Below are 72,089 nucleotides of genomic sequence, written 5' to 3' on the forward strand. Positions count from 1 at the left end.
TGTCTTTCTATTCCTGACTTCACTTAACATGATGGTTTCCAGTTCCATCCATGTTGCACAAATGATAGGATATCATTTCTTTTTATAGCTGGATAGTACTCCATTGTGAATATATACCACATTTAGTTTTTTAATCCATTCATCCATTGATGGGAATTTGGGTTGATTCCAGCTCTTGGCTACTGTGAGTAGAGTTGCAATGAACATAGGAATGCAGGTGTCTTTTTGATATATTGGTTTCATTTCCTTTGGGTATATACCCAGTAGTGGGATAGTCAGCTTGTAAGGTAGATCTATTTTTAGTTCTCTGAGGAACCTCTATACTGTTTTCCACAAGGGCTGTACTAATTTACACTCCCACCAACAATGTAAGAGAGCTCCCTTTTCTCCACATCTATGCCAACATTTGTTATTCTCTGCTTTTTAAAATAATATTTAGTGTAATTGGAGTGTAATAATATCTTGTTGTGGCTTTAATTTGCATTTCTCTGACAATTAGTGATTTTGAGCATTTTTTCATGTACCTGTTGGCCGTTTGTATGTCCTCCTTTGAGAAATGTTTATTCAGCTCCTTTGCCCATTTTAAAATTGACTATTATTATTATTATTATTATTTTTACTGTAAAGCTGTTTGAGCTCTTTGTATATTTTGGATATTAATCTCTTGTCAGATGCATCCTTCTGTTAATTGTTTCCTTTGCTGTGCAGAAGCTTTTAGTTTGATATAATCCCATTTGTTTTTCTTTTGTTGTCTGTGCTTTTGGTGTGTTATTCATAAAGTCTTTGCCCAGTCTTACATTCTGGAGTGTTTCCTCTATGTTTTCTTCTAGTAGTTTTAAAGTTTTAAGTCTTTAATCTACTTTGAATTGATTTTGGTATATGGCAAGAGGTATGGATCAAGTTTCATTCTTCTCAAATGAATATCTCAGCACCATTTATTTTAGAAGCTCTCCTTTCCCCATTGTATGTTCTTTATACCCTTGTCAGTTGACTGTAAATATGTGGGTTGATTTCTAGGTTCTCTACTCTGTTCCATTGGTCTGAATGTCTTATTTTTATGCCAGTACCATGCTGTTTTGGTTACTATAGATTTGTAATATAGTTTGAAGTTAGGAAGTGTAATGCCTCTGGCTTTACTATTTTTTGCTCAGGGTTGCTTTGGCTATTTGGGTCTTTTGTTGTTCCTTGTGAATGTTAGGATTTTTTTTTCTATTTCTTTGAGGAATGTCATTGGTATTTTGATGGGGATTACATTGAATCTGTAGATGGCTTTAGGTAATATGGACATTTCCATTATGTTGATTCTTCCAATTCATGAACAAGAAATGTCTTTCCATCTTTTGGTGTCCTCTTTAATTTCTTAAAGCAGTTACTTGTACCTCCTTTGTTGGACTTGTTCCTAGGTATTTTATTTTTTGGTAACTATTGTACATGGGCTTGCTTTCTTAATTTCTTTTTCTTCTACTTTGTTTTTGGAGCATAAAAATGCTACTGATTTTTATATATTGATTTTGTATCCTGCAACCTTACTGAAGTCATTTCTCAGCTCTAAGAGTTTTTTGGTAGGGTTTCTTGGGTTTTCTACATATAGAATCATGTCATCTGCAAACAGGGATGATTTGACTTCATCTTTTCCTATTTGGATGCCCTTTATTTCTTTCTCTTGTCTAATTGCTTTGGCAAGTACTTCCAATACTATGTTAAATAGGAGTGGTGAGAGCGGGCATCCTTGTCTTGTTCCTGTTCATAAAGGAAAAGCTTTCAGCTTTTTCCCATTCAGGATGGTATTGGTAGTGTGTTTGTTGTATATGGCTTTTGTTGTGTTGAGATAGCTTCCTTCTATACCTAATTTGTGGAGAGTCTTTATCATGAAGGAATGTTGAATTTTGTCAAGCACTTTTTCTGCATCTATTGTGATAATCATATGGTTTTTGACCTTTCTTTTGTTGATGTGTTGTATCGCATTTATTGATTTGCATATGTTGAAACATTCTTGTATCCTGGGGATGAATCCCACTTGATCATGGTGAATAATCATTTTGATATGTATGTTTTGTTTGCCTCCCATAATATTGGCTCACACTGTATTTAAAATTTTTGAATAAGTTGCAAAATTTAAAAATTGGGATATTTTTCACAAAGACTAGACTTTCATATGTATCTGGAAAAAATCAGAAGACATGGCTATGTTGGACTTATATTCCCTTGTGGCAATGCCCAGCTAGAGATGACTGGTTGTATCTCGTGTGTGCTGTCCAATTTGCCCCATTTCTGCCACTCTCTATTGTCTTGTATCTGGTCAACTTCACTTATTTGTTCTATCTATCTGGCTCTGTTGGCATATGGGTTTGTGGGTCTTTTGACTTGCAGTCTTTGGGGAATAATTATGTACTTATTTAAACTATGCTGTTATTATTCAAAATACTTCTGCAATAGCTTTCAGAATCAGGTTAAGAGTCACACAAGCAAAGTGATGTTGATACTTTAGCTCATTTAATTTTTTAATTAACAAGGGGCATCGTCTGCTTGATCACTCAGGAGGGGTACATAGAATGAGGAAAACAGAGAACTGAAGCTTGAGTTTTGGGGAACATCAACATCAACATTTAAGAGGAGAGAGGAATTAGAAGAACTGACAAAGCAGAGAGATGAACAAAAAGAGGTGAGCAGTGATTTGCCCACAGCTGGGGACCATACGGGGGCTTCAATGAAGTGGTTGGTTGAAATTAGGAGGATAAAGCTTTCTTTCTGAGAGTTAGACTTTAAATTCAGTTCAGAATAGATCAGAGTAGAGGCATGAAAAGTTACCTACTAATAGCAGAATAGCTCTTAGTTCTGATAACTCAATAAGGAATGGGTGGTACTGTTTCAAGGTAAAGTAAGTATAACATCAAGCATAAAGTATAGCATCAAACGATTTAAAGAGGTCAAGGCTAATAAAGATAGAGAGTGTGCATTGGAGTTGGAAGTGTGGCGCTTGTGGTGAGCTTAGAAAAAGCAGTTTCAATGCAGTGATAGAGACAGACCAATCTACAGTGAGTTGAGGAACAGCTAGGAAAAAATGAAGAATAGAGACTGAGCATGGACTTCTCTTTAGTAAGAAGGAAGAAAGAGAGGTAGATGGCAGGGTTTGCAGAGTCTGAGGAAGTGTGTGTGTGTGTGTGTGTGTGTGTGTGTGTGTGTGTAATGATTGAAGAGATTCTAGCATGTTTATAAACCAAAGAAAAAGGGCTGGAGGATGGTGATCCAGGTGCAAAAGACAAGGCTGAGGGAGTCAGAACCTTGCAGAGGCTGGAAGGAATGGTATCCAGGGAGGTACCTTATTGATGTTGTGAGCAATGGTACCATCACTGAAATGAAGGCCAAAGTGACTAAGTTGAGGTATATTTTTAAAAAATATCAGTCATGTCACTAGACAGTCACATCTTCTACTGTGATATTTTTTCACCTTTCATGGAAATGTACAATTGGTTTTCTGAGCTTTATGGGTTTGAGAAAAAACTATTTGGCTGTTAAAATTGAATATTCATTTACTTATTTGATGATTAGAGATGGGCAAATGAGTAGATAAGAGACAGATCCAGGTGATGAGTTATTTTATTTATTGAATTAATTTCAATATAAAATGCAAACACATCTTGATAATTTTCTGCCCTTGCATTATGATAAAAGGGAAAAGTGGTCATTGGTGAACATTCCTGAGGTAATATGGTTCGTTTGAAAGACAAGGATTCTTCGAACTCTCATTCATTCAACAAATAGTAATGGAGCATTCACTACGTCCCAGGCACTGTTAGGCATTGCAGATATGGCTGCGAAGAAGACATCCTCGGTCCTTGTTCTGATGTTGCTTCACAGTTTGGGAGCAGCTGTGAGAAAGCAAACAGGCATTACAGTCATGTGACAAGTTCTAGGATGGGGGACCCCGAGGGGTGTTGGGAGGATGCAGAAAAGCCACCAAATGGACACTAGTTATGGCAGTGGTTGGTAATGGATGAAATGGGGGCAGAGAAGGCTTCTTTGATGGCTTGGTGGGTGTGCAAGCAAAGGCCTGAAGAATGGTAGAATTTCTGTAGAAGAAGGTAGGTGGGGTGGTGAGGAAGGGAAGTAGGGACAGGAACACAGGTCCCGGCAGTAGGAGGAAGAGTTACCTTGGGGAATTTGGAGAGTCCACATTACTCGATGTGAGATGTGACCGGAGCATTCAGTGCAGGAGAAAGAGAGAATAAATGTGTCAAGAGCTGAGGCTGAACTGGGGGAGGAGTTGCCCTTGGTAAGGGTCTTGTAAGGAGTCTGGGCCTCCTCTAAGACCTGCAGGAAGCCAGTGGATGGTCCTCAGCAGGGGAGCACAGATGAACTAGGTTTATATTTTGCAAAGTTTACTTAGGTTGTAGTGTTGAGACAGATTGAAACAGGACAAATTGGGGACAGAAAGACTGGGAGAGAAATGCTAGAGGCCTGATTTAAGGCAGTGACCCTGGCAATAGAGGAAGACAAAATACTTGGAGCAGCTAGGAAATGGAATGATTAGGGCTTATTGGGGAGTTAGTGGAGAAGGGATAGGGCTGGTTAAGTGGCTGGGTGGAGGTGCCACTCGACAGTACAGGCAAGGTAGGAGGAGAGACCTTTGATTAGGAAGCACATTGCGCTTTCGATGCTTGTCCATATTAGAGTGGCAAACCAAGTTTAGGTGAAACATAGATACTTGTGGGGGTGCTTTAACCCCATTGTTTGCACTCGATGTCTCTGGTGTGCAAGCTCCTCTATTCAGGCAAATGTTGCTTTCAATAAATTTCAAGTAAAGCAAAAAAACAAAAAAAGTACTCGCCTGCGGATCTTCAGAAAAGGGAGCATTACAAACTCTGGTGCTTACGAGACGAGAAATAATAAACATTCCACTTTTGATGTAACAAACTTTCCATTTCCCACCCTCACCCCAGGCCTCTGCACACACAAATCAAAACCCTCTTAAGTCATGGAATAAAAAATGAAAAAGAAAAAAAGAAAGCAAACAAAAAGCGCTTCCTGTGGAGAGAATGGAAATTTTTAACTAGTTTATTTTCCAGGTACATGAAAAACAGTTCTGAATATTTAAGACCACAAGTAATAGTATTCTTAACTGAGATTTTTGAGAAGGCAAGGCTTGGGAAGGAGCACATGTAGGGGACTTTGACATAAAACACCGTTTACCCTACAAGGAGAGTCACCAGCAGAGATAAAGAAAGGAGGGGGCTGTCTGTCTCGGCAGAGCCCATTTCATAGTGATGGAAGAGACATCTGCTCTATGATAGTACTGGGGGACCTGATCATGCCTCTCAGCATTGGACAGATCATTTGGGCAGCAAATCAACAGAATAACCATTATTCTTTCAGAGGGAGAGAAGAAGTCTAGGGTGATTAGAGGGGGGAGCGGGGAGAGAAAGGGGGATGAGGAGGGATTGGACAAGGGACATAAAGAATAATTACAATTTGTAACAATATATATGCTAGTAATATTGATTTGATCCACATATGTCAATGTTGAAACCCAAAAATATGTATAATCAATTTTGATTCAATAAAAATTAAAATAAAAAAAAAAGAAAAAAGAAAACTAACCCCCCCCCCCCCACCAACACCATTTACCGAGAAGCAAGCCCTGCTCCACTTTAAGTTAATCAGTTACCACCAAATGTTCTACAAACTGAGAAGTGTAATGGCTGGGAAAAAGCAGATTCCTATCAAATAAAAACACACATATCCAGTTGAACTATAGCTGAATTCAACCATAACGTGTGCAACTTTCCTTCCCTTGAGGAAGAGGCATTGCACCTAAGTTTTAGCTAGGAAATTTTTTTTCATTAGAACATTTTGTAACTTCCTATAAGGGTCTAAGTACCCTTCCTCCATCAGAATATGAGCCCAAAAGAGTAACATTACCAGTAAGTTCTGGCCAGAGAAATGAGTAGAGGGCAGTAATTAAGAATATGCAATCCAGGGCTGGCAGGTTAGCTCAGCTGGTTTGAGTGCAGTGTTGTAACACCAAGGTCAAGGGTTCGGATCCCACATCTGGCCGGTTGCCAAAAAATTGGAAAAAAAAAAAGAGTATTTAATCTAGAGTTTTGTTTGTCTGGGTTTGATCTGGCTCCATCACTTAGCTATGTGACCCTGGGCTAATTACTTAATCTGTCTGGCTCTCAGTTTCCTTATCTGTGAGACGGGAATAACAATGGGATGCCTCCCAGAGTTGTGAGAATTGAAGGCGGTAATGTGTGTGATGCAGCGTCTGGCACATACTATGTGCTCAATAAATGTTCATTATTAGGTTCCTGCTTGTAGCTTCCTCTGTGTAGCAGCTGAGCTCCAGAATTTGTAGCAGCTTCCACTAAATGAAGTAAAACTTCCCCTACTTAGTTCCAGAGCTAGGCACAAGCTAGGTTAGAAAAAGTCAATTATTCTCCACTCACTGTCTGTCTGCTGGAAAAGGGCTCCAGTTCAATGCCATGGGGACTGGAAGCATCTCCTCTTGATGTTGTCAGGGGTACCATGGAAGGGAAAGGGAAGAAATTGGCGTAGCATGTGCCCAGGGGTCCTAGTGGCCCAGTCTCCACTGCTCAGGATAGCTCAGCCCCTCAAATAGCTTCTTTTTCACCCAACGCAGAGACTCAAGGAGCTCTAAAAAAAGGTACCTAAAGGAAGCCTCAGCAGCTTGGAAAATCACTGAAGGATCAGCTTCCTCCTCATCTTTGAACCCCTTAGCTCTGGTCCACTATCCTTAATTGCTGCTCTATAGCCCCCAACCTAGATTCTGGACACTTTGGAATTACACCCTGATTGCCCTGCCCAACTAATTTCAGCTTTTCACTTGGATGTCACCTCTGCAGGCTGAGAGTCAGTCATTTTCCAGGAGCCCAGTCTGGATCCAGCATCTTGGAAGCCAGATCAGACCTCTGGATAGCAGGATCAGCAGGCCTTGGCATGAATGGTCCCACCTGCGTTGGTTAAGAATGAAGACTCAAGCCAGACTCGCCAAATCTTAGCATTGACACTTACTAACTATATGACTTGGATCAGGTACTTTATCTCTCTGTGCCTCAGTTTTCCTCAACTGTAAAATGGAGAGATTAGTGGTCCCATCTCACTGGGTGGTTAAGAGGATTGAATGAGTTAATACATATATAAAATATAATAATATAAATGTATATACACAAATAATTACCCATTTAAATACATGTAAAACATAATATAAATGTAATAGCTATATTTGTAGTATATTTTATCCACATTTTGCAGTGACATTATTTAATATAAAGCATTTATACGTACATGTAAATATAATTATTTATATTGTTATTATTGTTATTGTTTTTATCATCTATATAATCTCCTTGAAAAGATAGGGAGACCATGGTTGGCTTTTCAAATTTTTTGCTTTCATCTGTTAAGTTGAACTAAGTTTGGTCTAAAGCTGCCTTCATGCATATTTTAAATTTGGCCTAAAGGTTTCTCTGTACATAGTGAACTGTAACCGAACTTAACATGTAAATAGACTGTAACCTAACATGGGAGTATACTCTTGCAACAAGTAACTGAATCTCAGCCAATGATAGCAGCTGAACCTCCAGCCAATCAGAGGCCAAAAGGTGCCAAAACATGACCACATAAGGCAAATGCCAACCACCGCCTATCAGGCTGTTTCTGTATGTCACTTCCTTTTTTCTGGCTATAAATACAGCCTAAACATGTAGTGAGGTGGAGCTTTCTGAACCGATTTCGGTCTAGATTCTAGAATCATAATTAAAGCTAATTAAGAACTACAAAATTAGATTTGTTGTAATTTTGTCTTTAAACACATTTGGGTCTATAGGTGCAGAATCCCTAGTTAATACAGACTCTGCTGAAATATACTGAGCACGGTTCAAGTTAGTTTAAAACTGATCCCATCATATGGAAGATTACAATCTACAATGAATGCTATAGAAATATTATTTCTCAGAGTCCTATAATGCTCCTCTTTCAGATCTCTTCATTTCAATTTCTGTAACAATTTTATTATTTTCTTGTCCTATTTGAAAAGGCTTTCTCATCTCTGGAGCAAATAGCTTAAGATAGAAATGTGCCAAAATATATGTATTATTCATCATGTGGGTGTTTTTAGATGTTATTATTCCCAGTAACTCTTGATTCAGAGAAGTAGGGTGGTTGTGAAAAGAATAGCCATTGTCTCTTTGACTTGTTTTGTTGAAACCAGAATAAGGTAGTTTTCCTCTTTCTTCAAAATCATCAACAATCCATAGATTAAGTGCTTACCCCCATAAGCAAGAGTGCTTCCCATATAGCCGTGGACATCAATGAAGAGGCTTCTACTCTTACTCCTTCCACTTGACGGTAGGTGTGACATGACACAAACTACCACAAAACCCACTTCCTTTCCAGCAAATAAAAAACAACTGAGAACATGAATTTGCTGTCAGCTTTGAAGCCTGAAGGAGAGGAGTGTGTTGGTTTCTGGCAAACATGAAGTCAGAACTTTGGTATTTCTTTCTCTTCTGCTTCCAAATTGAAGTTCTAACAGGTAAGTGTAGGCTATTGAATATTTTTTTATTAAGTTATAATTCAAGAGAACATTAAGAAAAATTAGAGGCAGAAAAACTAGGCACCAAATAGAACACACTTTTGTTTTTTGAAAGTAGGAACAATTTCAGAACAGTCCAAGCATGTGGCTAAGGGCACTGTGTCTCCCATGTCACTGTGGATGGCATTGAATTTGCACCGCTGCCTTTGATACTGTTTTAAGATGAAAAAAATGTTTCATCAGACCATTAAAATTTTAAACTACCTGCTTGGAGTTACCTGTCAGTATATAAAATAGAAGAGTGGCTTACTGTTCATAGAGAAAGATGAAAGGCGAAATGATTTGTGTCAACAGTATCAAAATTAAATAGCCTGGCATTTGGGCTGGGAAGTCTTTCTGTGGTAGAAAATAAAATGGAAGGGCTTTGAAGAGAAGGATTTTGATTTTAATCTTATTTGGGTGGTCTATTGTCTGACATGCCCAGGCTTTCATGGAGTTTTTATTGACACTAGAGTCCCCCTAAGAGGCCAAGGAGGAATGGATGATGTAAAAATACTCTCCAGCCCCTATAGACATTTAAAAAGATCATTCTTGAGTCCTTGATTCTTTCTCTTGGATTGAATGTATCTATAGGAACAATTTAAATAATGCTACCTACAATGTAAATTAGTATATGTGTTTCTGCTGCTTTTTATACTATTTCTGTATTGCTTTTATTTTCTCCTCAACTCTGAGCCCTATTCTTGAGGCTTGGAAAAATAAAGTGAAATAATGTTAAATAGGGCAAGTTCTGTTAGCACTAAAATTGAAGGCAAAACTTTCAGTAGGTATAATCCCATCTAGAAAAACATTTTTCAGTGGTACAAAGAAATAGACTTTACTTTTCTCTCCAAAATCTTAAAAATCCAAAATCAGATTGATCAAATGTTTTATGCTGGCTCAAGATGACTCAAATGCTCTTAAGTAAAGTAGAATGAGGAATGAGAAATTAGGATCTACTTTGTAACAAATACCAACGGTAGTTCTGGGCTATTTGCTTATTAAATTATTCCCTTTCTACAACCTAGTGAAATCCTTTAGCAGCATGAATGACATGCGAATAGCTTTGAAATTGATATTCATTCTTTCTTATTCATTCATGCAGCACTGAACACTTGGCATATAGGAGGTAGTGTAATAACTGCTGCAGGTCCACTGATGAGCAAAAGTCGGTCAATCTCTGTTCTCCTAAGGCTAACTGAATGGTAGGGTGAGAGACATTAATCAAATAATCCCATAAGTTCATGATAATTACAGGCAAAACTCAGTTCTGTGAGAGAATGTAACAAGGAGCCTGACTAGACTGGGTGAGTGTGGTGGTGGAATTGGGGAGCAGGGTTCATCGAAGTATTTTCTGTGGAAGTGCACTTGAGATCTGAAGGACAAATGGGAATCAGTAGGGAAAATGGTATGAAGGTGGGGAAGAGCGTTCCAGAACATGGAAAGAGCAAGTGCAAAGGTCCCGTGGCAGGAAGTTATGAGGTAACTGGTCAGGGAACTGGAAGAAGGCTGATGTTCTCAGCACAGAGAGGAAAAGGGTTGGGGATGGTGCAAGATGAGGCTGAAAAGGACAGCAGAGGCCAGACCATTTAGACAGTATGGGCCATGTTACAGATTTTGGATTTTCTCCCAAGAACATTTGTACAAGTTGTGGAAGGGTTTGTTTGAACTGCTGAAAAGCCTTCCACTATGCCAAATCTACCTGGGCAGTTATGCCAGTGGTACTGTGATCAGGAGATGTGAATGAGCATTCATGGGATATCTGAGGAAAGATAGATCCAGCCTTGGGTAGGATTGTTTCAAGTTGCCAGACTAAGCTGATGAATACATTGTACTTTTAGAATAATATTCATCTTAGATTCTAAATGAATAAAACAAATGTTCACCCTCATCACACAGAAAACCATGCCACGTGGCATGCCGTTTTCCTGTCTGACAGGTGGCAAAACTGAGGTAAGTGGATAAACAGTGATAATAAATATGCTAACAGTCATCACATTTAAAATACACCATGATTCATGAGTTCAGCAATGACCATTTTAAAAGCCATAGGCACAAATTGCCAAACTCTTGCAGATCTTCTTTGTTATATTTTTAAAGCCTACTATGTAGGCTTTCTCATGCCACAGACATAGGCTTTCTTACCTTCAGCTAACGCTTGAAGAATCTCAGACCAGGCAAGACTCAATGATTTGTTATATAGCAACTAGTGGCAGAACCAAGATTAGGACTCCAATGTGTCTGGCTCCAACATCACCATGTTGAAGCAGCAGAGTTGTAACATAAATCTCAAGGGAGGGAAATTCTGATCAATTTTGTTATTTGGTTGGCAAATTGAGATCGTTGGAGATCTTGGTGATTCCCAGTCTTCTGTGGATCTCAATGCAGAATTTAACAAGGTTTTGTTCTTTTAATGATTCTGGAACAATAGGAAGTTCCTTATGGTAAAAGGATGTGAATCTCTAACTGCAAATAGAAAGACCCCCTTGGTAGATTTTATGGGTAGTGGGGACCATGTGGGTGACCTGATGAATGCTGGTTTTAGAAAGGCCACTCTGAGAGCAGGGTGGAGAATGCATGGAAGTAGAATGATGGACAGCAGATGGTGCCTAATAAGTGGGTTTGTCTCATTACGTATCCTGTGAGGAAGCTGAATACCCCTCAGGTCCACTTTGAACTTTGCTTCGTCACTGAGGCATTGGAACAGTTATTTCTGAATTCCACCACCTCACGGAAAATGGTCCCTTAGCATCTCCAGCTCTTGCTTCCCTTCCAGAGCTCAGAGAGAAGCCTGTAGAGACGGGCCGACCTTGGAGCCCTACCAGCCTCTCCAAGACTCTGCACCAATGTCGTCTCCTGGCAGCAGCCCCTACTGGTATTCATGCTGCGTTAAAAAAAAAAAAAAAAGAAAGAAAGAATATCCCAAGGGCTGGTGGGTTAGCTCAGGTTGTTAGAGCCTAGTGTTGACAACACCAAGGCCAAGTGTTCGGATCCCCATACCGACAGGCTGCCCACCCCCACCCGTCCCCACCGGAAACCCCAATTACCAATCTTTTCTTCAGGCCATTCCCACTCACCATGATAAGCCTCTACTTGATTCTATTCTTTCAATATCATGTTTGTTTACTATCTGTTTTCCTTTGTTGCATCCTCCTTTTCTCTTTATCTTTTGTTCGCATGATGAAGTTTCTTTTAATGCTCTTCTTTGCCTCCAGTTAATTTGGAAGGTCAACTACACTTCTTAATTTACTGTCATTATCATGTTCAGAGAATTTTAATTGCATGTCTATTTATTTATTATTGTATTAAAATAAATAATGACGATGCCCTTGCCTGATGTGCTCAACTCCCACCCCCAGCACTTACAGGAGAACTTTGGAATGTTCTCTTCCCACTCTCATGCTGTCCTCAGTGAGTTTCAACAAAACACCTGCCCCATATGTGGGTTTTGTTGAAATAATTAAGCTTACAGGTGCAGATCATAGTGAGGTTTCCTCTTACAGTATTACCCTTCTGTTTTGAGAATCCTTTCTTTACACTTACATCACATATTTTCAATGACAGTGTCGTTCTGGACATTTGCTCCTGTCCTGTGGTCTCTGTTCTTGATCCAATGATTAGAAGACTTCCATAATTTTCTTCAAATAATCCTAACTCTCTGAATTCCAGTGCAAGTAAAGATGTCTTTCTTTTGCCCTGATGGGTGGCTGATGGCATTTCTGGAAACAGGGTTCCTGGACTGCAGTCTTTTTTTTCAGTGGTCTGTGGATATTCATCCAGTGTCTGCTGGTTTTTAGGGTTGTGGGTGAATAGTTCCATGCTAGTCTGGTTTTCAATCCTTTGTAAGTAACTTAAAAAAAAATCTCTCTAGAATTTTATAATCTTGAAAGCTGTTTATTTAAACATTGGAATTCAGGAATTGCACCAGGATGTGCCTAACTCCCTCTGTTTCTATGTGTTTGAGTTATTTTTTCTTAGAACTGAATGAGTCTTTTCAAACTGCATATCAAGTTTTAATCTTTGTTTCAGGTTATTTTTTCTCCTAGTGTTTGTTTAATCATATCTTTTCCTCTGTCTTTTTTCCCTTCTCTTTCTAGAAATGCCTATTATTCTCATGTAAGATCATGAGTTCCTTGTTTTTCATCATTAGTGAACAAAATGGTTTTCATAACTTGCTGTTGCTTGTTGACCACGACTCCTTCAAATGAAATGGGATATTATGGTTTTTAAGTTACTAGTAGCATATTACCATTTCTTGGTAGAAACAAAGTGTAGGTGTGTAGGGAGGACCTAAATTATCATCTTAGCTTTACTCATTATAAGATCCATAATGTTATTTGACTTAAAAAATTCACCCCAGTATTTATAATTGTAAACTGAGCAAAACCCACAACTTTTGCTTCCTCCCTATTCTAAGAATATTGAATTTTACATGTAAAATGACTTACTGGGCTTTACGAATTTTTAAAAATATATTTTTAAACCAGTTATATAGCCTGCAGTAACTAAAGAAAAGGTCACATTTTCTCAGTAAATGGCAACATTGTGCTACTTCTATTCTGATAAACTAGGTCTGTTGAATGGCAACCTTTTGGTCATCCTCAGTAAAATAAAAATTTTGGCATTTGAAAGCTACTTATAAAAATTCAAAATCATATTTCAGAAAGTGGAACTTAACTATATAGAGAATATGTAACACTAATTGAAGCGGTTAGTCCCAAAATGATTTTTGTCACTGGTTTGGCTTGTAAGGTTGATCAAAACAGATAAGATCTGCAAGTTTAAAGAGAGAGTCAGATATTGGGGATACGAACCTCCTCTGGGTCATGCATGACATAGTGATGCTTGTATTTACTTTACTTGAGGGAAAGCAAAGAAACAGGTTGTCCCTAAGCAAGGGATGGACTCAAGAGTTTTGATTCAGTTGACCACTGGGGCTGATATAATTTGTTTGTTTGAGCCATGCTGACACAGACACAGCACTTTCAGTAAGCAATTAAAAATGATTTAAAGGTACTTTTTTGAATTTGGGAAATCAAACTTTTTACAGCCAGTGTTTACGTTCTCTTAGCACTCAGCATCAAAGAATCCATCCATACAGTGTCAACAGCACCACCACAATTGCACTCACAATTAAAGTTCTGTTTATTTGTGCTATCTAGAATTGAAACAAAAATCTCATAGAAGTGCCTGTTTGCACTTAGTTAACTACAATGAAAGTATATTTGAATCCACTTCTATATATTTCTACAGACATTGAGAATGTAGGCTCTATCAGAGCAAGAACCCAGACTTTGCTGCAGATTCAAATACATAGGGCAGCTTAATACACAATTGTTGATGAATGAAAATATTTAGGGAAATGAATATGTTAAGCACAATGTAATTTCATATCTAAGATATTGTTTCATAATTATTTTGGTGTACGATGACCCTTTCAATCACAGAAACACATATGTGTCACCAATATTGCTTTAAGTATTGTGGATTCTACTTTAAATATTTGGGACAATAGGCTATCTAGTATACCCTGAAGGAAAAATAATCTGAGATCATTTCCATATGTAGTTTAATGTTAAAAGCTTCTTTTTGTTTCTTATTTCTCAGCAAGTCTCTTTAGCTGCTATGCTTTAGTTTCTGTAAAATAAGTGGTTGGGCTAGATTATTGGACTATGATTCATTAAGTGTGTGGACTCTGATGTCAGATTGTGTAGGTCCAAATTATGGCTCCGTCGTCTATTGGCTCTATAAGCTTGAGTCGGTTATTCAAGCCTCAGTTTCCTCAGCTGTACAATAGGATAAAAATAGATGTTCTGGCTTAAAAGATTGCTATGAGAATCAAATGGTAGAGTACATTTACTGTGGTCTGTCCATAATAAGCAGTTAGTGATAAGCTGTTGCTTCTGCTTTTGTTATGTGGAGGCTGCTGGGTTTCAAGGAATTGTCTGGGCATCGTTCAGTTTGTGTCTTTGCCTTTGGTCAGGGAGATAAATGCTCCCCAATATCCAGTAATTAGGATATCTTGTACTACTTTTCTTGCTCCTCTCCTTGGCCCATTACAAGGACATTTGCCAACCATGCTTAGCTTTCATATTCTTCTCTTAATTCACCTATCTAATATTATTGAGTTTCAATTGTATTCCAGGTCCTGGGATTATTTAGATATCCACGATGCAGTCCTTATCCTTCTGGAGCTCATGGTTAAATGAGGAAGAAAGAAAAAAATAATCATGATCTAAGATGATATGCATTATAAAAGTATCAGTCTAAACAAAGTATTATTGAGAGCATAGAGTCATCTTTGTCCGGGGGTCTCAGAAATACCTCAAGAAAGGAGTTAGCATTTACAACAATTCTTAAAAATTAATGAGGGTTTCTAGCCAGATAAAGGGGGTAATTGGATATTCTAGTTTATGGGAACAGAAGTACCGATGTGAAAGAAATGACCAAAAAGTTCAGTATGGCTTCAATAGATGGTCTATGAGATTGTGAAGGTATTTTGTGTCATGCCAAAGGGATTTTTTTTAACGTTATAGGCAATAGGACACTAATGGAGACTTTTAAGCTGAAGAATGAAATGCTTTGTAGAAACACAATTTTGGGAGCAGCATGGAGGATGGACTGGGAGAGGAGATTGGTGTCAAGAAGATGCTTCTACAGAGTAGGGAAGACATGAAAAAGGTCTGGATTGGCAATGGGAATGGAGAAAAAGAATCAAATTCAGGAGATATTCATGAGCTAGAGTCAACCAGATTTGATAATAAATTGAATGAGGAGAGTTAGAGAAAGGGAGAAATGAGGAAGACTCTAAGGTTCCCAGGGTCACACTAATAAGATAGGGTTTGGGTTTAGTGAGTGGAAATTGAGTTCAGTTTAGAAATGTTACACTTGATGTCTCAGGGTATCCAGATAGAAATGTCAAAAGGAAATTGGAAACAAGGGACTGGAGGGTTGGGCTGGAGATAAAGAAGTAAGATACTGGGGTAAAAATGAGAGTGGGAGCCATAGATGCAAATGAATTCACACAGTGAACAAACACCTTGTCTATGTGCCCAAAGAGCTTTCCACAGCAGCTAAGGAATGGAAAGCAATGTGGATACTCAGGGCTGAGGATGGAATTCTCTCTACCTCCCGTCTGTGGAAGGGAGTTGGGTTCATGTAATCTTATGTGATTTCCCTAGTGTGATCATTTCTCATGTGACTTCCCTAGTATGATAATTTCAAATCATGGCAATGAAATAACTAACAAAATAACTTGTTTGCAAATTGGTTACTTTGTGAGTATTGCTACAAAATTTTATAACACCCCTGGGATTTTTCCATTTTCATGAAGAAAATCTGTTATAACTGGAAGAAAATCAATCTTTCATTTTTCTTATCACACACGCATGGAGAACCAATGGATGTTTTGTGCCCCCTGTGAGTCTTTGGAGAGTAAAAACAATTCACACATTGTGTGTGCTTGTGTATATGCCCACGTGTGTGTTTATGTGCACTCTTTTGGCTTTTGGCTCTCTCCTAACTTTTGTTCACATTTTTTGGCTTTCTTTTCTCCAAATGTTAGAAATTTAGATTGGATTGAGTTTATCTTGCCTACCCTTTCTACCTCCCTAACCTCAATTACTTGTTTAGATTATGAATGCCTTTTAATGATAATGTAAGTAGAGAAGCGACGCACATATAAAAATCTACTACCCAGGATTCTAAAAATTTTAGCTAGCAGACTCATAAGAAATGACATTGCTTTTATGAGAGATGAAAAAAAAAGATAGTGGTAGAAAGTACATTAAAAAAAAGTCAAAATTTCTTAGTAAAGGATCACATGTAACTAAAACCTAATATAAATATTGCAATTTTTAGATCTTTGCTTCTTGCATCACATTTCTGTGCTGTGCTAAGCTAAAGCTTATCATTGTTTGATTACAGAAAATGTGTTTAATAAGCTCTATCAATAACTGCAAACTCAGGAGATCTTATCTTTCTATCACTCTGAGACTTTCGTGGTTAGAAGTCTGAGTTAAGGAGAAGAAAATCACACTGCTGATCTGTCTTACACACCCTGCATTATGTGCGCTTCTAAGTGTTTTCTCCAAAAAATTTTCAACCAGGGCTAACACAACTGTTTACAAAGAGTCCTAGCAGGATGGGTCATAGCAAGACCATTGCATACTGGAGGCATGAAATAGTTTAGATATTAAAAGAACCACCTTGCAAATAAACTTCTGAACCATAGTGCAATTCTCAGATGAATGACCTTTTCTTCAGAGATCTTTTTAACAGCCCCCACAAAAGAGATGCAAATGCTCTCATCCATTAAAAATCTTGAAAAACTAAACAAACACCTAATATAAAGATTCCAATTTTACTCTTGAAAATATTAGTCTATTGACATCAACAGTATTGTTATAAATGTCATAGTCAGCAGCAGTTAACAGGTTTGAACCTCTGTTGGAAAGAATATGCCCCACTAGACATGGTACTCAATGTGATTAAGAAAACATAGTACTTGCTCTCTAGAATGATTATAATCTAGAAGTTCCAACAAAAAGTAAATAGATATGGGTAGCAAACCAAAAATTTATACTTAACATTCAGATTTTGAGTTATCACCAGATTCAAGAGAACATACTCCTATTTATATTTTTTAACAATGTATTAAGTGCTAGAAGATACAGCATGGTGTTTAGATGACAAATCACTAACATGCTGTGTTTATAAACATCTGGGTGATTATGATAATCATTGGTCCAGGGGCCCCTGTCTTAACCATGCATTGGACATATTTAATTACTGTGCACTTTGGGATACAAAAGAATCAACCATGTTTAAAGCTGTCTTCCCCTCTATAGACGTAAAAGAACCAAGAGACTCATTAATCATCTAAACAAGTCTTTATGAACCTGATGGATATTTTCAGGTAAAGAACTTTTTCTTTAAAGCTCAGAAAGATCATTTTCATTAGAACCTGACCTCCCAGCTGGGATGGTGTGGTGCATGCATGAATGTCATATCTTCATGATTTTTTTCCAGAAGAAAGGCAACATGATGTAGCCAACCTTGGGATCATGTCCCAGCTATGAACTGTGAAACTGAGCAAGATCTCACTTTTTTGGCTCTAGTTTAACTTATAAATGTAAGAACAAATTATAAAATGAAAGTTTTAACTTAATCATTTCTCGGAGCTCTTTTAGTTTTTGTATTCTATATTCCATGCTTTATCTCCTTATATTTATAATGTTACCAAGATCTACACATTAATTTGTTCATCCATCCATCCATCTAATAAATATTTATTGCAAGTTACTACGTACCAGGTGCTATAGTAGATACTTGGGATGGATTGATGAGTAAGACCAACAAGGTCACTGATTTTAAAGCTTAAGTTATAGTGGTGTAGCCAGTGAGCAAGAAAACAAGCAAATAAACCAGATAATTTCAGACAGTGACATATACTTTATCTCAGGTAATATGACAGAAGATGACTTGGGTGTGTACTTTAGGTTGGGTTGTCAGTGGTTGCTGAAGAAGTGTCATTACTCTTGAACAATGAGAAAGAAGCAGCCATGTGAAGATCGGAGAGAACATTCTAGGCAGAGAAACAACAAATTCAAAGTCCTGGGAGCCAGCTTTGTGTGTCTGAGGCTTAGGCGGAAGGGCAGTGTAACTGTGGTGCAGTGAGTGACTGGTGTACATGGCCTTAGAGAGGCAGGATGGTATGCAGGTCCTGGCAAGGAGTTAGATTTTGTTCTGTGTGAGATGGGAAGGCCCTGGAGGTTTTTAAGCAGGGCAATGACACTATCTGATTTTTTCTGGCTTCTCTGTGGAGAATGGATTATAAATGGGCAAGAACAAAAGCAGAAAGCTCTTGGTGGATGATGATGGTTTTGACCAGCTGAGACGGAGGAAAAGTGGATAGAATCTGTTGTACATAAAACAGAGATACTTCGGGAATTTAGGCCATATTCCCACAGACAGATGTTAGCTGTGGTCCTGCAAGACTCAGGCATTAGTGGCCACTGTCCAGCTTCATGTAGCTGCCTGATTCTCGTGCACTTCCATTGATTGTTGCTAGTGGCACTTTGACTGTGGATTGAACCAAAAATCTTTTGTGCACCCAAGAAGCTGTGTGACCTCAGGCAAATCATTTAATCTGTCTGGGCCTTCAGGTGTCTGTACACCAAAGAATTGGACCTTCTGTATGATTTCTAAGTTCACCAGGTCTGACTGTGTAGGATGCTGGGAAGAGGTTGAATCGTGTTACACAAAACAAAGAGCGTGAAGGGGAGAGTGATTCTACGATGCCTGAAACATGCACAGACAGTGGATAACGGAAATTTATGGGTAATGGAGATGGAGACGGTATGTTAGAAAAAGCAAGGAGCGTATTAAAGATAGTGTGAGGGAGGATATCATGGAGGGAGATTTTATATTAAGGGCTTATATGTGAAAAAAATGTAAACATGCAGGGAAGGAAGAAAGAGCAAGAAGAAAGAGGTCAGTGAGGGGGACAGTCACCGTTTTTAACTACTGATATGTCAGAGGAACTGACCAAACAGATTTGGCACTTAACCAGTCAGAACAAACGCCGGCTATACAAATTGGTGCCATCATATCAGCACTACAGGCTTAATATCAGACTTTCATCTACAACCACCCACGAAGGGCGGAGAGAAGATTCTAGCTGCTTATGCATTTGTAAGAAACTAATCTGTTCCTTAAATTGTCTATTCATTAAATGCTTTAGTCATGGTTGTAAGCGATGGTCTCGTTTTAATACAATTTTTCAAAAGCTGAGGAGTAAATGTAGCCAAAGGCTAAGGAGAATTTGAGTTTTGGTATTTCAGCATATCTGTTCTATAGGTGCCAAGATAATCATGAAATAATTGATTAAATACCACACTTGAAAACATTCAAATTGCAGACTTATAGTTGCCAAATGGTTTTCCAGATGGATAGCTTAAACGTTGAGTATGTGGAAACCTGAGTCAGCCTTCTTTTCACTTCATTTAATAATAGAAAGGTCACACGGGCAGTTTTTAGGTTAAAAATGATAACATGGATAATCAATAGTGTCCAGTAGAAATGACACATTGGATTCCCCAGTTGATGTCAATGGCATACACCCTTGACACTGTCATTCAAGAAAAACTGAAGCACAGCCTTCCCAGCCCTACCTAAATACTTCTGTGGGCAAAAAAGATAGTGTCATCATTTTGATTTCCCCTGACTCCTTGAAATAGCCCATTCTAATATTAAAACAGAGCAAATTATGGGAACGTGGCTTCTCCTCTGGAGGACTCACCCAACAGCAAAGAATTGGCTCTCTTGGCTATTTGTAGTCTCATCTGGATATGTTCTGATCCCAAATCCATAGAAAGTAAGTGTTGGAAAGAACTTTAAGATGTTGCTTTTCCTCACAAAAACATATAAGGAGACTTTATTTCACCTGCGAGGAGACTGAAGTCCAGAGGGGCACCCTAGTGACCGAGCCTTCCTAGAGGAGGAGCCAGGATTTGCCTCTGGTTTCCTTGGGAACCACTGCACTGCACTTCCAACGCACTGCACTGCTGACAGTTATGTCTCCTACTGTGTTGGGTTATAGGTGACAGTGTGGGCACGATGGTGGAAAAAGCTGTTGACAAAATCATCATCAGAAATAGAAGACAATGCGTCTTTGTCTGTGTGTGCACACAGTGGCCGCAGACACTTCTGCTCCAAGATCTCTTTGTGGTTTACCTGCTGCCATTCTAAAGTCTCTGGGAAATTTGCTCTGAACATTTCTAAAGGAACTGAGAACCAGTCCACTGATTTTATCTTGAGCAGCAGACGGTGGAGACATAAGCATCAAAGCAACAGTAGTGCACCACAGCTCACTCTTCAGACAAATAAGTCCCCAAACAAAATACCCTTCCTTTTCATTTGATGTAGACTGCACCTATTCGCAGGCAGTCAGTACTTTCCCCCTTTTGTTTACACTGTTCCCTCTTTTTAAAAATTAAATAAGCATTATTTTCCTTCTGTATACTTAAACATTTTTTTATTGTAAGCCAAAACATCTATATGTAAAAGTGAGAAAAATCATAAATATATGATTTAATGAATAATAATAAAGCATACTACCTCACCCCCAATCACCACAGGTCAAGCAATAAACATTGTCAGGACATGAAAGCCTATGCACCCATTTCCTTCCTAATTCCTGCTCTTTCTCCCCCTTTAGATAAAACCATTAGACTGATATTTGTGGTGTAGATTTGGGTTATATGTGCTATTTCTGTTCTTACAGTGATTATACAAGAAATCACAACATGCATACTTCACTTATCAAAGTGTCAAGTTACATATACCTTCACTATCTTCCTAGACACTGTGTTCTGTGTTGACAGGTAGTTTCTCTCAGGATACTGAAGATATAATATCTAATTCCACTGCATCCTGGATTTCATTGTTGATGTTGAGACATCACCTGTCAGTCTAATCGTTACTCCTTAATCAGTCTCTTTTCTCTGGCTGCTTTTAGAATTTTCAAGAAGATAAATTTAGATGTGCATATGTATATATATATATACGTATATACATATATATATATACACACACACACACACATACATATATATATATATTTTAAAATCTGCTTGTGATTTGTTGGGATTCTTAAATCTGTGGGTTATGACTGCATTCTGAAAAATTTTTCTAACCTATCTTGTAGTTCATCATTTCTTTCTTTAGCTCTGTCTAATTCGCTATTAAACCTATCCATTGAATTTTTAAAAAAATCTCAGTTACTGCATTTTGTTGTTGTTGTTGTTGCCAAATCTCATTGGTTCTTCTTCTTTTTTTTTTTTGGACAGTGGCTGGTTAGGGGATCTGAACCCTTGACCTTGGCATTACTGGCACTGTGCTCTAACCGGCTGAGCTAACTGGCCAGACCCTCTAGTTGGCTCATTTTCAAATTAGATGACTTAAAAAATTTTTCTCTTGTGCACTACAGATATTATCACAAGTTTGTCTTTTATTTTCTTAAACAGAATAAGCTCAATTGTTTTATTATGCAGGTCTCATAGTTCAAATATATAAATTGTGGGTCTGTTTTGTAGTCTGCTGTTACCTTGCTTACTTGTGTGTCTCATTATTTTTATGGTGTGCTTGTCATTGTATCTAAATATTATTTGTACCAATGATTTGAAGCTTAGGATAAAAACGTTTTCTTCCTGTAATAGTTTGCATTTTTTCTTTCAAAAGCCTAGGTTTAATAATAGTCCAAGATTACCTTAAACAAAGTTCAAAGACTGATGTTTTCTGGACCATTGGAGTGATTTGAAGGGCTACAATCTGCATGAAGGCTGGTTTACTTCTGGCTTACCTGTACTCCAAGGTTGTTACTCTAACATCCCAACTTATTGGGGAGAGGGCCTTCTACTAGATTCCTTGCTTTGAAGACTTTGGGATTTGAGACAAAAAACCAAAAGTTTGAATTTGGGAGAACAGCAAATGCTCTCACATTAAAAGCAGCTTCCAGGCTCTGCTCAGCTCTCTGGGTTCTGGTTCTCTCTTCAAATTTAACCTGTAATTTCTCCTCCTTTGTGTGAGCTCTTTAATCCTTTTAATAATATTTTTAGACATTTTGTTTAGCAGTTTTGGTTGTTTTGTTGTAAGAATTAGTTTGTTTTAGATATTTTATTCTACTTTTATTTATTTATTTTTTATTGAAACAATTGATTACACATATTTGTGGGGTACAGAGTTTACTATTGTGTACAATATGTGGTGATTAAACCAAGAAAACTGAAACACTTGTGCTTATTTTCACAATCAAATCCCCAAGTTGAAAATCTATTCCCTAGTGAAATGAGAGATATAAATGAAAGCCTAGAGATATTAAGAAAAATAAGTAATTGTGGTGAATATTAACTAAAATTAAGGCGACTAGTGCAGGCAGATGTGTGAGAAATGAATCCTTCTAGATAATGCTAGTCCTTTTAGAAATTGGAGCAGTTCTTTCAGAAAGTATAATGGCAATACATAGTGTTATAATAATGCTTAAACATTTGGACCAAATGTTATAATATTTACATCAAAGCAAAATGCTGAAAATAACCCCAACATCCAACATTACTGTATTAGTTTTAACAAATTATGATTAACATTATAGCCTATTGTAATAGTCATTAAAAAGAATAATTATAGTGACTGTAAAAGTGGAAAGTTTATGATATGACATTAAATGAGAATAGCAGCATACAATATTGTTGCTATATAAAATAAGTATATATCTGGAAAATAAAGAGCAAAAACATTCAAATAGTATTTCTGTTTCACTGAAAGGACTAGGCAATCTTTTTCTTAAAAATTCTTTATACAGGTTGTCTAGTCTTATCAAGAACGAAGACAGAGATTTCAAAACTTAAGTAAAAAACCATCATGCTAATAATTTTTTCCAAACAATTTCAGCATGAAAATTTGTCATATTAAAAAAAAAAAAAAAAAAAAAGAAAAGAAAACAGAAAAAGAAAAGGAAGACAAAAAGCCATTGAACTTAAATAACTCAATCTGCAACCAGGGCAAAGCCATTTCAGTTTCTTCCTTCTGTGATCCGTATGTAGCTCACAGAAACAAACTTGTCTTCCCATAAACTTAAATTTATTTTAAGAAATGAAAAAGTAAACAAAAATCTGGGGCCTTTTCCTTTATCATCATTCCTCGATTCAGTTCTCAGGGGATGAGGTTCAGAGAAGGCACATTTCTGTCACTTGAAAATGATTCATCTGTTCCTTTACTCTCCAGTGGAAGGGTGTAATGTAAACATATATTTATATATAATCATTTATTTTTAGCTTACACTATTGTGTACTTGTAAAAGTTTTTTCCTAAACTACATTTCCCCCCATATTTCTTTTCATTTGGCCAAGTGCTACTCATCCTTTTATTTTAATTTTAAAACTCACTTCCTCAAAGTGGCATTTCCTTTTTCTTTTTTATTGTTTTTAATTGATAAAAATTAATTGTAAATATTTGTGGGGTACAGAATTGAATATCAATACATGTGTACAATACACGGTGATCAAATCAGGTCAATTAGTATACTCTGTAATAAAGATTATAACCCACCCCAACCCTACCATCTTTATTCAAATTATTCTTCATTCCTAGAACAAAATATGGTGCATTACTACATATTTATTTGTTTACCATCTGCTTCAATATGAAAGCTGTCAAAGGGCAGAGATCATCCCAGTTTGATTCATACTATGTAAATCTATTATTTAATATTCAATATATTCCATATTATATATTCACATATGACAAGCACGTTATTGATGAGGTTTTTTTCTAGGACACAATTTTACCTTATGTTCTTTTGGGTGGAGAGGTTTGAAGTTCTTTCATTTTGGTGCAACAGAGATGACTTTATGAAGAGAATAAATTACTTTTAAGTTCAAATATAATTATTAGGGCAACATATTTATTAAATGTCACTTTTGCTTTGTTTTCTTTCTTTTTATCCAGGAGAAATCAATGATTCCGTCAAGTCTGATATGTTTACATTTCACAACGGAGGTGTACAAATTTTATGCAAATACCCTGAGATTGTTCAGCAGTTTAAAATGCAGTTGCTGAAAGGGAGGCAAACACTCTGTGATCTCACAAAGACAAAGGGAAGCGGAAACACGGTGTCCATCAAGAATCTGAACTTCTGTCAATCTCAGTTATCCAACAACAGTGTCTCTTTTTTTCTGTATAACTTGGACAGTTCGCATGCCAGCTACTATTCCTGCAAACTGTCAATATTCGATCCTCCTCCTTTTCAAGAAGAGGTTTTTAGTGGTGAATATTTGCATGTTTATGGTAAGACATTGCTTTTATCTTCTGGAATTAAGAGTACATATGTGTTTTGACAACTTTTCTCACTAATGAAAACAATCAGACAAGTATCATTTGTGTTGGGGTTCATTTAGGTGCAGTTGAAGTCAATCATTTATGATGAAAATGTACAAGGGAAGATTTATTATTAATAATAGTAATTAGTATTAATCAGTAATATGCAATTTAATCACATAAACTGCTGAGTTAGAAATAGGTCATGCTGCCTTTTAAACACATGTAATTTTAATGAAAAATCAGAAAAAAAATTAAGACAAATACCTAAACTCATGGCTTAATAATGGCTATTATATCTATTCACCTAAGATTGAAGGGTGAGTTTTGCAATGTGTTTGTGGAATGAAGTGAACTGATTGAAAATCATAGTTTTATACTATTACTTTTACTACTTGCTGTTTTGCAAAAATACAGGCAGAAAACCCCTTTCTATTAACCACATTTGTCAACATACATGTGCATAGTCTTTTAGGTTTTTCTTTCTTGATACTTGTTATAATACTGAGATGGTGTTAGTTACCATTTACTTGATTTCATGACTGCAATGAAGAAAAGCTTCATTTGATTAAATAGCTTTTTAAAATTTGGTAAAGGAACTTGTGGTTCAGTACTGAAAGAGGAGATTTGATTCTTAGAGTTTTTCATTAACATATCTTTTCTCCAACCTAGAATCACAGCTGTGTTGTCAACTGAAGTTTTGGTTACCTATAGGATGTTCGGCTTTTGTTGTTGTCTACATTATCGCATGCACATTTGTTTGTTGGCTTACAAAAAAGGTGAGCAATTTCTGCCTTTTCTTGTGTCTGCTTTACTGAGAAATATCAGTGGTTATTTACTCAGCAAAAATTCACGTCGCTCTTGCCAGAGTAATATGATCAAAAGGTAGACAATTCCTTTTCCCCAAGATCTACCTACTAATTAAACTAATAACTTAGAACAGAAGTTTATTTATTCTTTTATTTAATAGCCCACTTTATTTCAAAAAAGGCTCAGTGGCTTACAGAGAAACATGTTATTAGTATTATCCAAAAAGGATAAGGAAACTGGGGCCAAGAGAAGACAAAAAGTCAGGAGGAAAGTTATAAAGACAGTAAATTTGAATCTAAGCTTCCTAGAGTGAGGGCAAAGCTGTAACACTTCGTCACAAATTTTCCTCAATTGGTAAGTTCAAAACAGTCAGTGAGAAGGTCTTGTAAGAAGACAGTAGTAGATGAGAAAGTAATTGCCAGCTTCTTTACACGGCAAGTGTTTAGACTCCTTGCTTTTAAAGAAAACCTCTGAAAAGCTATTCAGAAAGATAAACAATGACAACAACAGAAATCTCTCTGTGTCGTGGGACATTTTTAGTCTTTCACATTACAGATTTTCACCCAAAGAGCTAACTCCATTCTGCATACTCTGCATGTACGCTAATACTCACAACTGGCCAGACAGTGTGCCTATCTGTGCCAGGCTGGAATTTGAAAAGAGATATAAAAAGAGAAGAGAATGAGATAGGGTCCGTGATCAAAGTCTACTGGGGAAGGAACAATAAAGGCAGAAATGCAGACAGAAGGTCAGCAGAAAGCTCTTTTCATTCAAAGCCCTTTTCATATTGTTCTCATACTTAGCTTAAAGCCAGGAGCCTAAGTCACATTATTCCACTTTGGTCACACACCACTTCAACAGAACAGAAAACAGTCAAAAAGAGGGGATGGGGATGGGAAGAGCAGACGACAAACCATGTTTTTGACCTTTTCTTCCAGAAGTATCGATCCAGCGTGCACGACCCTAATAGTGAATATATGTTCATGGCTGCAGTGAACATGGCTAAAAAACCTAAACTCACAGGTACGGCTCCACTGAGGGGTTTGGTAGGGAAGCTGGTTCTTCATGTTAAGCCTAAAATTAAAAATTTTTTTTTTAATTTTAAAAGAAGGGAAAATATCTCTAAAACTTAATTTTAGTATTTTTCTGTGAAAATCTGGATTTTCACTTTAATTGAATTTATGCTTTCTGCAATATATTAAGAACAAACGAATAATACATTTGTAAACTGCTATTGAAAATAAATAAACAAGAAGTTCATAAGCCACCACTGTGTCAAGGCAATTTTCTAATTGATATTTCAAAAATTGGGATGATTCTGAGTCTTCCTTGTTGAAAAGCTCATTGAGTCATATGATGAGCCTTCTCACAATATCAGTTAAGTGCACGCTATCGAGTGAGCACTGTGGGGCTGTACAGATGCACAGGGATTTTGGACTGAAATTAGGAAGAGAGATCTGGGCTGGTGCTACCAGGGGGAAGAAGGAGAATTTGGCGAAGATATTTAGTTATTTTGATGTAAAGAGTGTGCAAGTTTAGAGAGCTTGGATGCTTCAGAAGTCTCAGGTGGGACTTTGACCTTTTCTGCTGAGAGTTAGAACTGAGTGTTGTCAAGTTTGAGGAGCACCCAGAAAGTCTGAAGCATCCATTGTGGAAAATTTGTAAGTCTTACACTTTTGAGGTTGAAATGATGTGAAGTATGTAATGAGACAGAAGCCACTGAATTTTTGCCACCACTCGATGGTTAAGGACTGTATAAAAGGGACACACATAGCTTCCATTGTCATAGAATCATAGAATGAGAAAGGAGCTAAAAATTCATATTTAGTGCATCTCTTTATTCTTCAGATGACAGAAATTGATGCCCAGATCATTCAATGACTCTTGGTTCTCCCACAGTTAATACCATAGCTTTGCCACTTGCAAAGAATTTGTGTTTCATTATTTTGCTATTGAAAAAATTAATTTTTTTCTCAATCTCTGTGCTCATAATAATGTGTTCTGTCTTAGTTTGGATCCCCAAAAGCAGAACCTGAGACAGGGACTTGAGTGCAAATAGTTTATCTTGGAGGTAACCCCATGAAAAAAGAGTGACAGGCAGGGAGAGTGATACGTAAGGAGGAAAAGCAAACACAGGGTGCATGAGTGGGGGCTCAGCACAGGCCACAGGGGCCTGGTCTCATCAGACCCCTGTGAAGTGTCCAGGTGCCTCCCAGAATTGTCCTCCTGACATGTGGTGAGTGGGGCATTTATCCACTGGCTCCATCCCCACTAGTTTGGGGTTGCCTGCAGGGGGCATTAACTCTCCTTCATCCATCCCTGAGCTGTGCTCTGTGCTTGGGATAAGCCTGCCTTTGGGTCTTCAGAGAAAACCCAGAGGCAGAAAAGCAGAGAAATGCACAGTGAGGCTATTGTGCTAGGACAGTCAGCACATGCAGAACTGTCCGCCCCAATGCTGGCTGGAATCAGAGGTGGGCAGTTTCATGCCCCACCTACCACACCTAGCACATACCTTGCAATTAGATTTAAACAAATAATCATGGTGAAAATGGCCACAGTGCAAGCTTCCTGAGGGCAGCGTTCTCGTCTGTATTTTGAAAGCATTCCATACATATATACAAGCAGAGCATGACTTAGCACCTCTGTAAAATAGGCCTCAAAAGATTTCTGTAGGCTAGGTCTCCAAACAGATGACTGTAGTCCTAGCACACAGCGGGTGCTCAGCTGATGTTTACTAAATAAATAAATATTCCATCCAAGTCATTTATTTATTGTATGATTATGTGAATAGCACCACACTGAATAATGTGGACTGGATAGTGAGAAGGAAGACCCAAGACAGTCGTTGTCTTCAAATAGTTTGTAATGTCATCGGGAAAGGTGATGTGTTTGCATGGAAGACGGAGTCACGTGATAGTGTCAGAAGTACTCAGTTAATTGCAAAGTGAAAAGTTCAGATAATGTGTTACAGGAGTAGACAATGGGCTGGGTAAGAGTTCAAGGAAAATGTGAAACTGGAGCTGGGTCTTGAAGCACAAAAAAATAAGTTTGGATGGTGTGTGTGCGTGCGTGTGTGTGTGTGAGAGAGAGAGAGAGAGAGAGAGAGAGAGTCAAAGGAAAGGAGAAAGCTTGTTGAGGGGAATTGGCTTCATTGGAGAGCTTTTAAAGAATTTACATTAAATTTTTGTTACAGATGTGACCCTGTAATCTGGAACTCTCTGGCAACCCGTCTTGAACCACGTTGTTCCCCTCTACTTGAAGTGTGAGATTTCCTCATGTCCTGGAGTCTGACTTGACTTGACTACGTACATCTCCTACTGGTGTTTTGTTCAATCTGGACCAGTGACTATTATCAGTCAATAGGGATTTTAACAGACCACTTCGGCACTGCGGAGTCTGCTCAAAACAAACACCCTCTTGCAACTAGCCTTATAGAAAGCCCAGCTCATGTGTGCTCAACAAATAGAATTCACTGGCATGGAATCTCTGTCTTAACATCTGCTCCTAGTAATGCACCAGCCAGAAAAACAAACACATCTACAAAAAAATCTTTAAAAGATGCCAAGGGTACTAAATCTACAAGGCAAATGGGAAGCCAAAGGCAAGCATCTGTCTTCATTTTACTAATAGACTATTTTGTCTTTCTGTAGGGATGAGAATTCATTTTTTAATAGGATAGTAGAGGTAGATGCTTCAAAACTGTAGCTATTTTATTTTTGAGGTGTTGACAAATACCATGCTGTACTAATACAGTAGTACATAAGCAGTAGTCTCCTCCAGTTTCTGAACCCCAGTTGACCACTCCATCAAGAAGTCAGATGCTTTCTCTTGCCTTCCATTTCCTTTTTAAAAATACTTCTCCATAACTACTTGACAGCCTGACAGCCACTCTGAATAGGGAGCTATGTCTACATATTTTCCTCTGCTGCTCAATAAAATTAAATACATACATATATATGTTTATATATAATATAATTTGCTTATATTCTCCCTACAAAATATTTTTGCTCTAGAAAGACATCTTATTTCCCACTTCAGTTAAAATGGTTTACTTTGTTGACATTAGTGGTAGGAAACATTGCCAAGAATCAAAAGCAACTTCATTTTATTGTCTTGTTTTCTACCATTGTCTATGTTTTCATGGTGCTATTAATTACAAGTTCGCTATTTTTGTAGATAGTATTAAAATTGCAAATGAACAAGCAAAATCATGTTTAATTGGCAAGCATTCTCCTGGGGTAGAGTGAATTATTCATTTAGCTTGAAAGCTGCCATTATTGGAGGTTGCTGCCAGACTACAGCCATGCCGCCTCTGGGTTTGACAGGTCAAAATGGTCCCCATCAGCCTGGAGCAGCCCTCCAGACCTCGGTGGAATTCCAAGGGTTGAGAGACTCCCCTGAGCCAGAGACCACCAGATACTCTTGTCCCCAGAGGCTGAAGTCTCTGGGAAGCCTGGACTCTACCCTGGGAATCCCAGTGGGTCTACCTGCATTTGTACTTTCAGGATCTGCGCTAAAAAGCGCACGTGCCAGGGTGCAATTCCCAACCATTCTGCCTGGAAACTGGCCCTGGACCTTCAAGATAGTCTTCTTTAGAATATGATTTGGCTGGAAATATTCTTAAATACACATAACCCGATTACTCTTAGTGGGAATATCTTCTCCACTTCCTGTCCGCGTGCCCAAGGCTTCTGAAGCAGCCAGCGTGTGTGCAACATTTTTAAGTTTAGGCAAAGTGGAGTTATCTAGCAGTTTTATAATTTGTAGTTGCCTGCTTATAGTTTACTTTAAAAGTGTGACCTGATGGGTCACTGTGTATACTTATGTTATTTTAAGCATGTGAAATGCTGGGTGTGTACAGTACAGTACTGAATTGTAATTTGAATAAAGTATGGTGTTTTTATGTTTTCAGCTGACTTGAAAACCTGGCTGGCTTTGCAGAGGTGTTCCCTGAGTTGTTTGCAGTTTTCTGTGTGGGGGGTGGGGAGTGGAGCAGACAGCCTTCATGGTGGCCTGCCTGGCCTGGTTGTCCAAGCTGTGCCTTGAAGCATCTTCATCACCAGCACTGGATATTTCAAAGTGAATTATTAAAGGACAAAATTTCTGTGAAATAAAAACTAGTGTTAAGAGGAGCTACTTATAAAATAGATTTTAGCAACAGTAGGAAGCTAAAGAATAAACATTTGATGTTCAGCAACTGAAAATACCTCGCTGTGTTTTCTTGGGGTGGGGAAATGATTTCCTTAGCCAGCACTTACAGATTTAAACTTGTTCTTGAAGATGGTTACATTGCTTGGAACAGTTGCTTTTTTTGTTTTCTTCTTTTCTTTTTTAATTTTGAAATAACCACAAAATTATAAAACAGAAGCACAGCAAAAGGATTGTTCTTTTCCTGAGTAAATTTTGCACCAATATTCTATCACCTCTGAATAGTATGTTTTTCTACCAAAAAGAACAGTCCCCCATAACTACAATACAACCATCAACATCAGAGAATTAACACTGATACATTGCTACCATCTAATCCTCAGACTGCATTTAAGATTTGCCAATTGTCTCCTTAATGTATTTTGTAGCAAGGATTCCATTCAGGATCTCCCTTTGCATTTAGTTGCCAGTTCTCTATAGTGTCCCTTGATCTGGGTGGTTCTTCCGTCTAGACTTCATGGCTTTGGCACTTTTGAAGATTACAGTGGTTATGTTGTAGAATGTCCCTCGTTTGGGTCAGTCTGCTATTTCTTCATGATTTTAATCAGGTTATTCATCTTTGGCAGAAATAACACAGAAGTGATATTGTGCTCTTAAAAGAGCATGCTATCAGGCAGCTTGTAATCTTGATGTGTTACACTGCTGATAATGTTCATTTTAGACACTTGAGCAAGGTCGTATCTGTGAGGATTCTTCACTGTAACTTAACTCTTTTCTCCTTCAGAGTTAATAAATATATTGGAGGAAGTACTTTGAAACTTGGTAAATTTTCTGTTTCTCATCAAAATTTCAGTTTATTTATTTCTTCATTTATATCTGTATGTACTTGTGGTTTACTATTTTATTCAATGGGTAAAAATTTATTATCTTTATTTTGAAATTGGTCTATCCCCAGCCAGCCCAAGTCCATTCAAACTGGGTCTTGTGCCTTCTGCCATGTCCCAATCATTCTTTCAGCACATCCTTGCTTCCCCTGTCTCAGTGCTGGGAGTCAGGGGCTTCTCCAAGGAGCCCCGGTTTCTTTGAGTGGAAAATGGTTTTAGAAGCCAAGATCTAGGCATTAGTTATGATCATTGCTATTGGGATTTCTCTGCTCTTATGGGGATATATATCTATGCATATATAATATATTTATAGAAATATATAAAATATAAATATATATTTATATATAATATAATATCACATGTATATAATATATAAATATACATGTAAATGAGTGCACATATACTAGTGTATGTGCAAGTGTATACAAATATATATGTATATTTAATATATATATATAGAGAGAGATGTAAATGTTTGTGTGTGTATGCATACCTGTCTATCCATCTATCCATTCATCCATCTGGAAATCCACGAGTTCACACCCATGCCTCTAACTCCAGCAAACCCCACCTGGTTCCTTCTAGATTTATCCTTTATTTGTCCTTCTTCTGACAGTGAGAAACCTGACTCTTATATTCTTAATATATTTATTTATTTGATCAATCCCTGGGTATAAAACCAATCTCCCATCACCCCCACAGCAAGTTACCCTCCTCTTTTTTCTTGAGACCTGACTTCTCATTGTAGGCTGCCTAATCCTCTGCTACCCTCATTGACCAGGTTGGGCTACGGATCCCTAATATGTTGGGATTTCCCACCCATGGATGCCCTTCTCTCCCTGTTTGGACTCTTAACTCCCCAGGCTGGGTCACTCCTCAAGGACAACATGGCTGGGTCACTCCTCAATGACAACGCCCTATACATCCTGCTCAGGCCACAGTGGATCCCTTGGCCTCGGGTGCAGATGCCCACAGCCTGTGCTTTACATTGACTCCCAGAGTTTGCCTGTGGTGTTAAGTTCCAATTGCTGCAGTGGTAACTGGCTTGATATACTTTATTGGCAGCCGTTCCTTCCCTGTCTCATTTCCCGACTTCCCTACTGGCGTTTTCTTCACCTGCCACATAAACTAGTGTATTAGTCAATTTCTGTTGCTTATATCAAAATACCCAGAACTGGGTGATTTATAAAGAAAAGTGAAATTTATTGCTTACAGTTTCTGAGGCTGGGAAGTCCAAAGTCCATCTGGTGGTGGCCACAGTGTCCCAGGGGTCTCAGATTACAAGATGGTGGAAGCACAGAGAGCAGAGAGAGAAAGAGAGCAAGACAGACTTTACTCTTCTTTTAAAGCCCTCAGAACTACACCCCTGACCACCATTTTTAATCCATTCAGTACTGCACGGTCCTATAATCTAATTACCTCTTCAACGCTCCACCTTTCAATTACCATTAATAGGATTTCCCACCCTCTTAACAGTCACAGTGGGGGCTAAGTTTCTAATATAAAACTCTTGGGGAACGCAATTCAAGCCTCTGTGAGTTTTGGGGGGACCTAATTCAACTCGCTACAACTATTTACCCTGGAATCCTCGTCTAGAGGAACACAAACTAAGACACCTCCTTTGCCCCTCCAGGCTTAGGGGAAATAATGACTTTCCACTGTTGCTTGGTCCTGGTGCTTCATCCTTCCTTGTTTATCCCTTGACTCCTGCTGCACTTTTGGAAACAATCCCTTCATTAACCCTCTTCACTTAACCTTTTAACCCCCCACCTATTTCTCAGAACTGACTGAGCCATACCCAAACGTGGTTTGCTCCTGCTCCATGCCCCTTCTATGTCTAGTACCCCGTAACGTGGAGTCCTCCTGGGGTCTGACCTCCTTTACGAGTATCAGTTTGGATTCTGGTGAATACAGTTCTCTACCTTGCTGTACCTTTCTCTTTGTTAAGTTTGCATTCTTCACATGGGGGAGCCCTTTTTCTTTGTGTGATCCAAGTCCTTTTCCTGCTTCCAACCCACTCCATTTTTTTCTGATTTTGGGGTGGATGAGATTTCTATTGGTCCCTCGGAAGACAGGGTGTGCTCAGCCTAGTGGCCAGTCAAACTTCATTGTATGAAAATGAGGAATTGGGGAATTCGAAATTTTCCAAGAGGAGGAATGCATCAGCATCAACATTTCATTCTCTCCTACAGTGTCTGTGTTCTCGGTAAGATGAGGAAGATGGCGAATTCACCAAGTCTTTACCACAAAAAGGCAAGCTACACCTGGATGTTTTCCATTTTGTGCCATGTTTTATTTCTCTCTGCCTTGTTTACCAGTGCTTATGAATTCAACATATGAATCTTAACTATTCACCACCTTGCCATATGTTCTGTCTAAGGCAGTGAGATGGTCTGTCATCAACTCTATAAATAACTTCTAAATCAAGCCCTGTGGACTCTCACTTTCCTGGTCTTTCCAAATCTATCCATTCTTGTGTCATTTCAGGGACATGTTCCAATCATGACTAAAAGTCATCCTTTCTCCTTTAGTCTCCTTAACATAGTGCTTCCTAAGAATTTTTTTCATCTTCAGGAAACTGGAAGCTGTAGGTAGGCAGGTTCTCTGGAAATCTGGTCTCTGAGGGTAGACGGGTAAAAGCCTTCAACTGAACCATGGATGTCTATCGCTGACCTCCTTTCTCCTTAAGAAAGAGTATTCATTGAGGCAGGGTTGAAAACTAATTTCTAGTTTTATATGGAAGAGGTTTTAATCTTCAGTGTGTTAATAAATAGCATAATGGCATCCAAGTACAGTTCTTTGACTAAAATACTGAATCCTAAAATGTGACTTCTCCTTAGCATGGTCTCTTTCTATTTGGTTCTTTTTGTGTTATGGTGATAGTCCAAAATGATTGCAGCTTATATCTAATGAACATAGCATTCTTTCCTAGCATTATTCCAAAAATTTGGAGTCATGGTAAGAATGTCCTCTTGGGGCTGAAAACCCCAAGGAAGTCCAAAATGTTATATAAATTCCTGTGAATTCCCCAGCATAAAATTCACATACCTCTGGGTCCACTCAGAGTTACATTTAAAGAGATGAAGTCTGGCAGAAATAAGTTTTAACTGAAAAGTGTATCTTTTCCCAGTCTTTTGAGAACATGCCAAAATGGGGATGGGTTTTATTCTGAAAGCATAGTAAAACTTCATTTAAAACAAACAAACAAACAAGCCAGCAAGGTTTTTTCTCATTATTAATACCTCTTACATACCTCAATGCAGCTCTTAGATAGCACCTCCTCCTTTGCCATCTCCTAAAGCCTTCTGTTAGCAGTCTACACACCTCTTTCATCTCCTCCCTACATTTTCCTATTCAAAGCAGCTAATAAAATAACATGATCTCCCTTTTCCTCATTCACATTGTCCCAGTATTGGTTTCCTAGGGCTGCTGTAGCAAATTACCACAAACTTGGTGGCTTAAGAAAACAGAGATTTATTCTCTTACAGTTCTGGAGGCTGGGAGTCCAAAATCAGTTTTGCTGGGCTAAAATCAGGGTGTTAGCAGGGCTGGCCCTTCTGGAGTCTCCAGGGAAGAATCCATTTTCTTGCCTTTTCCACCTTCTGGTGGCTGCCAACATTCCTTGGTTTGTGGCTGCATCACTCCACCTCTGCTGCCATAGGCACTCTGCCTTCTTCTCTTCTTCCAAGGGCATTTGTGATTACATTTAGAGCTCACCAACTAACCCAAGATCATCTCCCCATCTCAAGATCCGTAACTAATCACATCTGCAAAGTCCTTTTTGCCATACGAGGTAATCCACAGGTTCCAGGGATTAGCGTGGATATCTTTCAGGGGCCATTATTCAGCCTATCACAGTCCTCTAACCACTAGGCTTCCCCTTAATGTCTCCTTCCCACCCTCCTCACACACTCATGCTCCTGATGTACACAATCATTCTGCCAGAACATTCTGGGAAGTATTGCTCTTCTCACATTGCATTTGATTTCTAACAAATAACATTGTTGAGCACATTACACCTTAAGTCTCAAAAGAAAGCCACCTAGAGACTGAGGCTTTTTCTGGCATGGGGAATTCCCCACGAAGCTTCTTTCCACTCCCAACCTGGGTTGCTATACTTAGGACTCCCCGCTTCCTTCTCTAAGTCTCTCTTTCTGAAACTCAACACCCTTCCTTGAGAAAGCTCCAGTTGTTACCTCCTTTAGATTCTTTCCCTGTCCAGTGGGCCATGTTCCGAGGCTGAGTCTTGCAGTCATGAGCAGAGCTTTAGGCTTCAGCCCACTCATAGCTGTGTAGGCACTGGGGCGGAGGCAGGATAGTGAGTTTGGGCTTCAGTCTCGTTGGCAATGGTGAACTCAACTCCTTCCATTCTGGTTTCCTTTTCATTACTTCCACCAAAAGGAGCTGCAGACACATTGGATTCTTTGCTGGTTGGTCTATTAAAGTAAGCACATCCCTGAAGAACAAACTATACCTGAGAGTCAGCACAATCCAAGCCCATGTTAAGAAAAGGCTCAGTCACCTTACTTATCCAGGAACCTGTCTTGTCCTGGGTGTCACTGGGTCCCCATCACCATGAAATAAAGTTTTTATTTGTTTTTTCCTTCATCTGTCAGAGCCTGCCAAAACCCTAAAAGAAGTTGACATTAGCTTTTAATTCTTGTTCACTTTTTTAATGTAGGAAGTGGGCTAGACTTAATTAAATTATTTTGGGTCAGAGTTTCTCCTCTAATGGAAATCAGGGTGGATATCTCCTATTTTCCTCCATCTCCTGGTATATATTAAATGTTGTGGTGTCTGAATTTTTTTCCTAGTGACAGCCAAGAAAAATAGCTATTTCTGGGAAGCACTCCTCTTTTAACATAAAGAAACCCAAGTGAATGAACATGAGAAATATGGGAACCATTGACTGCCTTCCAGTTGAAGCTTGGATCCAGTCTAGCATTTCCCAAACAAGGCTTTGAGAGTAAATCCTATTGGTATGTGAGGATCAAAGGAGTGATTTAAAATAATCAAAATGCTTTCCCACTCTTCTCTTTCCTGCCTAACCCCACTCTCTCATCCTATAGGAACAATTATGTTGAATTCTGGACCTCAATAGAAATGTTACAGAAATCCAACTGTCCAGATTTTCAAATGTCTAAAATAATCAGTTACATATGAATGAAAGCAAGGCCTGAGTTATCAAATCTGATCACAAGGTGAAATATTTATAATGCTCAGCAACAGAGGCTCCCCAACCACAGAATCTTCAAGGATCCCCAGTCCGACTTCCTAGATGATCAAAAGAAGTGAAATAATGTACCTGTGATCACATACCTAGTGAATGTCACTAGCAGACCAGAAACTATTGTCTATCTCCTTTTCCACTTACTTATTCTACCAAATCCAACTTCACATGCCATGTCTTAGTCCATTTTGTGTTGCTATAACAGAATATCTGAAACTGGGTCATTTATGAAAACCAGAAATGTAGTTTTTACAGTTCTGGAGGCTGGGAAATCCCAGGTCTAGGGGCCTGCATCTGGCAAGGATATTCTTGCTGTGTCATCCCCTGGTGGGAGGTGGAAGGGCAAGAGAGCACACGTGAGAGAGAGAAGGGGTCAAATTCATCCTTGTATAAGGAACCCACTTTCATGCCAACGGACCCACTCCTGTGACAATGGCAGAGCCCTCATGACCTAATCATCTCTTAAAGGTCCCACCTCTCAACACTTGCATTGGGGATTAAGTTTCCAACACGTGAACTTTGGAGGGCACATTCACACCACAGCATATGCTATATCATTTCCCTAAACATTCATCCTTATGTCTTATATCCCATCTTTCTCAGCCCACAGTGGGGGGAATTTGAGGAGGATAAAGAAGGAATCAGGAAAAAGGTTCTGGGTGGGCAGCAAGTGGGGGAGAGCCAGCTGTGTCCCCACCTCCAAGCCCTGCTGCCTGCTTTCCAGGACCAATGTTGTCTCACTTCCCCACTCTGCCGTGTGTAACTCCCTTCCTCATCCAAGTTCTTGTCACATACAAGAAGCTCTGGCCAACAACTGTATTTTGAATAAAAGAGTTAGTGGGAATGGAATGAGGACTAGACTCCTGAGTTCTGGGACTCAGACCCTATCATTTTACTCCCTGTAAATCTTTTCAGTTTATTTGTAGCTCTACTACTTTCTATCTTTGCTAAAATCTGAGAGTTATGTAATTATCATCATCATCCAAGCAAGAAATAACTTATTGGCATTAACCCTGACCCTTGAGGAGGAGACAAAGGGGGCTGATCTGTTTCATAATGACCCACTCTCATGAAAACTAACCCAGTCCCATGAAAATGGCATTAATCCATTCATGACGGCTCTGCCACAATGATACAAATGTCTCCCATTAGACCCCACCTCCCAACACTGCTGCATTGAGGAATTAATGTTCTAACACATGAACTTTTGGGGGACATGCTCAAACCATAGCAATCTATCCACTAGTATGGCTAAAATTAAGGTTTGACCTGATATGGAGCAACTGGAACTCTTGTATGTTGCTACTGGGAATGCAAAATGGTAATGCCATTTTGGAAAACAGTTTGGCAATTTCTTATAAAGTTAAACATACTGTTACCTTATAACTTAGCAATTCCACTCACAGTAGTCTTCCCAAAAGAAATGAAAATACCTCTACACAAAAACTTGTATGCAAATGTTCATAGCAGTGTTATTCAGAATAACTAAAACCTGAAAAGAAACAAAATGTCCTTCAATGAATAAACTAAGTATGAATGAAAAAACTAAGTATGGAAAATCTATACGATTATTACTCAGCAATACAAAGATATGAAATGAATGTATGAAATGAATGTATCATACATCAACACATCTGGCTCATTGAAAGAATCCAGACAGGAAAGATAATATACAATATAATTACATTTATATGACATTCTATAAAAGGAAAGACTAATCAGTGGTTTCCCGGAGCCAGAAGGAGAGAGGACAAATTATGAGAAAACTTTGCAGGGTTATGGAAATGTTCTATATTTTGATTGCAGTGGTGCTCACATAACTGTGTACATTTGCCAAAACTCATAAACTGAACACTAAAATTGGTGAATGTTATTGTACGTAAATTGTACTTCAACGAAGCTTTTAAAAAACAAAGAAATTCTTACCCTTATTATAAAGAGATGATTTCATCACGTGGTTTTGTTGAGAAACAATTCACTGAAATGATTGCGAACCCAGAGGTTAAGAAGGCTATTAAAAAGTCTCCTTCTATATAAAGAGATTCCTCTGCCTCTAGGGATAAGATTTTCTCAAGAACTTCAGAAGGAACTGAAGTGGTTTAAAAAATATGCCTTGATCTTTCTTTTTGAAATGGAACAAATTGATGAATGAAGACCATAGAGGAAGACAGTCTGATGAAGCTGGAGGAGGCAAAATATTTCCTTCAGGGAAATGTTGACATCTTGGAAGATGGTGACATGAGGAGGAAAAGACCTATAAGAGAAAAAAGGAAATAAATCAGGTCTAACTACTCCTAAATAGGGTAATAGGAGGGGGGAGGCATTTTATTTATAAATAGATCAGAAACAGTATCTGTGACCTACGGTGATCTAACAGAGAAGGGAAGCAGTCTTTCAGAGAACAGATCAGCATGATTATTCAGAGGTTGGTAGCATCTAGGAAACTTTGAGAGCTGTCATCTGAAAGCCTTGGATTGAAAACCCACGGGAAGAACTACCAGAAAATTTCCCTGAAAGATTGCAGTAACTATGCCAAGCGGTTAGAGAAAAGTTGGACATATTTGAGAAGGGAGGACCCAAAATATCAGCCCAAGTACTTAAAGAATTATAGAATGAATTTCAAGGTAGCATGGTTAGTATGGGAGTGAGCAGGCATCACATGACTGGGATCGTGAAATAAGGAAGGCCCTGGCGAGGTGAGGTCTATTAAAGGGAAACCAGCTGGAAAAGCTATAGATTGAATCATGATCTTGGGGATGAAGATGTCCAGGGGATAGAATTACCCAATTCAGGTTGGCGAAGGCAGGTAAGAGCAGTGAGAGATTTTGGTAGCCCAACAACTTGCTCATTATGTTTTTCTCTCCTACTGTCTGGGATTATTCAAAACAAACAAGTCTATGCTAAAAAGCTAAGAGAAAGTAAAAGGAAAGATTACGCTCAGGTCTAAAAATCATGGTAGCCCTACCTGTGATAGATTGGGAAAGAATCCACTCAAGCAATAGGTTCAATTGTTAGAATCACAACGAAGCCTGTCTGAAAGAAGTAACAGAGCAGGAGAAAAACAGGAACCCGCTATAATTGCAGAAAAATAGACAGCAGAATAAAATACTCAGTCTGTAACATCCAAAATCTGAGGGGAAAGAGTAAGTGCTCTGAGGATACAGGGCCGAGAAAGCAGCTTTCGCTAGACCTCTGGGAGGAAAATATTCTGAAACCTTTGTAGGAGCCTCAGTCCGAAAATCTGCAGAGGCTGAAACTCCAGCAGTAAAAGATGTAGCAAGTGGGATAATATCTTGTCTAGGGTTTCACAGGCACAATCAATTCTACTTCATGAGGTAAAGGTAGCAGCCATTGTGTCGAAGGACTGAAAATACTTGCTCAGAAGAGGGTGTGGAATTATGGTTTTAATAGATTCCACGGTTTGATGTGGCATCAGGGCACCAGAAATACAAGACTGAAAGGGGAGATGGAGATAAAACCTTGTGACTGTTACTGTAACCACTGTAAATTTCTAAACTTTCCAACAAGACTCCAATTTTGTCAGTATCCATCTCTGAGAAAAGAGATAGTATGCACTTGGATTTTCCCTCTGACGTGATACCCTCTTATCAGAAAATTTTTCCCAATTGAGTTTAAGTTCATAGTCATAAACTTTAGATAACTGACATCAGCTGACTGGCAACTTGACAAAACTAAAATTGAGACCTTCTCCTGTCTGACTACCCCTCTTCCATCAGTACCACTGATTCACTGCTACGGTCTTTGGCCATGTCAGTGTGGGTCTAGACTAAGTATTGAGTTCAGTTAACAATTTTGCCTGAGCTAACCTCTGAGATTTGCCCTGATTTCTAAATTTTATGGCTGTACCACTACTGCCATGATCATCTTGGTGTGTCTTTGGATTCTTTCAATGTGGGAGAACAAAAGAAATTATGCCCATTTCAGTGATAAAAATCCCAGGCAGTAGTGGTTGAAGGAACTCTATCAAATATCTGAGCCTAAGCCCTTTAGCTGAGCCTGAGTGGAATAATAACTTGGAGAGGAAGAATTAAGGACGTTAATTCTTTTGCATGTGAAAGTATTTGAACTTTAGTTTGCCAGAGAATTTCATCTTTGGACTTCAATTTCGTTGGGGAATTTCACGATGTGAAGGAGTTTATATGCAAATTTCAGGCATCTTTATGTTGTTGGAAATTTATTAGTGTTGCCATTTAATCATATTGCTTAACCTCTGGTGAGCTATATTGGGCTGTATAGTTGGGCATAATTTGGGATGGGAAATAGAAGAGGGAGCAAATTCTCAGCCTTGGATACAGTGCAGATTTGGAGTTAATCTAGTTAGTGTACTAGATGTCAGCAATTTTATCCTTCTCACAGTAGTCACAGGAGGACACCAAAGGAGCAATAGGTGATATTGAGGGAGCAGCCCATGAAGGTGAGAACAAGACTGTCTTTATGGATAGCTGGTTTCCTCCCTCACCGAGGATAATCATATTCTTGGTTGATATACTTCATGGTTAATCCCAAAGGACAAGAGAGAAAAAAAGAAAAATGATTGAGGGATCACTCACCCCCTCCATAAGTCTATTTTGTTGTTGTTGTTTAATGTGAAGGTTTTTAACTTACACTCTTGTCTTTTTCCCACATTCCTTCTTTACTCCACCCATTCTGATTGGTAGGAGACATCCATTGGTCCACATTAATCTATTTGGTGGAGGTGATGGATTACAGATTTCCAAGAGTTGGATGCTAATCTCAATTATTTTCTGTACCAGTGGGGCAGAGATCCTGAATAGTGTTTTATTTTGCAGATTCAAGTTTTTCCCTTGGACACAGATGGGCTTTCCTAAGATCTGACTGGGGTATGAATGGGAGGCAGGGTACACCCTTTTAATCACATAAATTAGCCACATACTCTACCCTGGCTTTTATAGAAATGAACCTAAGGTTTTGATCTCCATTTTTACATCTCCCGTTAAGAATCTCTTTCTCAATTGTTTTTTAACTCATGTAGGTAGTATGGTGTTGCTTGTTTTGGATTCTCTCAAACCAGAGAAGTCAGTGCAAAATCACCATGGTAGTGAAGAGCAGGGTTTGTTAGGGACCAGTCAATGACCTGAGGGCACCTGATGGTGGTGGGAAATGAGCCAAGAAATATAGTTTGGGGCCAAACAATGGGCAAGGGCTTTGGATTTAATTTTTTTTTTTTTTTTTTTTTTTTTACCAAAAAGGGGGAGCATTGGAGGTGTTTGAGCAGGGGATAAACATTTCTAGACTTAAGTTTTCCAAAGAATATTCTGGCAGCTGTGTGTGAGTGTGAGGAGATGGGCAACAAGTAATGACCGAGGAAACAAAGGCAGGAGAGAATATCAGTACTGTAGAGGGGTAACCATATTCGACATATGACTCCCTACTGAAGGTGAAGGAAGTAGAATTGTCAAAATAATAAAGTTATTGAGCCTTGGAAGCTTAAACCAAGGGTTGGCAAACTTTTTCTGTAAAGGGCCCGATATGTATTTTAGGCTTTGTGGACCATACAATCTCGGTGGCAATTATTCAACTCTGCCATTGTAGCATGAAAGCATCAGTAGACAGTACATAGACAAATGTGCAAGGATGTGTTCCAATAAAACTTTGTTTACTAAAATATCCAGCCCACAGGCTTTGGTGTGCTGACCCCTGGTTTGGAGGGTTACGATACCAGTGCTCGTTGTTAAACAATTGCCTCTGAGTTCTAAATTCACCCTCTTGTCCCTGCCTTGGCACGATGGGGCTCGGAGTCTGCGAACCACATTTCTGTTTTGCCAGCTGCTCCCTCTGACGTCTGGAGCAGGGAGAAAGAACGCAATCCTTCCTGTTTTGCTTGCTGTTGCTGTCAGGGTCATTGCAACAATGGTTTCTGAGCCTGGTAGCTGCAGTTGGTTCTGATTTTCAGTTTTTCCTAACATTCCCAGAGCCCAGCTGTAATCGAGCTGCCTCAGAGACACCAACACCAGCTGGCTGGCACCTCCTCCTCAGAGGTTTGAGACTTGGCATCTTGAGGCTCCTCTTCTGAGCTCCTGAAGCACCCACACCAGCTGGGCAGTGCACTCTCTCCAGGTCCAAGATTCTAGGTTCTGATGACCCTAACCTCTTCCTTCTGTTTCACCAGCCCTGGGAGTGGAAGCTGCTTCCTGCAGTTACTGTCTTTGTGTTACCTCAGTATTCTCTTTTGCCCTTTCAACCCTTCAGTGCCTGTTTATCTTATTCTCTGCATTTAATTCTCTCTATTAAAACAAGTGTGGTTTCTGTTTTCCTGATGGAACCCTGATCAATACAGAACTATATTCTATATAGAAAAGGGTACATATAGGGATAGAGACAGGAAATACAAGAAGTGTGGTCTTGAAGTCTAGATGTGTTGAGTCTATTTTTAGAAATGATGGGTTTGAAGTCCTGACAAACAGATCACTTACAGATTTCTAGCTGGCAATTGGGTATTGAAAGAAGGCAGGGGTGCATTATTCATACAGAGTAAAGAGCACTAACTTTATATTTATACGAATAAAGAACAATAGCTAGGTAAGTATAGCTAGAGTGGAGAAGACAGAGATGGGAAACATCTTCATTTTTGAGAGTGATATAATGAAGAGAAAGAAAAGAAAATGAACATGACAAAGAAATGATTGTCTCAAAGGCAGAAGGAATACCTGCAGAAGCCAAGAAAAGACTATTTTAGCGGCTGGCCTGTATAGGATGAGACTCTGGACCTTGGTGTTATCAGCACCACACTCTAACCAATGTAGTTAACTGGCCAGCCTGAGCAAAGAGATTGGTATGGATAGACAGAAAAAAAAAAAAAAAGGATGAAGAAAGCAGAAACAAAGAACAAAAGTGGGGACAGGGAGACAGAACAATAGAAAATAACTGATTATTTAACATCAGGTTACTTCTTTTGTGTAAGGATTAAAGCAGAGGGAATTTTGTTATCGTGGCTATTGAAGACTTAAACTAGTTGTTTGGGAAACTGGCTGTTATCTCTCTCTCAACTTAGTTTAGGTTTAGTGACATGGAACATTAGCAGGGTGATTCCGTTTTGATTATCTAGTCTGCTCTGTTGGGGCCTAGTGCAGGAGCTAAGTTCAAAACAATGGCCTCTTATCATTTTTATTTAATAGGAGCTACTATCAGTACCTTGTAATTAGTGTTCTCAGAACACTAATTCTTTTTCCCTCCTGCTGAAGCAGCTTGGGTTCTGGTGGAAGTGGAGTCCGGTATCTGCTTTGACTCACAAGGTGTCACTCGTTCCCTTCTGAGATGTCCCTGTCTGATTCTGAGCCCTCTCATCTCTCCTTTCCTCCATTTTCCTAAGCTTCCATCCCGGTTCATGACCCTCTGCAGTGCACAGGGTCAGCAACGAAGCATGTAGCCACAGAAAGCTTTTATCTCTTTCTTGTGTAAAATATGTTGGTAGGAGTTTGGGATCACATGGACACAATAATTTTCCTTCCGAATAGTCCTAGAGGTATCACAAGAATGATTACATGTGAGGTAAACTTTGATGTCCTCAAATATGACATAACCTAGAGAAGAAATGCAATTGATTCTCCTGCCTTCTACTCCACTTTAAAGATATTCAGAGATGGACATTTCCTGTATATTTTCAGTAGTTCTCACTAGAATGTGCTTCTTATTTGCTGAAATTTAACGAAATTTCTTCCTGCCATTAATGAAAATAGCTTATTAATGTATGTCTGTTACTGAATGTCTGTTGCACATCCATCAACCCTTTCATGATATCATGTTTTATCCCTGAAGGTGGTTAACAGATCTCTTCTCCACCTTTTCTTCTTTAGGCCAAATGAATGGACCCCCCCTTTTTTTTTTTCCCTTTACAGTATATGATTTACAAAAGAAGGTTTCAATTTCTTTTTTTGGAACGCTTTATTGGTAAAGGCAGGGGTGGGACATAAATTAAGCTCAACCCACAAAAGATGCTTAACTCAAACTACCAGCCTCTGAGTTTTTAAACTTTTGAAGTTTAGGTTTATTTGAAATCACTTGGGTTTTTCCCTCCTTTCATAATCTTCATCATCAAGAGCAAACACTATTGCCTGGAGGCACTGGATATTACAATTTCAAGCACTCCACCCAACTCAAACTCTCCCTGCTGAGCTTTTGAAAAGCACTTTGAGCCGCAGTTGGTTGTAGGGACAATTTAAGAACCATTTATTCTTAAAGGCATAGTAAAGGTAAGACATAATGCTCAGCACAGAGATACGACAACCAAGTTCTGATGCCTATAACCTAGAAATTCTGCCACCTCCGCAAAGAACAAAACAGAAACTCTTGCTAAACACTTTTTTCCATAGTATAATTTGCTTTTCTGAAAAAGTGGTACTTAGTGTTATTGTAGATCAAATTAACTTATGAGTCTTCAAGAAAAAGACAAACCTGAATTTTAAAATGACATTTCCTTTTTAAAAAAAAAATGGTTAGGACAGGTTTTTTAATTGCGTGCTTGAAAGAAATTTTACAATGTGGTTATACAATTTTTCACTAATAATTTGTCTAAAATTAGTGCATTTTCTATTCTTACAATTATCATGAGCATTTTGCATTTCATATTCTCTTCACTTTCCCACAGTTGTCACTGCTTGGAGGCTTCCAGTTTCTTTATATTACCACCTCCCCTGCCGCAACTTCTCTGTACCCAGGCAGAGCAAGTGCACGTGCTGTGGGTGACTCTGGACTGAATCCTGGGGATGTTGCAGGTCAGGTTGTCACATCTTATCCCAGTTATGTCCAATCCTGTTTAGTCTGAACCTTGGCACATAATTTTTCTTATTTCTCCAAGTGTGTTGCCTTTTGTCTCTGTACTTATTTTCAGTGATTTCACTGTCAGTCACATATACTTAAGGTCTCAGTTTCCTCTATAGGGGAGAAAGGATTTCGTTCATGATTGAGGATCCTATAACAAAAGACAGATTAAGAAGATAAAAGCATAGAAATTTATTTAATATAGGTTTTATGTTACACGAGAGCCTTCGGAAATTAAGACCCAAAGAAAAAGGGAAACTTGTGGATTTTTATGGTGAGGTTTGATGAAGAGAGGACAGTTGTGGGGAAGTGTGTATGGACAAAGGGCAATGATCTAATGGTGAGAAACTAGGGGAAATTTAGCAAGGCCTGTTTGTTCAGATTCTTCCCTGTGTCCCTGTGTCTTCAGAGACAAGGATGTTCCTTTCCTCCAGGTAAAGGGAGGGGACACCTGTCAAATGAATGAGGATCCTATGACCTGCTTCAGGGCTTGAGAAGGGAGATGGGAAGGTGAGAGCGGCTTCCTGCTTCTGCTGACTTCTCAAATGCCAAAGGGCCATATTTTGGGATAGTGTGGCCTGACCCCATCACCTCATTTACAAAATAGTTTCTTAATTCTCTTCTATCTCGATAATTTTATTATTCTAGCCTTTAAAAGTTTTTAGCTCAATCGTCAGGATTTGAATTTCAGTATTTCTTAAAATCTCTACCAGGTAATAATTTCGAGGGTTATCAAAGTCTGCCTTGTTTTTAGTTCACTGCCGAAAACTTGCCCTTCAGCTCTTTATTCTGCTCAGGTGGGTGAGAGGATAGTCTCTCTGTATGTACCATAAATTATGTTTCCAAGATGAATTTTTATCTTCTTTTTTTTTTTTTTAAATTTTGGTATGGTCTTGTACTTCTTACAGCTCATAGTCAATCATTTCATAATTTACTTCTCTAACTTCTAGAAAACTCCTAGATCTCCCGAAAGTCACTGTGGAAATCACCCAAGTCATAAAATATTTTCTACTTCCATCTTCTACTTTTTAACAACTTATTTAGGAAAGAGGTAGTCTGTTTAGATTTTACTTCAATTTGAGAGTTCCTGTTTTCCTATTTTTGGTGTTTTTATACTGTGATTTTTAAGGGTCCCTCCCCCATGAAAGTTAGATGGGAAGAAAGGGATTGCACCTATGAAAATGGGTAAGAAGGAACAACTTTATAAAGTAAAACAAGCAGCTTTTATTTGTGGCAATCTTGCATTGGGAATACATTGAATTAGTAACCATCTAATTCTTAGGTTTATAGAAAATGAATACTTGTACAGTGATATATCCTCTTTTATGTTATTTAAAGAAAAAACATGTTAAAAATATCATAGATGGGAGAAACATGCTTCCTGGGCTTAGAGAGCAATTACAAATGAGCAATTTCAAAATCAGAAGCATTTCGATGAAATTTCTCACAAAGCATGGGAGAGATTTTATAGAGTATTTCAATGTAATTGCTTCCTCTTGTCACCAACTGTCAGTCTTTTAAAAACTTCTAGTGACTTTAAGTTAAGCTATATTGTAAAAAAACACCAAAACAACTTAATCTTTTTTTCAGTAAGTTCAACGTACTTAGTTCATAAGACAAAGAACATTTTAATCTCTAGGTCTGTTAGGGCCAGACTGGTCAGGGTTTGTCATAGGGAAGGGGATGAGAGTTTCTGAGCCGTGTAGCTGCTCAGGTTGGCATGTACACATTTGAAGAATGAGGTGAGATGGCCCAGGACAGGTGATCCACAGTTCACACCTAGGGCACGAGTAAGTCAGCAGTGTCTAGGCAAATGCAGAAATCAAACGGGATCTGAAGGGAATGCCTATTCCCCAAACAATTAACAACCAGCGTGGATAAATGTAAATAATGGGGTTGCTTCTGAGAGCTCTAGAGTCTAGAGGAACAGGTAGCTGATGTAAATATAAGCACAGCACATTGTATGAAGATGTGTTCACGTGGAGACCCAGAAAAATCTGAGGACAAGTAAGTTGCTCAACCTGATGTGCTCTGACTTGGGGCTTTAAAGTTTCTCTGTCCAGCTTCAGACACGATGATGCTTATTGAGCGCCTACTAGATGCAATGTCTGGTGAATGCAAAACATACTCGACTCTGGAGGAGCCCGCATCTCCTGAGCATTCACAGCTACTGTCCTCTCACTTGTCCTGTCTTCCTGGCTCCCCACCACTCCTTCCTATCTGGACATTCCTTTTTTCCTTTTTCGCTTGCTCCTTTTCCCATTTTTTTCTACATTTTCTTTCTTGATATTTAATGTGCTCCCAAAGATTACTTCCCCAAAGAGTATGACCGTAACTCTAAGTACTTGGATATTTCTCAGCATTTCTCTCTGTCATGTCACCCACTGTACATAAGTGATTCAGCATGGGGTATAAAGATAAGTATGATACACAGTCACTCATTCATTTACTCATCTGTTCAATAACCATTTACTGAGTGCTGATTAAGTGCCAGACACTGGAGAAACTGGAGATACAGGAATGATTAAGATGAATTTTTGTTCTCAGGGTCAGACAGTCCAGGGGAGGAATGAGACACAAAAACATTAAAGGCCCCAGAGGCTTAAGTGAGTAACTGAAAGGCCGGCAAACGTGCAGGATCATATGGAAGCACTTTGTGGCCTAACATCACTGGTGTCAGCATCTTACTTTCCTATCATTTGCCGATTTGGATATATTTTACTTGGCTATATAAAGTATAGGTCTGTAGGTGACATTATACGATCTTACTTTTTGTCTTGCTGTGTGTTATGAATAAACACAATTAGTAGAAATCTGTATTCAGGGAAGGTGATTTTTGAGGTGGGCATTGAAGAATGAGTAGGAGTTCAGTCAGCAAAAGAAAGAGGAAAAAAGGCAAAATACACAGCATGCGCTAAGGCACGGGGAGACCAAAGAAGCTGGGACGTCCAGGTGACGGTGAATGGTTTTTTATGGGCGCATAGTGTACCTGGAAAGAAGTGGCAAGGAACTTCTGGAAGAAGAACTTCTGGTCATATGAAGGAGATTGGACCTAACCCTGTAGTCAATGAAGAGACATTAGTGGTTTTTTAAGTGAGAGAGTGACTTGTTTAGCTCTTTGACTACAGAGTGAACAAGACGGATTAGAGTGGGGGAGACAAAAAGTTAGGAGACGACCGCAGCGAGGGCCTGCACTAAGGCAGTCGTGGTAGTGCTATAAACGAAGTGACCAATTTGAATAATATGGAAGGGACAGAGTGACATGACTTCAAGAATGTTTGGGGACGGGCAGTGGGTGAGAGGAGAGAGGCGGGCTTTCATCTGGATGTTGGGTGATGTCATCCCGCAGGTACCGGATGATGGGCCTTGGAAATAACTTAGAATACTTCGGGGCTAAAAGGCAGCAGCACAGGAGAAGGGAGTGAGCAATGGTTCACCTTCCCTCGCAGTCTGCAGTTGATCCTGGGCTTCCATTCCCTTGTTTGATGCCCTATGAACGAAGTCACAAGGCAATGCATGATTGAGTGTAATGTGCGCTCCTAACAGTGGGTGCTGTGTGTGGGAAGAGGGGAGCATGCACGACATAAAGACTTCTGGGCTCACTTTCTGCGCCCACAGTAACCGGAGGTGTAAACTTTGGCCCCCACTTACTGTCTTTGGACTTCAGTTTCTCATCTTTCAAGTTTGTTTCAGGTGGGGTGGGATGAAGAGTACTCTAGATGACATTTAAGTCTTCTTAGCTCTGTCAACTTATGAGTAAATACTCCTCTTTCTTCCCCAAGCTAGTTTCCCCTTCTGACTAGACTGTTATTTCCTGGAAGGCAGGGACTGTTGTGTTCATCTCTGGATCCCAATGGCCTGGCACAGGGTCCGGGGTAGAGAGTGCAGAAAAAATGTTATTGAAGAAATGACTGAATGAATGACCTTCGTATTTCATTAATGAGACTGTACCCCATTCTCACTGCCTCCTGGGATTAAACTTTAGCATATTCTGTGTCCCCTTCTCCTTGTATAATGCCCCCACTGCACCTTGCCCTTGCTTGTTAAATCAGGACACAATTCTTCCCTCTCAGTGTCCTTCAGACCTGGCTTCCCTTTCCATCACCAGGTAGTAACTCAAATCTCTGCACGTCACCTTCAATTGAGTCTATTGCAACAGTATATTCACTTTCCATTGTGGTTTCTCCCTCCTAAGGCAATCCTATATATGACCACCATATTAAGCTTCCACAGTTTTGTGGCTTAAAACCTCAGATGCCTACAGTGTACATTTACATTCAATGGTTGTCATGGTCTGGCTCCAACCTACGCTGACATGAATTCTGCACTTAACCTGTCACTCATGGTCTTCTAGACACTGGCACATTCCCATCTCTGTTATGTTGCTTATTGCTATTTCTCCTACCTGGAGTGCTCTCCCCTCCTCACTACCTATTTAAGTGCAATTCATCTGTCAAGGCCCAGCTCATTACTTCTCCATCAACGCCCCCCCCCCCGCCGAAGTCTTTCCAGGTTATAATGTAGCCCACAGTATTCTGTCCTTCATTCCTCTGACAGATAATAGCATCACATACTTTATTAGGATATTTCTCATGTTATCATCTAATCACATATTTACGTCTCATTCCCCAAGCATCAAGGAGCTTTCCTTCAGGTGGGAAATATGTCCTGTGTACCTTTGTATTGCCTGTTGTCTAATGACAACAACTGCAACAGCAGCAGCTAACATTGGCTGATCACTTAGGTGTGCTAGACAATGTGCCAAGCCCTTCACAGTCACGATCTCTCTTAATACTCAAAAGCATCCTATGCAATGGGTACTATTACTGTCTCCATTCTTTACACAGGGAAGCTAAAGCTTAGAAATGTTAAGTAATTTGCATTAGGTCACCTACAAAGTGACAGAATCTAGTTCAGTTTTTACATGTAGTAGGCACCTCAACAGTTGAATAATTAATTGTGAAGAGCTGTATCTTGGTTCTTTTCCCCTCCAAGTGACTGAAGCAAAGCTGCTGGGAAGGTGGATAGTTTTGAGGTAAACTCTGGCCCAGCCTTGAGGAGATTTAGGGGGCGGCCAGTAGCAGAGCAGGAGGCCTGCCAGTGGCGGGTAAAGGATTGTCAGATGTGGAAAATATGTTTCAGAATCAGTTAGACTCGTATCTGGAAAGTAGCGAAACGTGAAAATACTCTGGGTCAATATCCTCTGAAAAAGGAGGAAGTTTGGAACAAGCATTACTGCAAGATAGAGCTTATTGCATAGTTTCTCTGTGGTTGTTTAGCTAGGATATTTGCGTAGCATGGAAAATTTTCAGTTAGATTTTGAAGACTAAGCATGTTAGTTGAAATTAAGACAATATTTTGTAATGGGAAAACCGTGACTAAGTAATATGATTCAATTACAAGGAGTCAGTTGTATGTGATAGTGTAATGTGTTGAGGGCCTAAGAGAGAGTTCAGACTAAATTCTGGGTTTACTCTTGCTCTTGGGAACCATAAAATGGGAACAATAAACTTTTACTTTCTATTCAAAATACTTCCTAGGAGTCTTCAGAGCTTCTCAGGGTGAGACAACCATAACATGGATTGAGATGTCTGCTGGCTCTAGGACTCAAATGAAACACTTCCTGGACTGGAGGAAGCCCTGTGCCTTTGAAAGGCACGGTGCTCTGTTCTGGCATGGTGAACACTGAAACCCAGGTTACAACTCACCACAGAGCATGATCCTCAGGCACCAAGTGCCCACCAGTCTCCTTGCTCTGGAAGTAGAGTAGCTATGGGTTCTGGTCTACCAGGGAGGGGCCTCTCAAAGTCCAAAGCCAAAGAGCCGTGACTGGGAAGGATGACTATGAACACTTAAAGAAAGAGTACTTAGACTATGTGCAGTGCAGTGGTTGGCAGTGTACACATGTTATCTCATTAAATGTTCACACCTCCGTGAGGAAAGGACTTGAGGAAGTTAACTAGCTTATGCAATGTCCCACAGCTAGCAAATGGCAGGGTAGAGATTCACAGCTAGATCTTGACTCTGAAGTGCATCCGTGTTACTTTCTCTTCACTAATAAAAATACCCTGTGCCCTGGTCTCTAATCCCAGCTCTGCTACTAATTGGTTATGTGACCTTGGTAAGCCTCTTAATAAGATGTTGACTGCACTTGATTCCAACACTGTGAGGGTCTCTCTGATTATATTATCTAATGAAGGAATGGGAAAAAATCTGAATGCTAGGTAGAAATGGTGTGCACAATCCTGATCTAGTCACTCAACCTAAATTTTTATACCATTAAGATCAGAAAATGGGCATAAAAGAATCAATAGACTTTCAGCAAAACAACTTCTCCTAGTCTGGCCTGTCTTTCCTTGTGGTCTGGGACAGGCCTGGGATCACTGGGTCACTTTGCCTTTGAGTAATAAATGGGTGGTATATTCCCAAGCCAACTCGCCTGAGAGCTCAAAAAGAAAGTAGTGGAAGATGCACAATGCTGTGTGTCTCCTAAAAATATATATAGTATTGGTTCTCCTCACATGGGGGCTGCAGAGATAGTGCAGAAGTCATCATTTACCAGAGGTGCTAATAAGACTGTAATGAGAGGATATTCAATGGCCACAGCAGCTTTCTTTCACAAGTTTGAATTTTATATAAAGTTAAGGTATTAAAAAAAAGGAATGAAGTACGGATACATGCTACAACATGGATGAACCTTGAAAACTTGAAAGTGAAGTGATCTGTTTAAAACACTTAGCACTTACTGGCACATAGAAATTCTACATGGCCAACGGTAGCTATGCCAATAGATTCTATCATTATTGTTACTACTTCTAGAACTGAGAATGTATATAAAAGAGCCTCTCTCAAACTGTCAAGCCCATGGCAGACTCAATAAAATGTTAGTATCCTTCCCGCTAGTGAAAACTGTGTTTTTTTCTTTTTCATTAGAAAAAAATATAACAAGTTAAAAACCATTTATACTAGCAAAGCAGGCAATTCAAAACTCATTTCCCTCACATTCATTCACCCAACTGAAGTTTAGACATTATTAAAATAAATCAGAGGACTTGGTTTCAATAGATAATTCTTCCCTTTCCAAGAAGTCACTGAAAACACATTTTACCCCTTATCCTGGAGTAGCTTAGTTTCAGGGAGTTTATCCAGAACTGAAGACAAATGGGAGTTCTCGTCCTAGTTATGAAGTTACACAAATCATCTGTTTGCTTCATCTGCAAATTTATGTTGTTTTCCTTTAGAAGGTTTTCTGTTATAGACCACATGGTTTCTGACTTAGTCAAGTTCCAGTTTCTTAATCATTCAGAAACTCTCGATTCCACCAGACAAAGTTAATCATGTGCAGAGCCTCCTCCTCTTTCCTCAGTAAAATCCCAAAGCTGTTGTTGATTTTAGTGCAGATCACTTATCCTGCTTCTCAGTGGAAGAAATCTACATAGGACTTGATCTGGGAAACATGACAGTCAAGACTCTTGTTTCTCCAATTTAGATTTCAGAGTTTTCTTACGTTTATATTTTTAACTCAGAAACCATGTATTAATTATCTTTAGGTGAGAAAGACTTGTTTTCATAAATTTTTACACAGGAGTTCAGACAAGTCAGGTGAAATCATGTGACATACTTAAAAACCCAAAGGATAGGATATAAAATAAACGTATACATATGGTGTGGGGACTGACAGGCACATCAACACTCATTTGTTATTGCTGCCAGCCCTCTGATTTCAGTAGCCATGAAAGGAAGAAAGCCACGATTGGTGTGACTTGCAGAATCTTTGAAGATTTTATTGATCTCTGGATATTTGGATACACAGTATGGGCACAGGGGTCCATCCCAGCTCTAAATACAGACAAATTCTTTTCCCCACTTTATCACACTAGACTTTGCCCTTCACTGGGCTATTGGTCCTGTGAAATCCCCTCTCAAACCTGTGATTTCTTGGCATCTTCTGTCATTCGGCTTGCTTCTTCCCACGTGTCTAGCCTTAATAGATTAAAGACATCAGATAAGGAAACATGCATCTTTACTTTTCCCCTATCTGCATACATCCTCTATCTACTCCCTACTCACAGGGTTGTGAACACACAACACAGTTTCTCTTTGACCACTGAGTTCTGGAGACAGACATGTTTGAGTGCTGCTACTGTCACTCAAAGATGTCTGTCTCCAGAACTCAGTGGTCAAAGAGAAACCCTTTGTTAAAGAGAAAAAAACCACAGAGAAGTTGTTATGTAAACAGAGCCCAAGAGCCATTTTACTTTCAGGAAAGTATTCTGCACAAAAAGGCACCAGGGAGGAAAGAGTTTTGAACATCTCCCATTTTTAAAGCTGATTACTTAGCACAGTTCATCTTACCCCATGCTGTGAATTCTTCATTTGACTTGTGTCTTTCTCTTTCTTTCTATTCCCAATGACAATCTCATTCAGAATCTTATTTTGGGCTTATATTGATTATCCCCTGCCTACTCCTCCTGACTCTGGTCTTTACTTCCTCCTGCACAACAAAGCCATGTTAAAATTCCTAAAATATGATTTTCATCATGTTATTGCTCTTGCTGTTCATGAACCAGTAATGGGCCCTGCTAATCTTCTTCCCAACATCTGAACACTTTACGCTGGTATTCAAGGTTCATCATAATCTGAATTCAAATATCTTTCTAGACTTTTTTCTCATGACTTTCTTAACCTTTAAAAATACTTCTCTCTAGTAAAATTGATTTAGTCACCACACCTCCCCTGCCCTTCCCCCAGCCTCGACCCTGGGTGAGTTCTGGCACCCTCAAGTTACTGATATTTAGAACCTCTAGGAACAAAGGCCTGACTCAATAGGAACTGTAGCAGCAACTTCAGGGCATTAAGAAACTTCAGGTATAGCCATTCATTCATTCATTTATTTAGTGTTAGTCATTTCATAATCCCCCTTTGAACAACTATTATATATGATCATGTTAAATCCATTGGACATCAAGACAAGTTAGACCTGATGCCTGTCCTGAAGGTGCTTTTAATTTTGCAGAGAAAAAGAGGCATGTGAGCAAATACTTGTAGCCAAGTGTCATAGATAGAGGTACACAGGGAGTGACTGAATCTTCCATAGAAGGGGATATTGTTGAGAAAAAGCTTTATAGAGAAGATAATTCTTGATCTGAATCTCAGAATGTGAGCCAATGCTCATCTGAGAGTTATGAGAGGGCAATCCAGCTGGGTGTAAGGACCGACGGGGAGCCATAAGAGATGAAGTTGTTGCAGTAGGCGGCGACCAGACCTCAACGGGCCTCCCTTATATGTTGCATTAAGAAGTTTAGATTTTATCTTAGGAGTGATATGGAATCTTGATAGACTGATCTAGTAACTGTCATATTTCTGGCTTGGACACCTGTGATACTGCTATTCACAGAAAGAAAAACATGAGTGGAGAGCACATTTGGGGGGAAGAATAGCTCTGTCTTGTATCTGTTGAGTATGGAGGGCCTGTGGAACGTCAGAACATGTCAGCAGGAAGTCAGGAGGTCAGGAGAAAGATCTGGGCCAGAGATTTAAATCTAAGAATAAACAGCTGATAGGCAGTTGAAGAAGAGGTGGGGTGACTGATTTCTCATGAGAACTGTGGCTGGGAAGAGAAGATGAGAGCAAACGGGAACTCCAAGAAGAGGGTCTGGGAAGGAATGGTCAGATTGCTGGAGATGAACCAGGGGAGAGCCACTGTAGTGGAAGCCAAAGGAGGGGAGAGCTTCAAGAAGGCAGTCACCAACCATTCCACATTCTACCAAGGAATGGTCAGGTCATCTGAGTCTTGAGCTCTATTATTAGTGACCTTGGCAAAAGCCATTTCAGTGGAATGGGAATTGCAGAGGGCTGGAGAAAGAGTGCAGATGGGAAGATTAGCAAAGCAAGACACTGGGAAGTTGTTCCTCCTCTGAGCCTTCTATAGCAGAAGTGCCTCTGAAGGGATGAGAAAGAAAGTCCTGGCAGAAAGGTAGGAAAGGGCAGATCAGAGCAAAGGCTCTGTTGAGGGAATCGGTGAGAGGAGTGCTGTGAAGCACCGCTTATCACATGCCTGATTTTCCCTTGCGGGCAAGAAGGAGCCAGTCATATGGGAGCTAGCACCCCGGGAGTCTGAGCTGGATTGAGAGGGTAAGTGGAGAGCTGGCCCTTGTTCTGTGAGCATGGGGCTAAGAGTGAACCAGGAAACTGTTTGCAAAATGAGAGTTGCACTGGATTTTCTCTGAGGCCTCTTTCAGCTCTAAAATGTTATGATTCTCTGATTAATTTGCTAAATAAATTAATAGTACAAACAGTATTTCAAGAGGAATCTTTAAATTACTTATGAGAACAAACTTTTTAAGTACTCTCAAGCATCATAAAAATTATTCCCATAGAAATAATTGATACACCAATTATAAATCTTTCTTAGCTGCTCATTCAAGCAAATTTCCCAAGAACTATGCTCGGCCACATTCTATTTATCTAGTTCAAGTTCTTGTTTGTATTTCAAAGCTATCAAAATGCATTTCTTTAAACAACATGTTTCAGCCTGGCCAGTCCCCCAGTAGGACTGAATTATTAAAATTTTATATTATATGCAAGATGGGTTCTTGATGAATTGGTCTATCTCTGGAGAAATGCCCATCTTCTTCTTAATTTAGGACACAGCTGCTTGAAGTGCAGACTTCATCAAAAATGGCCACATATAATTCAGACAATCACAGAAACATTTCCTCTCAATTGGCATGGTCTTTGAGGACAAACCACACTCTAAAATGTTTGTATAACAGGAAAATGTGGTGTCAAGATGATCAAAACAAGATAGGAAATGATATATTTTCACAACATTTGCATATATTATTAAAAAATACCAGACAGTGCACCTACAAAATGAGAACACAACGTTTAAGGGAGATGGCCCTGATAAAAACACAGGCACATTTAATATGCATGTCATCAATAGACCCAATGCTAACAACAGTGAATTGGATTCTCCTCTTCGTTTTTGAGGACATCAGCAATGCTCCCTACCACTGCAAAAGCAGAGGAAACCTCTGTTATTCTTCTCATTCTTTGGTTGTTTTATACTTGGATGAAATGTGTTCAGACCCTGGGCCTTGGTTTCCTCAGCTGTACAATGGAGACTATCAGGCTGGGTCCCGGCAGAAATCAGGTGGCACATGCAAATGGTTTTTAAAGGAGGGTTTAATGAGAGGCTATTTACAGAAGTGTGGGCAAGATTCTGGAAAAGCAGCAAGAGATGGGTCAATTCCCAGGGGTAGTAGGAGCAAGGACCCTGTGAGCAAGCTTTGTAGGACTTATCTGACATGCTCTGTGACCTTAGGAGAGGGAGCAGTCAACCTGTGATAACCCCGGAGAGAAGGAGATGAAGACCTCATCCTCTCCCATTCTCCACATCTCCTGTTGCTGCCTCTCACTGGCCAAACCCAACTGGAAGCCAGAGATCAAGGAAACCAGTTGAGGCACTCTGTAGGAACTTACCTCCCAGGGTAGAGAGCAGGACAGAGAAGGGAGGAGAGTGGATCTAGAGGGTCATAGGAAGATGTCCACCATGGTGGACAGTAGAGGAACCAACCTTATAGGGTTGTTGTGGAGATTAGGGAAGAACGGAGAAGTGGTTAGTGCAGAACTTGACTTACAGTATGCACTTGGCTTAATAAATATTAGCAGCTACTATTATTTTATTAACAGAGGCATTCAATCGTATCACTTATGACATGCTTGATTTTCCCTTGCAGGAAAGAAGGAGCCAGTTGTGCTGGAGATAGTGTTTCAGAAGTCTGAGCTGGACTGAGGGTGTGTGTGGGGAGCTGGCCCCTGTTCTGTGAGTATGGGGCTAAGAGTGACCCAAGAAAGAGGTAGTATGTTAGTTTCTTATTACTGCTGTAACAAATCAACACAAATTTAGTGGCTTAAAACAACACTCATTTATTCTCTTAGAGTTCTGGAGGTCAGAAGTCCAAAGTCAGTTTCACTGGGTTAAAGTCAAGGTTCCTTCTGTAGGCCTCAGGTGAGAGCCCATTTCCTTGCCTTTTCCAGCTTCTGGTGGGGGCCAGCATTGCTTGGCTTGTGGCCACTTCCTCCACCTTCAAAGTGCATCACTCCAGTCTCTGCTTCCATCATTACATGGCCTTCTCTCTTACTCTGTCTCTCTCATAAGGATTTGTGATTATATTTAGGGACCACTCAGATAATCTAAGATAATCCTCCTACCTCAAAACCCTTATCTTAATCACAACTGCAAAGTCCCTTTTACTACGTTAAGGTAACAGATTTGAGAGATTAGGGTATGGACATACTTGGGGGGGGGCATCATTTAGCCTACCACAGGTGGATCCAGGATTTCTGGAACTAAGTGGAATTTGCCTGCTGTGTTTAAACAGCTACTCCTGCAGACTCCTATGACATTCACTATCACTGTCTTAGAATGAGTTCCCTACAAAATGAGAGCTCAAGATCAGGATTTACGTGCAGGTAGTTTATTTTGGAAGTGGTCCCTGAAAGTATAAGTGATGGATTTAGGAAAGAGAGAAGGAAGGAAAGCCAGTTCAAGAACACACTGTTATCATGATCGTCACTTTAGGTGGCTAGGGCTTGATCCAGCTAGGACTTTCTGAAGAAGACATAGAATGTATTTCAGAATAGTCTGCCCAAGACAGTAGGGCTGGTGGGAGAACACTAGCTCCATCAACCATTGACCAAGTGTTGCCCTACAGGATGCTAAATCCCTTGCACTTCTAAACTATACGTTCATGAGTACAGGCAGGATCCCTCAGGAATCCCATGATGCATTATAAAAGTCTCAGGGCTGAAGTCTAGTGAGCAGCTAAGGTAACTGGTTGCTGCCACAATGGCTAAAATAAAGAGTGCTCCAGAAAAATATGAGATGGGGCACAAAAGATGTCTAGTACTATCAGCAAGGCTAATATTAGAGCCAGAATGACATTGTATTGCAATTGATAAATGTGGCTCATCGTGCATGCTATATAATGAGAGGCCAGAATCATTTGCAAATTTTGCTCAAGTCCAATCTTTCCTTAGAGGAAATGTTAGATTCATGACATGTGATTAACAAAGACTAGATCAAAAGAGTTTGCAACAGCCCAAAATGCAAGGTTCTTTTTGAACACCCACTCATGGTTTGCTTTATAGTCTGATGGAGAAGGCCAACATTAACATGAAACAAAAGGTAATACAGGAATAATTAAATGTTCTCAAGTGTTCTGATGCTATATATCTAGTCTGGAAGTCAGGGGAGCCGTCTTCAAGAAATTAGGTCTAAGTTGAGACTTAAGTAGACTTAAGTAGGAGTTAGGTAAGTAAATAAAGGGAACTGCATTCCAGGCAGAGGGAAGAGCCTGTGAGAAGTGTCTGAGCCAGAAGAGAGCGTAGCATGCCCCAGAAACTGGAGAATCCAGCACGACTGGAATGAGGGGGAGGAGTGGCACAAGACAAAATAGAAACAGTGGGAGCTGGTGAGCAGGTGGAGAGATTATGCGGGGTCTCAGAGGCCAGTGATTACATCTTGAGAAGCCATTGAAGTTTTTTGATTTTTTTTGAATGAACAAGAGATTTATGAGATTAAATTTACATGTTTAAAAGGCTGCTTGGTGGAGGAGTGGGGACAGAAATGAATGCAGGGAGATGACTGAGTCACAGTGACAGATGATTGACGTACTGAGGACACAAGTCACTGTGATTAGAGCTAGGCCATTTATTTATGGATTCTAATATAAACTAGACTGGAAGTGACCTGTGCCCATGAGATATTAAAGAATTCTCACTTTGGATTATGGACAACAGGTCAGTTAGTAAAGACAAATCACCAAGTAAGGCTGCAGATCTTGGCTTAAAATATAGAGAAACTTTTTCACAGTTGGAATTGCCTCTACGTGAGATCAGCAGGCTCAGAAACTAAGCTCATTGGGAGCATTCTAGTAGAGGCTGGCCAGCTGGGTAGATATGGTGGAAGGTAGGTCTGCATTGGATTCTGAGATCTTTTTCAAGGATATTTCTGGGATATATCCTTGACTGGGTAACTCTCTGAACAAAGCAGGAGCTCCAACAACTATTCTGATTAATCATCAATCAATCAATCAATCATTCAATGAACATCTTAGTAGACTTTAGTTTAATATGCTTTCCTAAAGGCAAGCTTTAATAATGGGAAGAAGAGGATTAAATGCAATGGGTTATCTGAGGTGTGTAAAAGGAGGTATTCACAGGAGTTAGATTTACACTATGGAAATTGAGAGAGAGAGAAGAGAAAGAAGAGGAGGAGGAGGAGGAGAAAGAAGAAGAAGGGGAAAGAGAAGAAGAGGAAGGAAGGAAGGAACAAAGGAAGGAAGGAAGGAAGAAAGAAAGGAAGGAAGGAAGAAAGAAAGGAAGGAAGGAAGGAAGGAATCACCTAGATCGAACAGAGTTGAAAGGAGTTTGTAGATTAACATTGTTCTATACCAGGGTTTCTCAACCCTATTAAGATTTTGGGCTGGATAACTTGTTGCTGGGAGTAGGGAGGTCTCTTGTGTGTACCGTAGGATGTTTAATGGCATCCCTGATTTTTCCACACTGGATGCCAGTAGCACCCTCCTCGCCTGAGTGCTTAGACAACCAAAAATGTCCCCTGGGGGGAGGGCAAAATCACTCACTGTTGAGAACCATTGCTCTAGACCTTGTACATTTTTGGTGCCGTCAGAAGGAACATGGACAAATTAAGAAGCCTAAAAAGGTATTTCTTTTTTTTTAAACCTAATTATATGGGTTACCAACCCACCAGTTGGATTATTTGTTTTTGATCTTCGAAAATACTTAATTTACCTCCAGATAATTTTGATTAAACCTAATTTTATGGGTTACCAACCCACCAGTTGGATTATTTGTTTTTGATCTTCGAAAATACTTAATTTACCTCCAGATAATTTTGATTCATGGCATTTTAGATCAAACAACAAGAGATGTTTTATTACAACCTGTGCGATATCTGAATGTTCATGTGTGGAAAATAAGTCAAGTTGAGAAACAAGTTGAGTCAGTAGGTCACCAGAACTGTGTGTGAATAAACTTTTATGCAAATTCATCTGCATTTTGCCACTGAAAGAGAAACATTGAGAAGATAAAGAGGTTGGCACTGATGAAATATAAATATTCATTGTTTTCTTCATTTTCCATAGACCAGAAATAGTTTAAGTGACTTTTCCATGATGCAAATGCAATTTTTACTTGCAAATCATTAAGTCGCTCATTTTCTCTCTTTCAAAAGAATGAGCTAGCTGTAACTGGAAATTCTTTGGTTGCGGCATTGTGTGTCCCCCTCCATTCCATTTTTAAAACCTTAGCTGAAGTGCTAATTTTTTCAACATGCAAATCTGATCGTGCTTTAAAGCTTGCTTTTGGCTTCCCATTGGCTCAGGCAGAAGGCCACAATCCTTGCAAAGGCCCCCGCCAGTCTTCCCATCATGTCTTAAACAATATGTTCCTGTTACATGTGCTTTGGCCACACCAGTCCTATCTCAATTCTTTGGATATACCATGTTTCCTCCATCATAGGGCTTTCCACATGTTGTGTCTTTTGCCTGGGAAACCCTTCCACAGCTTCTTCAATCTGGTGAATTTAGTCTCATTCTTCAGATCTCTGCTCTAGCAACATTTGCTTAGAGAAACTTCTCTAACCAACTTCCACCAAACATACAAATACACAAACAAACCCCTCGTCAGCAACCAGTCTCAAAGCACCACGTATCATTGCTTTAATGTTCATCTCCACCACTTTGGTGTCATCTCTCTGGAGCAGGAATGATACCCATTTATCTTACCACTGTATCCCTAGCACACAATGCAGTAAGTCCTCAATGAATATTTGTTAAATTAATTAATCAACGAGTCAGTATGGTATCATAGGCAATCCTCTACATCAGAGGTCAGCAAACTATGTCACCTGCTTTTGTAAATAAAGTTTATTGGGACAAAGTCACACCCATATGTTTCCTGTTTCCTGTGGCTGATTTTGTTCGACAACGGCAGCATTGAGTAGTGGAGACAGAGACTATATTGCCTCCAAAGCCTGAAATACTTAGTATCTGGCCTGTTACAGAAAAAGTTTGTTGACCCTTGATCTAAATTTTTTACTTCTTATTTGGGTTATTAGCCATTTACTGTACAACCCAATCCCAGGAAAATATGAAAGAAAAGTAATATAAATCTATATATTTTTATTGCCAAAGTATTTAATCATAGCAATTGCTCAATGAGCACGTGCTGTGTGTCAGCCATTGGCAAAGCATGTTACCTACATTATTTCATGAAACCCTGGCAGGGCCTCATTTTACTTGAAAAAGAGAGTATTCAACTTAATGCAGTTTCCCAGCATCATGAAGCTGATGAGGAGAAATGTACAGCAGTACCTGCTCTCTGTTTGAGCCAGTTATTAACTGGATGCTGGGGACACTGGTGCATGGTGGTGATTTATGTTTGAAACATTTCAAATTGTCCAAAGGGCAGAGGTGAATGTAGGTCAGGATGGGGTAGTAGTGGGAAACCTGGAAAGTGGTAAGAACACGCTGTGGCTCATTTTATTTTAGTTGGGTTTGAGCATGGCACCATATGGCAGGGTCTCTGGTGGCAAAAGGGAAAAACTGACAAGGAAAGACTGAACTGGGAAATTGGCTGGAGGATCCATAAGGTACTCGCAGGTCTGAAAGTCTAAAGAGCCTGAAGAGGACAGATCTGACAGAGAGGAAATGGCAGGTAAGGGACTTGGGAAGTCAAGCTGGAGGATTAAAAGCTCAGAAGGGGAAACTTGAAAATGAAAGTGAGAAGGCAGAGTCCATCTGATAGAAGTTCAAGAAGCCTAGACGAAGAATCCAGGCAACCAGATATTGGGATCAAGATGAATAGTCTGAGGAAAGAGGAGTGGGGTGTAGACACAAGAATACCGCTGCTGGAACTTGCCATTTTGAGGACCCCTTGCCCAGGGCCTGAACCATGCCTAATTCTGATTCTAGAGGCAATTTTGTCTACCTGGCTACCTCGATGGGGGAGGGAAAACGATTCCTGGCAGGTATGAGAAAACTAATACCCCAGTTCAATGTCTTTCTGGGCCAACTGGCTTGGTCTTTCCCTTCATACCTGTTCCTCATTCTCTCCTCTGTGTTTCTAGCATTTGCCCCAACTGCCCAAGTTGAGTTTATTGACGCCATTTCTAACTCCTCCTTCTCCTACAGCAACCCCCAAACCCCCTTCCTCCGCCACTTGTCAACACACCAGAGCATCACACGTCCTACCATGTTTCCCAGCCATGGCCAAGTTCCCTATTCCCCCTTCCTTTTCTCGTATCATTGGCATTGCCTAGAATGGCATTACCCAGTTTCACCACCTGGAAAAATACCCACGCATCTGACCGAGCCCAGCCCAAATGTCACATTTTCTCAGTAGCCTTTTCAGACTTCCCCACCCTTTGGGAAGAATTACTTATATCTTCTCCGTGCCCATAGTGCTCCTTCCACAGAATTTTTATCAAGCACATGCGGCTTTCACGTTCCCGCATAGGTCCCATCCCCCCTCATCAGCGTTGTACCCAGCCCTTTCCCGTCACTTTCTGTGACAGAGCAGTTTCTTGTGCCTGGGAGGCTCTTTGTCCTCTCTTTGTCTAGTTAACTCCAGTCTTCTTTCATATCTCAGCTGAGGAGAGCCTTCCCTGAGTGCTGTGACTAGAACATACACAATTGTTTGATTGGCTTCCTTCCCCATGTATTGCATATGCCAGGAGTTGACACATGTGTCCGTGTTGCCCAGCCCAGTGCTTGGCTCAGAGTAGGCACTGAGCACACAGTAGTCAGATGAATGAATCAATGTTACATTTGTTTGCTTTTGGGTCTTTATATTCATCTTGAGAGCTCTGGCAGGCAGGGCTGTGTCTCTTCGTCCATCAGCCCCTCAGTGGGTATCACAGTACCTGCTGCATGGTGGGTGTTTGTTAGTGTATTTTGAATGACATTATATTCCATGCCAGTGTTACAGCTTGGTCTCCGGTTTGGCCAGCAATTGTATCTTAAGTGCTTCTTTCTTCATAAAGGTGGCAAGACAAGAAAATATCCATGAAGAAAATGCATTCTCCTGGATTGAAGCTGTTATCAGAAGGCTCCCAACAAAGAAAAGCCCAGGACCAGATGGATTCACAGCAGAATTTTACCAAACATTCAAAGAGGAATTGACACCGATTCTTTACAAACTATTCCAAAAGATTGAAACGGACGCAAATCTCCCAAACTCATTCTATGAAGCAAACATCATCCTGATACCAAAACCAGGTAAAGATATAACCAAAAAAGAAAACTACAGGCCGATATCCTTGATGAATATAGATGCAAAAATCCTCACTAAAATACTAGCAAACAGAATACAGCAACACATACGAAAAATTATTCATCACGATCAAGTGGGATTCATCCCAGGGATGCAAGGTTGGCTCAACATACGCAAATCAATAAATGTGATACACCATATTAATAAACTCAAACACAAGGACCATATGATCATCTCTATAGATGCTGAAAAAGCATTTGATAAAGTTCAGCACTCATTCATGACAAAGACCCTCTATAAGTTAGGTATAGAGGGAAAGTATCTCAACATAATTAAAGCCATATATGCCAAACCCACTGCCAATATCATCCTGAATGAGGAAAAGCTTTCAGCTTTTCCTTTAAGAACAGGAACTAGACAAGGATGCCCACTCTCACCACTCCTATTCAACATAGTGTTGGAAGTACTAGCTAGAGCAATCAGAGAAGAGAAGGATATAAAGGGCATCCAGATTGGAAAAGATGAAGTCAAACTGTCCCTGTTTGCAGATGACATGATCCTATATATCGAACAGCCTAAAACCTCTACAAAAAAACTGTTGGAATTGATAAATGATTTCAGCACAGTAGCAGGATACAAAATCAACACACAAAAATCAGTAGCATTTCTTTTCTCCAATAGTGAACAAGCAGAAGGAGAAATCAAGAAAGCCTGCCCATTTACAATAGCCACCAAAAAAATAAAATACTTAGGAATTGAGTTAACCAAGGATGTGAAAAATCTCTATAATGAGAACTACAAACCACTGCTGAGAGAAATTAGAGAGGATACAAGAAGATGGAAAGATATTCAATGCTCTTGGATTGGAAGAATCAACATAGTGAAAATGTCCATACTACCCAAAGTGATATACAAATTCAATGCAATCCCCATCAAAATTCCAAAGACATTTTTCTCAGAAATGGAAAAAACTATTCAGACATTTATATGGAACAATAAAAGACCACGAATAGCCAAAGCAATGCTCAGCAAAAAAAATAAAGCTGGAGGCATAACACTACCTGACTTTAAGCTATACTACAAAGCTATAATAACCAAAACAGTATGGTACTGGCATAAAAACAGACACACTGACCAATGGAATGGAATAGAGAATCCAGAAATCAACCCACACACTTACTGCCATCTGATCTTTGACAAAGGCACCAAGCCTATTCACTGGGGAAGGGACTGCCTCTTCAGCAAGTGGTGCTGGGATAACTGGATATCCATATGCAGGAGAATGAAACTAGATCCATACCTCTCACCGTATACTAAAATCAACTCAAAATGGATTAAGGATTTAAATATACACCCTGAAACAATAAAACTTCTTAAAGAAAACATAGGAGAAACACTTCAGGAAATAGGACTGGACACAGACTTCATGAATACGACCCCAAAAGCACGGACAACCAAAGGAAAAATAAACAAATGGGATTATATCAAACTAAAAAGCTTCTGCACAGCAAAAGAAACAATTAACAGAGTTAAAAGACAACCAACAGAGTGGGAGAAAATATTTGCAAAATATACATCTGACAAAGGATTAATATCCAGAATATATAAGGAACTCAAACAACTTTAGAAGAAGAAAACAAGCAACCCAATTAAAAAATGGGCAAAAGAGCTAAGTAGGCATTTCTCTAAGGAAGATATCCAAATGGCCAACAGACATATGAAAAAATGCTCAACATCACTCAGCATCCGGGAAATGCAAATCAAAACCACATTGAGATACCATCTAACCCCAGTTAGGATGGCTAAAATCCAAAAGACTATGAACGATAAATGCTGGCGAGGCTGCGGAGAAAAAGGAACTCTCATACATTGTTGGTGGGACTGCAAAATGGTGCAGCCTCTATGGAAAATGGTATGGAGGTTCCTTAAACAATTGCAAATAGATCTACCATACGACCCAGCCATCCCACTGTTGGGAATATACCCAGAGGAATGGATATCATCAAGTCGAAGGTATACCTGTTCCCCAATGTTCATCGCAGCACTCTTTACAATAGCCAAGAGTTGGAACCAGCCCAAATGCCCATCATCAGATGAGTGGATATGGAAAATGTGGTACATCTACACAATGGAATACTACTCAGCTATAAAAACGAATGAAATACTGCCATTTACAACAACATGGATGGACCTTGAGAGAATTATATTAAGTGAAACAAGTCAGGCACAGAAAGAGAAATACCACATGTTCTCACTTATTGGTGGGAGCTAAAAATTAATATATAAATTCACACACACACACACACACACAAACCGGGGGGGGGGGGGGAAGAAGATATAACAACCACAATTATTTGAAGTTGATACAACAAGCAAACAGAAAGGACATTGTTGGGGGGGAGGGGGGGAGGGAGAAGGGAGGGAGGTTTTGGTGATGGGGAGCAATAATCAGCTACAATGTATATCGACAAAATAAAATTAAAAAAAAAGAAAATGCATTCTCCTGGAAGTGTCTTTATTACACAAATTCCTTTCAGTCATCCCAGGGCCTCTGCAACTTATGCCTCATCAGTAGTGCTCTTCTTCCATCCCTGACACTATCCATGGAGCATCCTCAGTGAGTGGCTTTTTCTCCTCGTCTTGACCTTCAACTTTCAGGCTTTCTTTCCTGATAATTTTATCAAAATCACATTTCTGTTCCTCCTACTCCTCCACCCAAAGGCTTCTGTTGAACCACAGAGACCATTACTTGCTTTCTTAATTCTGCCAACTTAAATTTACTCTCATCCTCCCACATGGATTTCCTTCAAGAAACAAAATGACAGTATAAAGAAAGTACAAAGAAAGAAAAAAAAAAAGATGAGTTCCTCTACTAAAAGCAAAAGAATTTTTAAGGCAGGTGTAGGAGGAATATGTTTTTATAAAGATGAAGGTGGGCAACTTCAGCTGTTCTTTTTGCTTTAAAGCAAAAGAGGAAAATAGTGCATGAATTAAAGTTCCTGATAGTTAATTTCTGACATGCTGCATGAATGGTGTAACCTCTGACCTCAGTGACCTCCTTCTGAATGGAGGAGTGGGCCTAGATCAGTCTTCAAACTGTCATCAGAACCTCAGGGGAACACGAAGCTTCTGCAGGAGGTGACAGTTGGCTCTTAGTGCCTTCCAGGCTCCACTTGGGCTTCAACAAGAAAAGTTCTGATGGAGTTTGATTCCTGCCCTTTTCTTCACTGCTTAGCTCAATGTTTGAAACATAGATGTTTTCTGAATGAATGACACCATCTTACAGATTGGAATTTTTTGCAAGATTTTATTTGGAGGGGGGAAAATGTTTCATTGATTAAAAAAAAGAGTTTGAAAACCACTGGATTAAATACTCTATAAAGCCCTCCGTACTCTAAAAATAATTTTATTAAGTTTAGAATGTCAATAATATAAAAACAGTATTATAGCCTTGAGGCAAAAATACCCTAGATCATTATGCAAAATACATTTTCTTCATTTCAAAATCATAATCAATAAAATATGCATAAAAAACCTTAAAGTAAAACAGCGGAGCACTTAGAAAATGATGTCGAGGCATAATTTATTGCACTGCTTTTGCCTCCAATTTCTTTCAGCTTCAAGCCTCCCTCCCCAGGAGTTTTCAGGAATCACATGAGAGCAGGTCTCAAGGCTGGTATCATCTATGCTCTTGGTCCTGAACCACTTCTCTGGACCCACCTCTACCACCTGCCAATTCCTTCCTGGATCTGGTAGTCAGTACCATGTGCCCACTGTGACCAAGTGTGCCCTTCACTATAATAAAATCTATCCCTCTGGCTATGCTTTCTTTGCTGTGATATTCTGCTCATTCCCATCCTGCTGCCAGAAACTCCAGCCTGGTACAGACTGTTGAAAGAAGTTTTACCTCATTAACTCTGTCCCCTCAGACACAAGCAGAACATCAGGCCTTGAACATCACAGTTCCAGGATCACTTTAAAAGTGGCAAGGACACAAGGATTGACATGTTGTGGCCCCTGTGCTTAGCTAGCATGGCGGTCAGAGAGAAAGCCACCTCTGAGAAGAGTAAGAGGCAATAGTGGAAGTATTGTCTAGGTGCTCCCTGGTCCTGTCCCCGTGGCTCAAGGTGTCTCTTCCCACAGCTTCATGTGTAAATATCTCATCAGACATCTTTGCAAGTAACACAGCCATGTTCACTCTTGGTGGGTATTTTTTAGATGATGATACACTTTGTGGACCCTAAGCCTCAGTTCTCAGGCAAGGCAGTGTGTGTGTGTCAGATGAAGAATCTCAGCCTGAGGGAAGCTAGTGGAGTGGAATCAATGTCATTTTTGTCCTCCCTGCTTACTCTAGCAACAGCACCCACTCTCCTTTGGAGGACTGTTCTGCCCCAATCCACGTGGTGGGAAGCTGCCAATCACAGCCCGTGTCCTTCACCCAGCCTCAGCCATAGGGAGGATGTATGACCCAGGCTGCCACTTCATTGAAATCAACTCGCCCAGAAACAAGGACAAGTCCATGAGTTGGGCATATGACCAGCCAGGGACAACCAGATGCCTTTCATGCGACTGGTACCTGGATCCTGGGACAAAGATGCTTCTCATTCTGCTGGGTGTCTTCACCTGGATGCTGTGGGTTTGGGGTTGCCAAGGGCCTTCTTCCCACCACACAGGGGAAGCCATCTGTCATATGAGAATAAGATCAGCACTCCGAGAGAAGCAGACCTGAGAGGTGGAGACTGAGAACCTCACTTTACTCCAGGTCCAGCTGTGGCGGGAGCCTACTCTGCCCATGTTGAATGAGCTAGTAAATTCTCTTTTTGTTTGAGCTAGTTTATATCAGATTTCTGTCACTTGCAAGCAAAAGTGGCTTGGCCGACACAGAAATTGGCATCTAGAAGTAGGGCATTTCCAGTGACAGACCTTATCATGTAGAATTACCTGAGTTGAGGTGAAGCAGGGAACTGTGAGGAGTCCCCATCCCAGGCTGGGAAGATCAAATCTTTTTGCTATGCCCTAGCAAAGAAGCTGGATCATTATCATCTTTGAAATGTTAGGACTCAGACTATGAACTTACCAAGTCTGGAATCTCAGAGGATTTGCTAGAAAAATATCAGAGCAGTGGAGGGTATTGCCTACTTGTGAAGTCTTTACTGTTGCCCTGAAAGAAAGGGGCAGGTTAGTGGGTTAAAAGCCGAGAAAGAACAGCAGACACCTGCTGAGAGCCAGGAAGCCTAGATCACTATGAATAAGATAATTATGTATTTGTGGAATTGCAAATGTTGAAATATCTGTCCCATTCTCAATTTAGCACAAAGAAAGATAGGAGATAATATCAGAACCAGAGAAAGTCCAGATAATACGGGAAATCCTCCCAAACACTTCCTGCTCTGTGTCACTCTGCTAAATAAGGTAATGCTTACCCTATATAAAGAGCTCATGTAATGGGATATGGTGTGGTGCTGGGGATAGATTAGCTCCACCTTGCCACCCCAGTTTATTGTCTCATATAGTCCTGAAGCAGTGGCCAAGATTGATGCACAAAACACAAAGCTAGGAGCATGGCAGAGGAGCCAGTTTGTTGTTAAGAGACAGAAACTTGAAAGTCAGGATTCGGATTTACAAATTGTGAGTGGCAAAGATTTCTGGCATTGGTTCCAGGTGAATGGAGTTTTCCCGGAACTGATTCCATTAACAACTTACTAGAGTTTTAAGGAGTTAGGCTAACTGAGAAACCTCCAGATCTAGAAAGAGACCTGTGATTGCTCAACCCCCGAAGGCATTTCTGGCCTCCATAATCATGCTTTGGATATTGGGCTGCTAAAAAGACCCTAGAACACCCTCTACACCTATCTCAAGGGCAGCCTTGGAGTTCAATGGCCAAGGGAGAGTCACCTTGTAAGCAGGACCGGGGATGGAATTGGCTTTCCGTAGACCTTCTCGAGTCCTGGGGGCATACATTCCTGTGATTTCTGCCCAGCAGGATATGGCATATGGTATTTATATTCTTTCCTTTTCTTTACTTACCAAATGGCAGTTTCTGTTGTTGCTGTTCTGTGTTCCTGTACCATTTTATATAGGGTATGTTTAGGGTGGTTAACTTTCTCACTTAGCCTTAGGCTCTACTCTTGTGAGAAACTGTGTCTGGACCTAGTCAGGGCAGCACACATGATTCAGAGATGCTGAACTTGGATGTGATTTGGGGTTGCCTCTCTTTGGAGAGAAGGTGATCAAATCCTCAGGTGAAAATACCTTTGAGATGACATGTATTGGATAAAGATTAAATGTGTCTGCTGGAAAATCAAAGGGTGGAATATAGTGAATATCTGTTGCTTTTGTCATCCCAGAATGTCTTCACTCTTTTTCTAGCAATAACTCCCCTCCTTTTCTTGGGGATATTTTACCTCCCCATCCATGGGTGCTAATGGAGCTACTGGTCACAGTGCTCTCTGGCCGTAGGGATTGTAGCTCTCCTTCTAAAAATAGTCATTGGTCTAAAGGGTGGGCACATGACCAAGCAAGCTGATCAGAGTCCTTCTTGGAGATTATTATATGGACTTTTGGAGAAACAAACTTTGTTTTCTGCTGGGATTTTAGTACTGGAATGTTCGAGGACTGGGGTTACAGTGGCCACTTTCTCCACAAAATTGAGAAGAACATCTACAAAAAGACAGAATAAAACTTAGAGAAGTGGAAGCAAGAGAGAGAGGGAGAAAAAAAAAAGAGAAAGAGAAATACCAGGAAACAGACAGACCTAGACTTAATGGCTGCATTTAAGTCCTAGTCATTTCTGAATAAAGCTTGCTATGGTTTGAATGTTTGTTCCCTCTGACACTCTTGTCAAAAGTGAATCCCCAGTGTGGCAGTATTGAGAGGTGGGGGTCTTTAAGAAGTGATTGGGTCATGAACACTCTGCCTTCATGTACGGATTAATGGGTTAATGCATTAATATGGAAATGGGACTAGTGGCTTTGTAAGAACAGAAAGAGAGATGTGAGCAAGCACACTCAGACCCTTTGCCATGTGATCTTTGTACGACCTCAGGACTCCGCAGAGTTAGAGGGACAGCAACTAGAAGGCCCTCAGCAGATATGGCTCACCTGATCTTGGATTTCCCAGCCTCCACAACTATAAGAAATACATTTCATTTCTTTATAAATTATCCAGTTTCAGGTATTCTGTTATAAACAACAGAAAACAGACTAAGACAAAGATCTACCCCCATCTTCCTAGTTACATAATCCAATAAATCCCCAGTTCCTTTAAGCTGCCTTGAGTGGTATTTCTTTTGCTTGCAACTGAGAGGATCCTGACAAACAGTATTGGCCATTGTGCATATGAAGCCAAGAAGCCCCTTCTGAAGATTTTATGAGGGGTCTTAATAGTACCTTTGTTATGCTGAGAGCACAAAGGTTACCATTTACTGCTACACTTGGGACATCAGGTCAGAGAACTGCTCTACCTGAGTAATGCTTACATGCAAATGACTTATGCTGAATTGATAGTATCTTGCTAATGCAACTCTAGAAAGAACTCTTTAGAACCTTTCATGATAAACCACTTTGGACTGTTGAGGTCAGCAGTTTATACCATCAGTTGAATCATACATAGGTTGAATATCCCTTATCTGAAATGCTTGAGACCAGAAATGTTTTGAATTTTAAATTTTTTTCAGATTTTGGAATATTTACAGAACATATACCAGTTGAGCATCTCTAATCCAAAAAATTCACAATTATAAATGCTTCAATGAGAATTTCCTTTGAGCATCATGTTGGCATTCAAAAAGTTTTGAATTCTGGAGCATTTTGAATTTTGGATTTTTGGATTAGGGATGCTCAACTTGTAAATGGCCAGAAGACTTGATTAATCTTACAGGTGCCTCCTGAGACTCATTATGGTATTTGTCAAGGAAGGTACTTCTTCAGTGACTCATCTTAGCAAGTTCACTAACACCATGAAAGCCTGATAGTGCTATAGGACAGCCATCAGCTTTGAGCCTGAAACTCTTTGTATTAGGGAACCTAAGACCCACTTATAGAAGACTAGAAATGAGTAAGCTTGACAGGTCTGACTGTGCTTCCCCTCTCTGCTTATCATAACTGATTTCCATGATATATTCTGGGTGTTAGGTCCTTCTACAGAGATATATGATGGGTAGATCCCATGGGATCATGATATTTTGTTAACCAACAAGACCAGTTGTCAACCTGTTCCAAGTCTGGACAAGTATGTTTGACCAGTATCTGCTGTTATGATAGGGCTCAAGCTTCTGTAAGGCTTCTCTGTGAACAGATACTTTAGGCTTTGCTAAGTACCCCTTCTCAGAAAGAATCCCTGTCTTTACAGCTGAAAGAGTTGTAAAGCTGATTATAGCTGAAAGAGCTATAATCCACTGTTGTAATACTGATGTGGTGGCAAGGTGTCAGGGGGAGGGGGTTGC

At 39.7% G+C, this 72,089-nt stretch overlaps 1 protein-coding gene across 1 annotated transcript; it reads left to right on the plus strand.

Annotated features, from left to right (window-relative positions):
• Window positions 1–15,202: 15,202 nt before the first annotated feature.
• ICOS (inducible T cell costimulator) lies at window positions 15,203–57,140 on the plus strand. The gene is made up of 5 exons (XM_063086315.1): window positions 15,203–15,371; window positions 24,101–24,439; window positions 25,142–25,248; window positions 26,218–26,302; window positions 57,085–57,140. The coding sequence occupies exons 1-5, from the start codon at window positions 15,203–15,205 to the stop codon at window positions 57,138–57,140; spliced, it is 756 nt and encodes a 251-aa protein (XP_062942385.1).
• The last annotated feature ends 14,949 nt before the right edge of the window (window positions 57,141–72,089 follow it).

This window comes from Cynocephalus volans, chromosome 1 (assembly GCF_027409185.1).
Source record: "Cynocephalus volans isolate mCynVol1 chromosome 1, mCynVol1.pri, whole genome shotgun sequence".
Taxonomy (NCBI): Eukaryota; Metazoa; Chordata; class Mammalia; order Dermoptera; family Cynocephalidae; genus Cynocephalus; species Cynocephalus volans.

What these genes read in the sequence shown, in the direction of transcription:
- ICOS (XM_063086315.1), top strand. Translation starts at nt 15,203, where the DNA reads ATGGAGGATGGACTGGGAGAGGAGATTGGTGTCAAGAAGATGCTTCTA. An exon ending in TGAATATTTGCATGTTTATG is followed by an intron (nt 24,440 to 25,141) that starts GTAAGACATTGC and finishes TCTCCAACCTAG; the next exon opens with AATCACAGCTGTGTTGTCAA. An exon ending in TAAAAAACCTAAACTCACAG is followed by an intron (nt 26,303 to 57,084) that starts GTACGGCTCCAC and finishes TTTCCCTTGCAG; the next exon opens with GAAAGAAGGAGCCAGTTGTG.